The 72,089-nt window shown below is 47.7% G+C and overlaps 1 protein-coding gene across 1 annotated transcript; it reads right to left on the bottom strand.

Moving 5' to 3' along the window:
* Positions 1 to 21,107: 21,107 nt before the first annotated feature.
* Positions 21,108 to 41,236, bottom strand: LOC144826879 (GTPase IMAP family member 3-like). Its single transcript, XM_078685337.1, has 2 exons — positions 41,167 to 41,236; positions 21,108 to 21,913 (listed from the first exon to the last, which is right to left on the bottom strand). The coding sequence occupies exons 1-2, from the start codon at positions 41,234 to 41,236 to the stop codon at positions 21,108 to 21,110; spliced, it is 876 nt and encodes a 291-aa protein (XP_078541463.1).
* Positions 41,237 to 72,089: the final 30,853 nt, after the last annotated feature.

The raw sequence follows: 72,089 nt of genomic DNA, 5'->3' as shown, positions 1-72,089 counted from the left end.
TGGAACGTTAGGACCACCATTAAAGTTAACCAAAAAACTGTCTTTCTCTTTCTCTGTTTTTATTTACAGCATTCTATTTTTAGTGGTTGGAATGATCTAATATCCTTATAGCCCTTGTACTACAGTCTATACCAGTTGTTAAAGGCCTACCCTTCGGTTTAGGGCCACCCCTGCAGTACAAGCGTATAACTTGGATTCATGGGCTTTGACTACCATTATAGTCCTCAGTAGCAGTAAATAAGGCTATAGTTACTATATAAGTCATTTAAATTATGTTTCTATTTTGGGTATTACCATTAAATTTAGTACATAATTTTATTATTTTTGGAACAGATTTAGAAATGCGGATACTCACTTCCTTGGAGTTTGTTGCAATCACAGACGCACAGCTAATTATTGCGACCTATTGGAACAGCTGTAATCCACCAGAGGACACACATTGGGCAGGGAATATAAATTGGAGTCTGTACTTTAAAAAGTGAAAGGTAGAGCTGGGAGCAATCTAGGGCAGGAAATATGGGGACATTCAATTAGAACATGCATAATATTAACTACTAGCAGCCCGTCCCGACGTTGTCCGGGAGCAATTAGGCTTCAGGGCCCCCACCCGCCCGGACGTTGTCCGTGGGTCCCCCTTAGCCTTCCTCCATTTATTGCAGTATTATACCTCTATGTTTACTTTGTACGCTTTTGTAACCTGCACACGTAACTTTTTCCTCCTGTAATGCACCGTTTGGCTCACTTCTTTAAAGCTCCGTTTGCTTCCTTTTGCTACCTGCACTCGTCACTTTTTCCTCCTATACCTCTATGTTTACACTTTTGTAACCTGCACACGTAACTTTTTCCTCCTGTAATGGACCGTTTGGCTCACTTTTGTAATGCTCCGTTTGCTTCCTCTTGCTCACGATGTACGCTTTTGTAACCTGCACACGTAACGTTTTCCTCCAGTAATGCACCATTTGGCTCACTTTTGTAATGCTCCGTTTGCTTCCTCTTGCTCACGATTTTCATTTTTGCTTCATTTTTCCGCCGCTCACCGCTCCTAAATAAATAAATAAATAACCTACCTCATCCGCCGCTCACTGCTCCTCCCCGCCTCTCCGCCGCTCCTCACCGCCTGTCCGCCGCTCCTCACCGCCTGTCCGCCGCTCCTCACCGCCTGTCCCCCGCTCCTCACCGCTCCTCCACACGCCATGTCCGCCGGTCCTCCCCGCGCTCCTCACGTCGGGTACGCACGTCCCGGCTGGAGCTTCTTCCGAAGGACTACTTTTTTTTCGGTACATTTTTTAAATAACGTATATTTATTACGTTTATATAGCCTATGTCCATCTGCACACCCTTACGATTACAACGATGTATCGGGTGTGTGGATTGGCGCTGTGGTTCCCGAGTTTACCCGCCTCAAAGGTTCAAAGTTCTTCCTTTATAATAGTAGTATAGATATAGATGTCAATAAACAACAACGTGAATGGTCATGTTAGGGGATCCAAATGCAAGTATGACACATTTCATACACAGGAAAGGGCAAAACAACAGTAGGTTTTTTAGAAGAACTGTCACCCACCAACCTAGTCGGAGGCATGCTTCATCATTGGAGTCCCAACTGCCTGCTGTGCTGCGATGCCTGAATTACAGAGGAGCATTTTTTTTTTTTGGAGAGAGATGAGGGTGCTGGAAGTGAGATGTAAAAGTACCTCAAGGATGCTCAATAACTACCTTTATTCTTGAATTTCTAGGGTACGGTTAAAAACAGAGTGGGGATACTATGAAGGTATAGTTGGTTTTCCTTATCCCACTTTGAGTGGTCGACATGATTCGGCATTGACAAGGGTGCTGAGGCTTTCTTCAGGACCAAAACAAGTGAATTCTGTATATATCAGCACAAGCGCTAAGGTGTGCTGTGGTGCAGTGAAGTTACCGTACTTACGGTTCCCACCGTCAGGAATAATATCTGGAACAACAAATCACAACATAAAAAGACATACCGAACATATACAATAATAATGGGTGTGATTGCGATTGTGCAGTCACCCCCTCCGGACAGTGAAACTGTGCTGGCGATTATCATTCGAGCGCAGCCATCCATTAGAAATATAGGAATCCAAGAAAAAACACTTCAAGCACTGGCATGCAAAAATACACCTTGTATATGCGGGAAACATCCTTTACAACGCAACTTTTACAACGCAGTGCCTTTACGACGCAACTATTACAACGAAAACCATTACAACGCATTGCGCTGGGGGGCACTCTAGGATAGGGAATAGATTTAATTTACTGTCCAACACCTTCCCTAGTGTCCACGGGGACTGGAGTTGGAATAGTAAATTAAACTATTCACTATCCAGCACCCCTAAGCACTATGCGTTGTAATGGTTTGCGTTGTAAAAGTTGCGTCGTAAAGGCATGCGTGGTAAAAGCATGCGTTGTAACGACGTACATCCGTATATGCAAAGTCACACAAAGGGAATAGTGCCTCATAGTGAAGTGAAACATGCGTGATGGCAACTGACCCCAGTGTGTGCGAATCCAAATTACCCTGTAACAGCCTATCGAAGTGCGGCGGCATCACGAGATAAGAGCTGCTTGTAGGAGTCTGGCGGCGTGGCCACATCTGGCGTTGTGTCTGATGATGTGGTTGCATCAGAACGTGCTCTGGTCGGGAGCACTAGAACATGTGCCATCTAATTAGGCAGGTGGAAGTGAGGTGCAGAAAGTGGTGACCAACCTAGATACACATGCATGAGAAGAAGAGGATTTACTACAATTGTGAGTCTAACCGTATGTAGAGCGGGCCTGCATAAAAGTTTTTATTAAAAGAAAGGCATTAAAAAACGCCTGACTATGGACTTATCTGTGTATTTGCATTATTTGATAGGATCAGTTTTTTGTTGATATGTTATATGTCACAGTATAAATTATAATAATAGCTTCCTACATGCATTTATAGGCAAATTAAGTGTTTTATTTTTATGAACATACAATTGTGAGGAACACTATTAATATAAGTTGAACTGGAAGTAAGACATTGTGCCATCCTAAAGGCTGGCAAGGAATGCATGACTTCAGGCCTGCAAGGGCAGTCTGACTGCCACAGCTTTTAAGCTCACAGGCAGACTTCCCTAAATATTAAACAGGAGGAAACCTTACTTTAAAACTAAAACAAGTCAATACTTGATAACACTTGTAGCCCATATGGTGGGGTTCCTAGAAGAATATGAATGTGACTTGCCACTAACCATGTTCTCACTGTTTAGAGCTATGGTTTGCTCCATAAGAACATTTAAAAAGTGCAAGATAAAGCACTTTTTGATAATTTGACTGCTATAAAATGAAAATGTGTGTGGTATACATATTTAAATTGTATCTTTTTAGTAATGTGTTATTAAACTCGCATACAAGACCTGAATATGATGTGTATGGAAGAGAATTAAACTAAATGTATCACTGTACAATCTCGCAAGCATCTCGCGGAAGGCTTGTGACATGCCCGTGAGAGTAGAGAAACACCCATAAAAAGAAATTAGATTGGTTAACTGTAATGCCATGCATTATTGAAGGGAGTGACTACCCTCCTTTTCTAATTGAGAATCAGTTATTTAATGAAACCTGTCCAGGGTTGCTTGTGCATTGGTTCATGGAGGACTGTGCTAACTGGAATGGGTATGCCCAGACGTGGGTCCCGTGCACACTGTGTCACTGGAACCAAGCTGTACCTGACTAATGAGCCCATAACTAGGGCAAAACTGGTCCTGTGTTGCTTGTCAAATCAAATCAAATCAAATATCTTTATTTAGATATAACACAGATATCTTTAAAAGAGAATACAAAATTCACATTATGTACCAAATGTTAAAATGAATACAGAAACGCGATCGGTTATAACAATCGTAATAAAAATAGAGATCATCCACATCTTGAGACTCCTTGTACCGTAACATTTTAAAATAGAATATAAAAACACAGATATGTAATGAGCCAGGGAGAGGGTAGGTTAACACATAATATGCAAAACGCTTCACCCCTTTTATGTTACTCCCACAGTCAGTGGTATCTTACATATAAAAACAACCAATATTATTGGGAATACTGCTCGTACTCTTTTCATTTTGTCCTCCTTAGAAGTTGGGGTATGTTATAGGGTGCATTAAATGGTCCTGTGTTGCTTGTGTTCTGGTTCAGGGAGGACCTGGGCTTGGCAGTTTTGGCTGGACTGTCCGACTGGAGCGGCGTCAAGACTGATTTGCATAAAACTGGGTCCAAACTGATGAGACATGGTGTGCAAAATAACAATGGATTGGCATTTCATCCACCACTATTTTGAGTAATTTATGTGTCACCCGACGTGGGGCAGGTATGCCCAGATGTGGATCCTGTACACACAGCGCGACTAGAACCAGGCTGTAACCAGCTGAAGTGCCCTGTTTCATTCCTTTATTAGGTTTGTCATATGCTATCTGGTACTACACATACCATGTGTTAGGTTGGTTGAAAAGGGTAGATCACACTATACAACCACCCATGTGTAAATAGAATTTATTTTATTAGGTCCTGATGAATCGGCACCAGATTGATTAACTACCTGGCGAGAAACATGTTGAACGCACAATAGAGTGCCCTACTTGAGTCATTATCTCAGACATTCGCATTTGTTTCTTTAGATTAGAAACAAAAATGGGCTGGTACTCCCTTACCTGTTATAATACTTTTTTCAGGTTATACACCTTAACACCTTTATCTACACTCATTAGGCCCATCACCCCCACGGCACCAAACGGCATTTGGAATAAAAGATCTCCACCAAAGAGCCCCTCCTGGGGCGCCCGTCAGGTATTGCAGCACGACCTGATGAGGAGCAGACCATATGATGAAGCGTGACATCTTGCTGGGTGTATCAGGGCCCTATATTCCAAAAGGAGAAATCCTCATACTCCTACACTTCATGACCAAACAAAACTAGTTTCATCTTGTCTCAAAATTAGTAACAACCACAGTTGATGGACAGAATGTAGAACAATGTCTTACATTCACCCCAGTACAAAGATCTGGGCCTAAATCCATTGTTTTTTTGCACTCCACACCACCCTGGGTTAGACACTGGCTATATGCAAGTCAGCTCTGACCCTATGCCTCATGGGAACAGTCCAGCCCGAACTACCAAGCCATGTCTTTCCTAGACTGGAATCAAGCATCCAAGGACCGGCTTCTGGCTATCAGCCTTCTTCAGCCTGGATAGCTTGACTCCAGTGGTGATGTGGAGAGCCTCCCTTTTGCACCACCCCCTTTTGTACCGCTTTTGGCCGCCAATAGTGTGGCAGGGTATGCTCAGACGTGAGTCCCTTGCTCACTTTGCCACTGGATTCAAGCAAGCCAGGCTGAAGACGGCTCAAATGCCAGAAACCGGTCCTCGGAAGATTGCTTCCGGTCCAGGGAAGACATGGCTTGGCAGTTCGGGCTGGACTGTTCCCATGAGGCACAGGCTCAGACTGATTTGCATATAGCCATGTCTGAACTGGGGTGGTAGAGTGGGCTAAAGAACGGTGATGGATTAAACCCAGATCTTTTGACTGGGTGTGAGTGTTTGATTGATTCAGATGCTCCGTCCATCACCACCCCCTTTTGCACCACTTTTGGCCGCCAATAGTGTGGCAGGGTATGCTCAGACGTGAGTCCCTTGCTCACTTTGCCACTGGATTCAAGCAAGCCGGGCTGAAAGCTTGTTTCCGGTCCAGGGAAGACATGGCTTGGCAGTTCGGGCTGGACTGTTCCCATGAGGCACAGGGTCAGACTGATTTGCCTATAGCCATGTCTGAACTGGGGCAGCAGAGTGGGCTAAAGAACGGAGATGGACTAAACCCAGATCTTTTGACTGGGTGTGAGTGTTTGATTGATTCAGATGCTCGTCCATCACCACCCCCTTTTGTACCTCTTTTGGCCACCAATAGTGTGGAAGGGTATGCTCAGACGTGAGTCCCTTGCTCACTTTGCCACTGGATTCAAGCAAGCCGGGCTGAAGACGGCTGGAATGCCAGAAACCGGTCCTCGGAAGCTTGCTTCCGGTCCAGGGAAGACATGGCTTGGCAGTTCGGGCTGGACTGTTCCCATGAGGCACAGGCTCAGACTGATTTGCATATAGCCATGTCTGAACTGGGGTGGCAGAGTGGGCTAAAGAACGGTGATGGATTAAACCCAGATCTTTTGACTGGGTGTGAGTGTTTGATTGATTCAGATGCTCCGTCCATCACCACCCCCTTTTGTACCACTTTTGGCCGCCAATAGTGTGGCAGGGTATGCTCAGACGTGAGTCCCTTGCTCACTTTGCCACTGGATTCAAGCAAGCTGGGCTGAAAGCTTGTTTCCGGTCCAGGGAAGACATGGCTTGGCAGTTCAGGCTGGACTGTTCCCATGAAGCACAGGGTCAGACTGATTTGCCTATAGCCATGTCTGAACTGGGGCAGCAGAGTGGGCTAAAGAACGGAGATGGACTAAACCCAGATCTTTTGACTGGGTGTGAGTGTTTGATTGATTCAGATGCTCCGTCCATCACCACCCCCTTTTGTACCTCAAAATTAGTAACAGCGTACCCTCTGTATCTTTACGATGAGAACATTTACATATTTTCATTTGTTCCCCTCATTTCATTCCTCTCCCTACCTCTATTTGTCTGCAGGGTTCCTGTGTCAGAGGATAACTTACTCGCCTCAATCTCTGTTATTATATTTGTTGTAATTTTCAACACATCATTTTCTAAATCACCTCTAATTCATTAAAACCAGATCCTTGAAATCTAAGAATTCCAAAGCTTTCTGTCACTATTTGATTTTCTAGGGGCCTCATTAATGAATGAGTGATGTATCTGTAAGTCAGTTATTAGGAAGCCACAGTGATAGTAGGGTCCTTCAAAGCAGTGTCAAACAAATCTCTAGCCTAGTATCCAAGGTTGTGTTATTTATCGATTGCAATAATAGAACCTGTTAAGAGTGTCTGGGAAATAACAGGCAGAATTAAGTGCTATCACACCTGAACCATTAAATACAGTAAATACCATAAACGTTTACCCTTTTAAATTCCAGAAGGTTGTGGATTATTTAATGAGGCAGAAAAAACTGGATGTGATCAATATCACCCAGCTTGTAATTGTGACCCCTATTCAAGCTATGATGTATTGAGCTGTCTGAAAGCACCGACTCACTTGTAGCTGGGGCCTTATTCTTCTTCTGAGGTAATTTAAGGATGTTACCAGCTGAGTCTGGCCGGCCTTTTTCGAATGGAAACTAGAAAAAGAGATTTCCGCTAGGTAAAGTCAGACTCTGTGTTACTAAATTATTATATAATTTGAAAAGCACTTTTAAATTTAAACTGAATCTTTTTGATTGTTTTGTTGCAGCCTATTTGATATTGCTTTCAATCAATAAAAAAATGATGTACAGATTAAAAGCGCTTCTTTTGTATTCTGCATTGTGACATTATATACATATATACATCACAGTTCCCCACTTTGGCAACTGAGATTCAGTTTTGTGACCCTTTGGTTACACTTTCAGGTATCTTCAGTGTTTGCATTACCCACCACTGCTTTCATAGGATAAAAGAATGCCTTTAACAGTGACTTGTTTAACGTGCCCTTATTTTAAGGTGTCTGGGTTTTATGCATATAATGTTACTACGGGTAGGCCTAACTGGCGTAATTCCTTGTTTTATAATTGTGTGAAATTTCCCATGAATTCCACAAGATTGTGCAGAACTATGCAAGTAGAGTAATTCTTAAAACAAAAATACCCTCTCATAAACATAAATACGAGACTTGTACATTTAACATATAAAATACAAGTGCCTGGCACTTTCAAAATAGTGTAGACACTGAACTGTTGACCTATAATGAAATGAAAGTTTCACAAGTTTTGTGGAATTACAGTGTGAAAACTGGTGCTTTACAGCACAGTTGTATTTTATATGTTAAACATAAAAGTCTCGTATTAATGTTTGACAGTTGATTTGGTTGTGTAATGTTTCGTAATTTGTCTTTGAATGTATGTTAAAAAAGAATGTTATCCTGATCTTGTGACCTTGTTAAGGAGTTGAACAAGGCTAAATCGAGCAAAAGAAACACAAGTTAAATAAAAAACTGGATCCATGCAAGACACAGTGCTGGATTTTATGTGTTGCTCTTGTTAAAGTAAAATACGGGCGCACAAAGTAGTAGCCAGGTAATTTCCCATTTGTCTTACTGCACCTGAGATCACGGCGTTAAAATAAATATTTTAAACTTGCACGTGTCTCCCTTTACTCCATGTTTTGGACTGGCATGAGAGTGTAACGAAAGATTGCTCTTGTTTCCACCGTTCCTGAGGTAACCTAAGTCGCATGTTCTGGGTTAACTGATCATTGGTAACTTTGCTATAGGACGAAGAGCTAATGAGACACTGATGCTAGTCTGGTAGGGGATTCTAGGTACTAAGGTGAGTTTTGGAACACCCTAATTCACTAAGGTTCTAGGTCTCTGTGCACAGTTCTGTGTATGAGCAGAATCCCTGCAACATGGCACCCTAACAGTGGTGGTCTTATTTCAAGATGCTTGAGTAGTGCTTATATCAGTCCATGACCCCCCTCACTATTCTTTCCTGAAGACAGTGGTGACGGATAAACCTACCTATATTAAAATAGGTCTTTTCAAGGTTGATATTTTAGAAACGGTTTCCTTTTTGAATTAATACCCAGTTGTGATACTTTGTCATCATGGGTGACGTTGGCATCCCCAGCATCGTAGGCTGGCTGTCCGCAATCATTTGCAGGCTTATAACCTCGCCTTGGAGGGCATGGCGGTTATCTTTGTGGTGAGTGCGGAAGTGGCATTCCCGTTTGAGATTTACTACTCATAGGTTACGTTTCCTGCAGCCGATACCAATGCTCAGTTGTTCCACACTTACACTCACACAGTTGTGCCCATGGAATATGTTCCTTATAGGACACAGGAGGTTCCTATTTCTACATGGCAGCACCGTGTTTGGTTTAATGGTGCCTTTCCCTACAGTTTAACGGTGATTTGATTAGGTCCTTTGTCCATTCCTGGCACTTCTTGGCCTGTGTTGGCTGGATTTACCCGGCATCCTCGTGCGGGGGTGGTTCCCGTTGCTGAATTGAGGCTGCTATATACCTCCGCAGTTGGGGTTATTAGAGCCTTAGTTTAACCACTTGGATGCTAAGCCTCATTGTTGATTCCCATTGACTTTCCATTGAAATCAATGGAAACTCCATGACGAGTTACCCTTGTCATTAGCACTGAAGGGGTTAATATGTTACCCACAATTTCGAGGGCGGGGCCCCTGGTGTTGCGGTGCTTCCAGTTGGACCGAGTGGAATGAAGCTTAGTCCCATTATGGTTAATGCGGGTATGGGCAAGCATACCCAAGATAAGGATGAAATGCCTTTTTTGGCTTGCCGAGAAATTTGACCAACTGGAGGAAGTTTTTCCTAATTTGAGTCCTGTAGAAAAGCACAGGATTCTTACAATTATTTTGCCTAAGGACTTGGTACCGGAGGCCAGTGACTGCGAGTCATGGGGTAAAATTTTTGTGGCAGGGTGCATGAGGTGCTTCAGCACTTCGTCAATGGCTGTGCTTCCCTCGGTTATTAAGCGTGTTCAGGATGAGCACGGACCTGAGTCGGCAGTTGAATTGGGAATGCGACTCGTAGGAGTATTTGAAGTAGTTTCTGATCTTGTCCTTTTGAAAGTTATGGGAGATGCTGTTAGCTTCCAGGTGTCTAATGTTTTACGCGATGTCCCCGATGCTGATAAGCCCCGGCAGTTACCGAGATTTATTACGGCGGCTTATAAGACTATTGGCTGTAATAGTTTAGGCATCAAACATTTTTCTACTAAAGAGAAAAAGCAACCTCACGGGTCGAAGTCTGACAAAGACGATCAGCCCAATGATCCAAAGCAAAATAGGAATACAAATAAAAAATAGAGGAAACAGCAGCAGAAGCAGTGGTCCCGTCCAGCATCACCTGTGCCTGTGTCTACAGACCGCTCTTATGACTTGCGCGACCGCGCGGTGATTAAATTACCTGTTAGTTTTCAGGTTCCTGATCAACATTCTCCTTGTTCTTTACAGGACACATCAGTTTCACCTGCCGGTGGAGGGAACGGCAGCAGAGTAAAGGGTTGCCAGCAGAGTTGTGACCAGCCCCGCCCGAAAGACGGAAAAGGCAAGCAGGATGATTCTTTACAGAAAAGACCCCAGTTTCGGAAAAAGAAAGTTGCCTCTTTGAGTGCTAGCTATGCCACAGATAGTGAGAAGGCAGCTTCAGAATCAGACGTGGGCGATGACGCTGTTGGACAGTGCGGCGGAGATTACCATAGTGCGAGAGGCCCTGGGTCCACTACTGAAGGTGACAGCGACTGACAAGTTTGTTGTTGTCGAGACGGCTGACACTAGAGAAGCTCCCCCTGATAGGCTTTTCAAAATTGTCCTTTTAATTGAAGGTGACATACAACATACTGTAAAAGGGGTATTTTGGGAAAACTTTACGACTACATATGACATTTTGTCAGCGGTGGCTGACTGGCCCCCACCTTTTGTTCTCGCTGCTCCGAGAGGGGAGGAGGTACTCCTCCCTAGTTTTGCACACAAAGTGTCGAAAGAGCATGCGCTGAATTTTGCAGAGTGGGCTAAGACGCTTGCGCCGGCTTTGTACCATACTCACTGTGGTTGGGATAAATTCTACCCCAACATGAGATTCCCCTATGGTCTATGCCACAGCCTCAACCCCAATATCCCATGCGGCGTGAAGCGAAAGCTTCCGTGGCAGAAATCCTTGAACAATTAGAGTATCAAGGTGTAATTTAAACTTGTGTGTCGCTGATGAATAACCCTCTTTTTACTGTGACCAAACCTAATGGTTCGTACCATTTGATATTGGAATACCAGCATTTAAACTCGCATTGCCGAACCTGTGCAGTACAAAATACTCAAGGCTCTGCCCTTGTGTGTGTGTGTGTGTGTGTGTGTGTGTGTTGTATTTGTATAGCGCGAACAGTAACCCGGAGGCATCCCGGCGCTTGTACTCCTACCACAAGGGAACCCCTCCTGGCTTTTCCTTGTGAGGTGTCCACTCCTGGGCATCCCATGGTGAAACCAGGCATCCCTTGTGCATCGGGGGCCGTTGTGGAGACTAAGCAAGCTATTGCCCAGAGTTGCAGCGTGGGGCCCATGCTTAGATTCGGCACTGAGGCGAGAATATCCGGTCAGAGGAATTTAAGCCCGATCCCGCCGAGGCGGGAATCGAACCCTGGTCCCTGGCCAGCGTTCTGCATCAAGGTCTGCCGCTCTAACCATTGAGCCACACTTCTCCATGATGTGGATGGTCTCACGCGTAAAATGTTTGAAACCACGCTTGAAATATCCAATGTTTTTTTTGCCCACAACCTGTCTGGTTTTAGTGGTCAATGGACCGCATTTACCTGTGGTAGAAAAGAAACACCAATTTACACGTTTGGCTATGGGCTATAAGAATAGTCCAGGTGTGTTTTCTGCCCGCATTGTCTCTCTTTTAGAGAGCATCGACCTAGATGTGTATTCTTATGTGGATGACATTTATCTCACAGACGACCAAATAAGGGCGCATCTGTGCCACGTTGACTGCATCATTTGTAACTTTGCGGACTTCGGTTACAGATTCAACTTTGCGAAATCTCATATTTCAGAGTACACAGTGTTGTTCCTGGGCTATGAGCTCAATAACGAAGGTCGAGGATTGGCTCCTCACTTCCTGGAGAAATGCGCAAAACTGTGCGCTTTAACAACACTGAAAAAATTACAATGTTTGCTGTTTTTTTTTTATTTCGGGCGTACTTACATTCCCGAATATGCCCAGCGCATCAAGCCTCTGTATGCTTTGATACAACCAACTTATACCAAATCTTGCTAAGTGCCTGAACATTCAGCCATTTTGCAATCCTTGCAGGCTGATCTTCTAGAATCTAAATTCTTACTGACCAGTGATAACCACACCAACCTGCTGATCAGAATCATCCCTGGGGCTGTGGGTTTCACGTACCTTACTTTTAATGAAGGTGACACAGTACCTATCGCTTACAAGTCACACTTGTACACTTCGGCTGAAATGCGGTTTTCCACTGTGGAAACATTTTTGACAGCAGTGCAAATGGAGATTCTAAAGGAACGCGCACTGTTGCAGGGAAAAGGTATGTTGGTTGTTACCCCGCATCCTGCCCTAGAAGCAGTGACGAAAGCCAGTGTACCAAATTCTAAAGCTTTGCACCCAGGGTGGATACAATGGGCCACATCATTGATGTCTCCAGATGTCATGTTCATTTTTGACACCTCTTTGCAGTTGCAGGAGTTTTTACAGTATGAATTCATTCATTCTGCTCCTTTGACTATGCGCCCTTTGGAGGATTTCCATTGTATCATTTACACTGATGTTCGGCGCAATTCGCGCATGGGTCTATGCATGCTTATGTCTCAGCCTGCGCTATTGTGGTTGGTACAATGGTGAATGGAGAGTTCAAGTCCGATGTTGTGCATACACAGACATTAGGGGACTGTACCGCCCAATAGGCAGAGCTCCGTGCTCTGATGCTTGCATTGGAGTACGCGGATCCTAGTGTGACTACTCTTATTGTGAGTGACTCTTACTACTGTGTCCAATCTTACAATGACAATCAGCTCTTTAGGACTCAAAATGATTATCGCGACTCCAAAGGTAGCACAATAAAAGATAAAAATATCTGGGTTCGAGTGGCTGACCTTAAAGAACGGCTGCCACTCTTGTTTGTGATTCATACTCTTGGTCACCAGCATGTAGGACTTCACGCTAATGGCAATAGTCTTGCCGATGAGGCAGCGGAGACAGCAGTAGCGACATTTTTGGTTGCAGCAGTTACACGTTCCTAAAGTAAAATTGATGATGACATCTTGGCAGCAATTGCCGCTACTGAGAAGGGAAGTAAATATCTTACTGGATTTCCTTCAAAGTACTCTTATCACTTAAGTCCTGTTAAAGTTCCTTATGTGAAAATTACCGACGTTGGTGACAGATTGATTCTCAATGCTGACCGCAGGTCCACACTGATTACAGCTGCCCACGTGGGTGTTGCGTCTGTTGATGCCAGCGTTTCGGCTACGGTATCTCTGTTAAATCAACGTTTCTGGTGGCGGGGACTGTACAAACAAGCGCGTGATTATGTCCTTCATTGTGACATTTGTCTGCAGATCAAACCTTCGACTGCTGCGCGCCCGCCTCAGACACAGTTCTACATTTCTAATAAACCACTTGGTTGTATTTATTTAGATCACTGCGGTCCTTATGCTTCTGATACTGCGTATAAGTACATCTTAGTTGCAGTTGATTCTTGCACGCCCTTTGTGTGGGTGTGGCCCCAAAGGAGTGCTGATTCACAAACTGTCATACGGGATTTGCGTGTCTTTGTTTGAATTTTTACGTGTGGTACCTTCCATTCTGACCAGGGTCCAGCGTTCGCCTTTAAGGCATGCAAGGATGCCATGTGGTCTTTGGGGGTCCAGGTCAAATTTTCGTCTCCATACCGGCCTGAGGGAAATAGTGTTGTGGAGTGGATGAACCGTGACTTAAAGCAATCCTTGACAGCTAGGGTTATAGGTACAGGCCAGAATTGGCAAGCCCAACTTAATGGCGTACAGCGTGCACTTAATAATCTCCCTAGAAGGTCTCTGGGTGGGCGGACCAATACGAAATGCTCTTTGGTATCAAAATGTTTGTCCTGGACCTTGAAGGTCTAGACAAGGCGGCATCAGCTGTCCCCTTTGACGTAGATGAACATTGTAATGTTTTACAGACTCTACAAAAGACAAGAGACAGTCTTGCAAAGGAAAACTTGCCCTCCACATCTGATGCTGCATTGCAGATTCTGGTAGTTGGCTGGCTACCCCGAGTCGGAGAACTGGTCCGAGAGAAGGTCGAGAACAAGAAAGAATTTGGCCCCTCATATCGAGCTCCAGTTCCTGTGCTTGGTGTGCAGGGCACAAGAACAGTCATTTTACCTACCCTTCCAGGTCGTAAGGAAAAAAGGTATATCTCCATTGACAATGTCAAACCGCACAAAGTGGCCGGTTCTTCTTAGTATGACACCTGTGGTCTCCTATCCAGCAATGCTGAGAAATTCTTTTTTGGCTTTGGTTCCTAACACCAGGCCTGACGTTACTTTCGAGATGCCTGCTGTATCAAGTCCTTTATTGAATACCCTGGCTGGTGATCATCTTAATGATACGGAGTATACTTACCCCACAGACTTGTCGATGCCTGATTTGAAAACTTGTTTGGCTACTGAATCCAGATTTTCCTTTGACACTGACTCTAACCCATCGAAGTCTCCTTCAAAAGTTTCTGTTTTTGCTGCATGGTTTAAAACACATTTTTTGATTCCCCCTTGGACTTACATTTTTTTGGTGCTTTTTTATTTATTTTTATTTATGTCAATTGGATTTGTGGTGTATTTTTTCCGTCTTGTCAATGGACACTACGTCACAGAAAGAACTTGTGTTTGACTAATTATTGGAACATTGGCACCCCATTCCTCATCTCACAGAATAAAGAGGAACCTGACTTTTGTAAACATTACTGCTTGGCCCGTCTTAGATGGGATTGCATGGGATGCTGTTAATTTCCAAATTCACGGTCCCACGGAAGTTATTAATGTTCACAAAGTACTTAGAGTTTCTATGGGGGGTGTAATTAAACAAAATATACGCTCTGATGATTGGGATGTACAAGCGTTAGAGGCTCTGTTTTCTGATTTGAAATATTATGCTGCCTTTGATGCTGTGGATTTGTATTTATATTCTGCTAACTATGGTGATTTGTTCTGTTACCAACACTATGGAAATCACTTCCTGCATAAGGGAAACACAAGGAGGAATATAGTTAATTATACTCAATGGGAACATTGCCCCGCTCCTGTTGAAGGCAGCTCCAACGCTCTTTTAAAGAGATTCAATTATTTTACTGACTTTAATCAGTCCAATCCTAATGCATTTTATTTTAAGATGACTGAAAAGTCCTCATCTAAAGTTAGACTTAGACATACTGAATTGTTATAGTCCAAGTCTTTTCTTGACCAATTGGCTATTGGGGGCTATGAACTATGGAAAGATACCATTGATGTTAAATCTGTTTGGGGTTCTAAAAGTTGGCAAGTGCAAGGTACTGAGGCTTTGCATCGTGCATGTCTCATCCCGACCCATATGTCATTTTTGAATTCAACTATTTCACAAACCACCTGCTTTGTATTGGCTACTACTAAAAAATGAAATGCTCCTTCTTTTCCTGAGTTGAAAGAGTACCCCGGTTGGGATAACCATACCAGTATATCCATTAGAGAATCACAGACCCCAATGCTGAAGTTGTCTTTTAACATTTCCAGTTTGGATTACCAGGGTTAGCTATTATGGCAGAAAAGTGCAGATTCCTGCCAGCATCGGTTTCTGGGTTTGGCCCCAGGCTACACACAGGTTAGGATGGATCCCCGCTTTGAGAGTGACTATTCTGTCACTACCTATTCAGTAGGCAAGCTGTGTCAGAATTGTGTCAACACTCCACTTTAGCGTCAGCTAGGTTTCATTTGTCTAACTTGACTGACGATGTTGGTCTGAATGACTTTGTCAAGGGCCCTGCTTCTGGCAGATCCAAAAGGTGGATATATGCTATTTACAATGAAGTTTGGAAACTGTCTCAGGTTGAGGCTGCTTCATGGTTGAGAGCTATAGATCAGGCTAATTTAGAAAAAGTGCTTGCAGTTGTAGATAATAGCATTAACACACTTTCTTCCCGCATTTACACATTAGATAATATTGTTTCATCTGTTGTTGATATTGTGCAAGAAGATGTCTCTGTTTTGTACCATGGTCAAAATCAATTTCTTTCCATTATGCAATTTGCATGGACTTTGCAAACATTAAAGGCAGGGAAGGTGCCCTGGGACTACATGAACACGTCTTCATTATTTGCACCATTTAATTTGCCTGACAAACAACAGTTTATATCGAAGAAAGATGCCACGTTTTCTATGTTACATCTGAAAAATTAGAACTGTTACCATTTTCTGTGGCCGAGACAAATTGTGTTCTGTGGCTCGTCCATGGGTTAATAACACTTCCTTTCCCCTTGTTTATATTTGAAGCTTGCATGTAGTACTATGCTTTAGGAAGATATAATCCTTTGGGCAGCGCTTATCTCCATGAAGCTTGGTCCCTGCAATTTACCTATAAGTGTCTGAGGGGGGGGGGTAAAGACGTGTATTTGAAAGGTCAAGATTGCACAACAACACCTGATTACTCATTAATCTGTAGAAATATACAATTGCATGGCTCGTGTAATCAAAATGCGCCTAATTTGGCCTGTATTTTAAAAGGTACTCCTACACCTGCTATCACACCTAGCAAACAGTAGGTATTTACTTTTAAATAATGAAGATTGCTGTGGAATGCTGGCTGGAATTCCTTATGTTGTTTCGGTTTTCCAATGTGTAGTTGGTTGTAAAAACGTACTGTTTCCTCCACCGCATGAGAGCTGGATGTTTCCATCTGGCCATCTATTCCGACCTTGAGTTCAACAAGATGAGTCGAATAAGAGCTATTTTGTCTCAGAAAGAAGTCGCCCTTACATCTGCTTGTGAAACATTTGTCCTTCCCGTGGCAAACACAGAAGTGCAGGCGTTATTAAATACGGATCTTCCCCTGCATTTCGGGGCGTTAATTCACACTATCTTTAATGCCTCCACGACCACAAGTTTAGAACACTTTTTTAAAGTTATTAGTGGTGGCCTATTGACTTCATTCCAAACTGTATTTGGTGGGATCCAGCATTTTTTCGTTCTATTTTTCCCAGGCTCTTTGGTGGATTCCCCTTGATGCTTGCTCTGGTAGCCGGTGTGCTTCTATTGATTTGTTTTTATAAGAATGGATGCACAACCTGTGTTACAAGACTCTACAACCGAATGCTTAATTACTATGGAGCGCTGCCGCTGGCTACATTGAGTGCAGTTTATGGATTATCGTTTAGATTTTCCTATTTCACATGCGTCCAGCCTGTCTTTCATTGCCTGAGCTGCGATTTCGAATGGGCCCTGGATTTGTGTCTCTGCAGTACGGTGTCTCCCAACGTGGATTATGATCAACTGATGAGCCTCTTAGTTGCTCATTAATTACTTTGTTCTGGCGGCGGGATTATGGCCTTTGCAGTGATGCATGGAGTCCTGAGACGTTAGAATTTTTTGCAGCAGAGCATGACTTCTTGGCATAAAGTTATATTGAAGAAAACCCGGGTTGTCCTCTGATGGTACTAGATGCTCCGGTTATTGAAGAACATGTATGTTCATTCCCATTACTGAATTGGATGGCTGAAATGTTTTCGGATGAGAATGATGACTTCTGTTTGGAGGCTGTCGCAACGTACTGTGCATATACACTGTTGGAGTGAGGTACTTTTTTTTCCCTCTCTCTGCTTCACGATTAACGTCATGTGTTGAACAGCCGATTTTTTTCTCTCTCCCACAACATTTTTTTTTAAACTCATCTCAAAGGCCTTGTTGATTGACGTTGACCTGCACCTATGTGGATACTAAATTATCATATGGTTTCATAATTAGGAGTTTACGCCCATTTTTCCATTGTGTCAAATTTGAACTTGATTCTATCTCTCGAACTTGAACTCTGCGTTCCTAATTTACCGCCAGCTTGTACGTGCTCCGATCAAGAGAGGGTGTAGTATGACTGACTCTTACATTCACACAGTATTAAGTTAGCATGAACTTATTAGAAGTTTAAACACCATTTTACCTCCGGCTGCCTTTTTGCACCCGGTACACTTTAGCTAATTATTTAAAATTAGGCTGCGTGATTTTTTTCACATGAGAATAACTTGTTTTTCTGCATTGTTAGGCTTACATCGAGAGCTCTGTCTGTACAGTGAGTGTTGAGGCCTTCAAGGTTCTCTATACACGGGAGCTGTTGTTTGAACTGCTCAGCGCACGTCTAGCCATAACATATATGCAGCTGCGACCTACTTTGATTTTGGCACCTTTAATAATGCACGGCGTAGGCATGAATTAACACACTTGGAGAACATTCGTACGCTGAGAGCTTGTGCAGAACCCGATGTGATTCACTGCTGCTAATCTTTGAGGTATGGGGTTCCCCATTCGAGTCTAAGAGACCTTCTTTAGTTTATAAAATAGGCTACTAGCAAGGGAGGGTGAAATATAGGTGTATTTAAAATGTAAAACCTGCTTCCATTTAGCATTATAACATGCTTTCTCCCTTTGTAGTTTATGGAATTGTAACTATGCAGACTATCTTATTTCTAATCATATGTCCGCTTGTATTAGCTAAGCTAAGATGCTGGACCTGAGATCACGGCGTTAAAGTAAATATTTTAAACTTGTACGTGTCTCCCTTTACTCCATGTTGTAGACTGGTATGAGAGTGTAACGATAGAGTGCTCTTCTTTCCCACTGTTGCTGAGGTAACCTAAGTCGCATGTTCTGGGTTGTCTAATCATTGGTAATTTTGCTATAGGACAAAGAGCTAATGAGACACTGATGCTAGTCTGGTAGGGGATTCTAGGTACTAAGGTGAGTTTTGGCACACCACAATTCATTAAGGTTCTAGGTCTCTGTGTACAGTTCTGTGTATGAGCATAATCCCTGCAACAGAAGCAGTTGTCTATTTTTCTTACATTTATGGACCTCAGTAGTGCCTTCAACCTGGTGAACAAGACTATGCTTTGGGATATTCTTGGGGGAATGGGACTGCCAGCTCAGTTGATTGATTTTCTTAGAACTTTACAAGCAGACGTAAATTTCTGAGTTGAATACAGCACAGAGGAGGAGACAACTGAATCTTTTAGCCTCCCATGGGGAGCTAGGTAGGGATGTGTTTTGGCTCCAATATTGTTTTTATTATATATTAATAGTCTGAATAATTATCTGTGTGAAAATGGGGTTGACGGCAAAGTCTGTTAGTGTGCCTTCCCTTCTATACGCCAACGACACCGTATTGTTGGCCCGAGCGGCAAATGAATTAAAACCTCTGGTTGACTAGTTTGTTGGGTTCATGGACGATCTGGACCTATATAACAGCATTTTAAAAACCTATTATATGGTCTGCGGGAGGAAGAAAGCTAGAACAAGACCTATTGATATCAAAGGGCATTACATTTCTAGGGTTTTCACCTTTCCCTATTTGGGGGTGTCATTTCACCATCACAACAACTGGCTTTCTTGCATCTCTAGTCGCTGCTCCAAGTTCACACAGCCTGCTGTGCCTAGTTCAGGTTTTCACTGTCGGTGGGTCATAAGCCCATCTTGCCCCTTCCGCAAATCTACAGAATGAAACGTCTCCCAGTCCTGAAATACGGTGCAGCCATTTGGGGATACTGTAGGTGTAGGGCAATCCAGCTTGAAGAGGACCCATTCTGTAGAAAACTTCTGGGGCTGGGTCCAAACAGTTCCTCATTCGCAACCCATGAGGAACTGTGTTTGAATGGTGTGGAGAAGCAGGTCAAACTGGCTCCATTGTTACTCTGGATATCTGTCTGGGTAAACAGGAGATTGAGGTTCAACAGGAGTGCGATTGAGAATTGAATGAAATGCAGGTATGGCCAAAAGATACGGTGTATTAATTATATAAATTCCGTTGCTTGTTCACTAGATGTCAGGGATATGTTTAACCAGACATACCTACTCAAAAAGGGGCACCGTGGTCTTTTTAAGGAAAACATTTTAAAAAACGTTAAAGGTGTTACGGAAGACTGGGCTCTGGAGAAAAACTCCAACTGATCTTATTTACTGCTGAAACTCACTGTTGGTGTTGAACTTTATCTCACAGCAGTTAAACATCCCAGGGACAGATTATTGCTTACTAATTTTCGTTTGGGTGCTATACGTACAATGATCTGTTTCTCTCAGGGCCAGTTGAATCCCCACACTCTTTTAACCTGTCCTTGTGATGATAGTTCACCCCAGACCTTGATACTTCTAGTTTTATTCTTTACATACTATGAATTTTTACATAGAAGGTATTCATTACCACTTTTAAAACAAGGGGCTTTACTCAATTTCGCCATGCCTTTTTATATTTACAGAAGGTGATGTTGGCTGTGACGGGCATTTAGAATTTGCCTTGCACTGGAACAAAATAATGTGTGCTTAGTAAATAATGCTGTCTAAGTTAGGCTGGGTTGTTAAATTCTATAAGGTTTTTAAGGATGTATGACATTACAACGCATGGTTTTACCACGCATGCCTTTACATCGCAGTTTTTACAACGCATGCTGTTACAACGCATAGCGTTAAGGGGTGCTGGATAGTGAATAGTTTAATTTACTATTCCAACTCCAGTCCCCGTGGATAGTAGGGAAGGTGTTGGATAGTAAATTAAATCTATTCCCTATCCTAGAGCGCCCCTCAGCGCTATGCGTTGTAATAACATGCGTTGTAATAGTTGCGTCGTAAAGGCACTGCGTGGTAAAAGTTGAGTTGTAAAGGATGTTCCCCGGTTTTTAAATCCCTACACATTGTTTTTCAGGATGAACTTATCTTTGATGATTATGGTATATTATCAAATAAAGATCAAATTCATTAATTCAAGGGTATACGTGCAGTGAGTGTCAGGTAAGTATTGTTATTTCAGTAGAGTGCAAAAAGGGTGGTAGTACACAATGCTTTGATTATCGTTGATAAGATTTTATTTACTTGAGTGAGTGGAAATGTTTCATCTTCACAATCAGGTTTTAATAAACACAAAAAGACAAGATGTTGACTTTCAATTAGAGCAGACATTCACAGTTCTCACAACTGTTTCTTTGTCACCATGTGAGCACCAAGTTCCCTCTAGCCTTGTACTGGTATATTCCACTCGGTTTATATTTGTAAAAAGAGTCACTCAGGACAAGGGAAGGAGTAGGCGGCATGAGTACACCGGTAACATATATGATGCTTGAGAAAATGGTGAAAGCTAAACTAAAGTAGACTTTGCCAGGTGATCACTGCGCCCCCTCTACCTTGAGGACATGAAGCCATTCAGGGTCTTGGTTCCCGCTCAAGAGACCTATGTTTTTTTGTACAAGTAATAGGCAACTCCTCCTACAGCACCTGATGCTACAGGCATGACAGCCACCATAAATACAAAGGGTGTCCCTGCACCTACAGCTACTGCTACTCCAACTGCCAGCCCCAGCCCAGCTCCTAACGCCATGCCCCGGTTAAATAAACCTTTGCTTTTGTGTTCTGGAGGTTCAGTCGGTATATGAAAATGCCCCCTCTGCTTCTTTATTTCGTGTACCATGTTTATCAGCTCCTCCACCTGTCGGTCGTTCTCCTGTCCTGTTGCCCTGTTGTCGAAGGCGCAGAAACGACCCCCGCATTTTGCAATTAGTTTTTTAAGTTTGGACTCCGATTCCTCTACAAACTCTTGTATTAATTTCTGTCCCAGGTCATCCTTTCGGGTGAACACGACCACCATGTGCTCCTCCGCCCCCTTTCCAAGCACCCTCTGGATGGTGTCCACGGACTCCGCCTCTTCCTGGCTGAAGCGCCCGGTCTGGAGCACCAGGACTATGCCGTGGGGCCCCGGGGCGCAGAGCTCCATACACCGGCTGAGCTCACGCTGCAGCACTACCCTGGGTATATTTATGTTACAGAACCCCAGAGTGTCCACGACCACCAGGGACCTCCCCTTCCAGAGATGGTCCTCCCTCACACACTGCAGGGTGACTGATGTGGGGGAAGATCTGGACTCGAAGCGCCTCTCCCCGAGGATGGAGTTCCCGGTGGCGCTTTTTCCGGCTCCCGCGCTTCCAACAATGAGCAGCCGCAGCTCCTCTCTTCCACTGCATGAACCGTATTGCAATCCACCTGCAAAGAGTAAGATAGTCAGGTCAGAAGAGATGGATGTGCAGGGTCTAAATCAAGTTTAAAGGGAGGAAAGAGTTTTGTGAAACACAATGTTAAAAATTTCAGAACCCAATCTTTAACCTAATAGAAACTTTAAAGTGACACATTTTTAATTAAAAAAGTAAACCGATTGGAAAAAATTGTACTAAGTTGAGTAAATAGCATACATTCAATTTACATTGTTCCTTACATTGAAATACAATCAATGCAAGCTCCTACATCTAATGCACAACATACACATACTTCATTTTGGATCACTCTTAGAAGTGCAGTTAAGTGGTTTCTATCCTGACCCTCTCCTGCTAATCCCTCTTACTCAGCAAATGTTGCCAAAATTAAATAGAAATCAGCAAACTTCGAAGGACAGCTTAGAGTACACATTCAATTCATTCTTGGTGGGAGCAGTGGGGGTCATAGCCACAAAAAATGGATCTTCAGGAACAGGCTGTGTTGCTTGATATGGGAAAAGACATGCAAGGTCATCTGGGGCTCACACTGAGCACTGGAAACAAGGTTTCACTTGTATTATGTAGTCTCCAGCCTGATATTACAAACTTGCAACCCCAATCAACAGTACCTTTAACCAGCATGCCCATTAACCCAGATCCTCAGGTCATTATTGATATTGGCCCCTTAGCCAAGAGGAAAAGGAACTCTAAGCAAGAGAGTGTATCTAGGGCTTCAAGAGTACCTAGAGCTCAGAGGACCATCGCAAATTAAAGTGGGCCCAGCCCTTTTCCACATAACAATGATGCATCCTTTGTTACCAGCGCTGCAAAAAAATGTATCCAAAATTGACTGGGATCATGTTTTCAAAAATGTTTTACCTTAGCATGTTTCCACACGGAGACAGAACACGAATTTTGGAAGGCGCTGCTACCCAGTTATCAAAGACCCATGCCAACTTGCTGGACAATTTAAGCCCAGTTCAGGTCTCCTCATGTAATTTGAATTCTGCCCCAATCCTGGCTCATGGCCTGCTGCAGAGCACAAAGGTATCCATTGCCCCACCTCCCCCCGTTGTTAGCGTAGGGGACCTTGGAAGAAAGGCAAGATAATCTATGGTGTGATGAGGAGTCACAAAGCCTTACATAGAGTACCAGCTCAAGAACCTAACACCAAGTTACAATCTTTCCACAATCAATCCCATCAACCTGCCTCCAAATTGTTGCCCTTATGTGGCCATTATAAATGGTGCACTCTATTTAGATTATTCAATGGACGAACCAACCCCCAAGCTAAACAACGAGGACTACCATTGGTTGTCCCGCAATTAAGACTTTGACATCAACAAATTTAATGACATCTTGTACGTGAGAAGGGTTTGGTGGGATGGCCCAGCAGCCAAACATTTAAGCAAGGATTCGATTGTGTTAAATTGCAAAAGTACAAGTTTGGCCCAGTGGTCTTAGAAACCATCAACAGGGTGCTGGTGTTAATACTGTTCCTTAGGAATACTTCTCTAAATATCATCAACTTCCTCAACCTAGGGTAGAGGGTGGGAATGCATCTTGGAATATGAGCTTCTGTGTCCCAGCCGTGGCTTCTCAGGAGCATAGGACATGGGGTGTCTCGCAATCACTGTCCGGACTATGCTGACCGTAAAATTCATTTTTGTAGCCATGGAGCATAGAGGAATTCAGAGCATGTGAGTTGTATTGCTAAATAGGTTTAATTTTTTTTAAACTAATTTTCACATTTCTGTGTGTGACTCAGGCTGTCAGTTAGGTATCCTTTTCAGGTGGTATTCATCTTGAATTCTAGATATATTACTATGGTCAGCTGTTTTAATGCCATTTTAGGGGGCAATTTTAATGCAAAATTAGGTTCTGTGCCCACAGTGGTTAACCCTTTCCTGTTGCAAGATGTGCCCATTCATCAAGACACTGTTAGCCAGAAGGGAGGAAGGTTACTCAAGGCTTTGTGCAACTCGGGTATCTCTAGTGTTGTTGACCTCACGGGCAACCCCCTTAATGAACCCCTCTCATTTGTGGGCTGTGGTCGTGACTCCACTATTGATTATGCATTAATGTTCAGTCATTTGGTACATTGTGTGCACTCAGGAGGGGTTATAGAATCCTATTATAGTGATCACAATCCAATGTTATTTGTGTTGAATCTACCCATTTGCCCTTGCCCTTCTGGAGCGCCAGGGGCCAAGGTCCTTTCCAAGCAAGACCAGGGCTCAGGACTTAAATGATACCCCCACCCTGGCACAATTATTGATAAAGGAAAAGTCAAAAAAATTAAAGGTCAGCTGTTATCTTGAGTTTTATCAACCATTGATATGCTGGAGGTCTTTCTTATCTTAGGCAGTTCAGTTAGCACTATTCTACTGAGCCATTCCTGGACGGACGTGCAGAGGAAACAGGGATGGTTTAATAAAGAGTTTTGTATTGTCAATTGTAAGTTCTGTGAAATGTTGAATGGAAGACCATGTGATCAGCCAGGTCTTTCAGCTTTCAAATCGCTCCATAGCAAGACAAGACAGAACAGGAAATTTGTTCTGAAGGAAGAGGGATAGGAGTACCTAGTTATATGTTGTAGAGCCTGGGACACCAGGGATTTTTGGTAGATTATTGATAGTAAACAGGCATTTCTCTACCGGTCAGAGGATCTGGGGACCAATATCAACCTGAAAAATGGGTGGGTCACTTTAAAATTATTTACTCATATTCATCTGAGTCCAGGGTGTCGTACAACAAAATATAGTCCCAATTTCCCCTGAAGATCGACTTTGTGCTCTCAGCCCCATTAATAAGGTTCCTGTGTCAGATGGGGTCCCTATGGATTTATTCAAGCCTAACACTAACAACAATTTTTTCTTAATACTGCCACCTGCAACAAAATCCCAGAGTCATGGAAGCATTAATTATTCGTCCCAGCAATTAAGAAAGACAACAAACGGAGATCTGTTGTTATAAACCGTATTGATATTAGACTCCTCAGTGAAGATCATAGGCCAGGTTGTTCTTAATCTAATCAAGGCATTGGTACCAGAGAAAAAAGTCCATTGTCCAGCCCAATATGGCTTCAGGGAAGGTTTGGGAATCTTAGAACGATGTTTAAACCTAAACCTAATATTTGGAAAGTTTATGACAGCTAAGAAAGAGGTGCTCTACATGACATTCAGGGACATAAGCAGTGCTTTAAACAGGATCAACCGGTCCAAGCTCTGGGAAATTTGAACTCAAATTTGTCTCCCTCTCCACTGGTGGATTTTTTACATACATTGCACACAGAGGTTAGCATCTCTCTAAGGTATGGCGCCTAGGGGGAATACACTAACATTTTTTAAACTCTCCTGTGGCCTCTGATAAGGTTGCGTTTTGGACCTAATTTTTTTTTTATATTAAAGACCTCAACTCATTTTTCTTACCAATGAAGGGGACATGCCCAATGTGAAATCTGCATGTTTCCTGGCCCTCATGTATTCAGACGGAAACATCCTTTACAACGCGGTGTTTACACCGCGCAACCTTTACGCGCAGCCATTACAACGCAAGTCATTACTACTACTTGTGCTGGATGACGCTCTTGCTTAAGGAATAGTTTGATTTTCTATTCCAACACCTTCCCTACTGTTACGTGGGCTGGAGTTGGAATAGAAAATTAAATTAATCCATAATCCAGCGCCCTCCAACGCAAGTCGTTGTAAAGACTTGCGTTGTGAAAACCGCGTTGTAAAGTACCGCAATCATACTGACGTACATCCGTATTCAGATGATGCTCTTCTGCTCTCCTGTACGTATAATGGTCTTAGGGGGCTTGTAGATGCCTTTGTGAGGTCCATGATTAGCCTTGACCTTGATACCAACACCTCAAAGACGATCTTTATGGTGTGTGGAAGGCATTGCAGCAAATTGAGGCTGGTAACAATCATGGGTAAATCCATTGCGTGAGTTCCCATATTTAGGGATAACATTCAACCCAAAAAACTGCTGGGCACATTGTCTCTCAAATCGCTGTTTGTGATTCAATTAATTTTGGGGTGCTCTTTTTAAATTCTCTTCCAACATCGGTGGCAAACCCATACTGCTTTTGCTGTGTATAAGCTAAAGAGCCTACCAGTGCTGACTTATGGGGTGGGCATCTGGGCCTACTGAGATCGTTCCAGGTTACGGATTGAGAGGAACTGTTTTTGTAGAAGGTTGTTAGGAAAGGCCCCAAGAACACCCTGTTTTTTCATGCACAAAGAACTGAACTTACACTATGTTGACGACTCAATCCGATTCACTCCTATGCTCCAATGGTTCAATCAATCAGGGAATTGTGAAGTGTGCTACTCACCCGTGAGGGTCCCAAGGCGCTGGAGGCTGTGGGTGAAGCCAGCTCCGAGCTAGCCAAAAAGCCAGGTCTTGAGGCTCTTCCTGAAGATGAGCAGAGTAGGGGAGTGTCTGATTTTGACCAGGAGCTCTTTACAGACCTTGGCCGTGATGTAGGAGCAGGCTCTTGAACCCGCTCTAGTTCTGCGTAATAGTAGGGGTTCTGCTAGGGCGAGGCGGTCGAGGTGAGATTTCCTTTGGGTTCGTGAATTGAGACTCTTTTGTTGAGGTATTTGGGTCCAGTCTTATGGAGAGCTTTGTAGGCATGGGTGAGTAGTTTGAAGGTTACTGTACTCTCGAATGGTAGCCAGTGGACATCTTGCAGGTGTTGGGTGATGTGCTCATGTCGTGGGATTCCGAGGATGAGTCTGGCCGCGGTGTTCTGGATGGTCTGGAGTTTGCGTAGAGGAGATCTGTTGATTTCAGCGTAGAGGGCGTTTCCATAGTCCAGTCTGATTGTTATGAGTGTGTGGGTGATGGTCTTTTTGGCTTCAGCGGGAATCCACTTGAAAGTCTTGCGAAGGATGCTGAGGGTGTGTACCAAGGTTAAATTTGCCAGGATGGGTGGGAGGTCCTTCGCCTTCATGGGTCCTAGGCTCTGGAACTCCCTCCCTCTGGTCATTCGTGCAGAACGCTGTCTCAACCGTTTCCGGTAGCCAGTCAAGACCTGGTTATTTAACCAGTAATTTTTCCTCTTACCGTACGCTACGCTAGCCTTCATCTTAGCGCCGGGAAACCCTTTTTGGGTAGCTGTCGCGCTTTACAAGCTGAAAAAATAAAAACTAAAATAAATAAATAAATACATAAATAAATAAAAATAAATAGCAGGTGGAGGCGATGGCGTTGATCTGGCGGGTCATGGTGAGGGAGGAGTTGAGTATGATGCTGAGGTTCTGGGCATGGTCTGTGGGGGTGGAGGGTTTGCTGAGTGCAGTGGGCCACCAGGCGTTGTCCCAAGCTGAGGGGGAGGTCCAAGGATCAGGACTTCTATCTTCTCCGAGTTGAGCTTCAGACTGCTGCTACTCATTCAGGCTGTAATGCCTTTCATTCCTTCCTGGAAGTTGAGTCTGGTGGCCTTGGGGTCCTACGTGAGGGAGAGGATGAGCTGGGTGTCCTCAGCATAGAATACTATGCTGAGTCCATGCTGTCTGATGATGGGGGCAAGGGGGACCATGTAGATGTTGGATAGCGTGGGACTGAGTGACGATCCTTAGGAAACTCTACAGTTGATCTCTGTGGGTTCGGAGAGGAAAGGTGGAGTGTGATCCTTTGAGTTCTGCCAGAGAGAAGGAGCAGAGCCATTCGAGGGTTGTTCCCTGTATGCAGCATCAAGGAGTTTGGGTCCGAGGGTGCGGTAAGAGACGGTGTTGAAGGCTTCGGAGAAGTTGAGTAGGATGAGGGCTGTGGTGTGGCCCTGGGTGGGAAGGATGCGAATGTCATCTGTGGTGGCAAGAAGTATGGTCTTGGTGCTGTGGTTCCTGCGGAATCCAGATTGGGAAGAATGGAGGATGATGTTTTTTTCGATGAAGTGTGTCAGCTGGGTGTTGACAATCTTCTTGGTGACGTTGGCTGCGGAGGGAAGGAGAGAGATTGGTCGGTAGTTTTTCAGGTCCGTCAGCTCTGCAGAGGGTTTCTTGAGAAAGAGCTTGACTTTTGTGCATTTCCAATCATCGGGGACACTGCCTGATTCAAAGGTGGCGTTAATGGTGCATCGTAGCTCGGGCACTATGGTGGCGGTGGCGCTGTGGAAGTCATGCAGCGGGCAGGGATCTGTGAATCAGTGGGAAAGCTCCCTTCTAGCAAAGTATAGGATCCGTAAGGAGTCTTTTTGGTTTCACACTGGCCAGTATGATATATCTTAAATGCGACCCTGCCTGTTTTATGGCTCTACTGCACACTCTCTTGTGTACTTTATTTTATTTTGTATTTTGTATTTATTATGTGCCATACTGCCGTTGTCACTTGCTGGCCATTTTAAGAAGCCGGGGTCTGCACCAGCAGAGGCCAACCCCCTATGTTTTGCAAATGTCACCTGATCCGGCAGTTGGTTTTGCCGATGGAGCTTTCCTCTTGGTGCTGTGGTTCCTACGGAATCCAGATTGGGAGGAATCAAGGGTGACGTTTTTTTCGATGAAGTGTGTCAGCTGGGTGTTGACAATCTTCTTGGTGACGTTGGCTGCGGAGGACAGTGCCGGATTCAAAGGTGGCGTTAATGGTGCATCGTAGCTCGGGCACTATGGTGGCGGTGGCGCTGTGGAAGTCATGCAGCGGGCAGGGATCTGTGGGGGCTCCAAAATTAGTGTTCTTCATGGTCGTTGTAGTGTCTTCAGTGGTGACAGGGGGCCAGGCAGTGATGGTGGACTGACAATCGTTGTTGGAGGAAAGGGCAGTTTCTGCAGTCTGTTCGCTGAAGTTGTCATAGAGGGCCTTGATTTTCAGGTGGAAATAGGATTTGAGCTTTTTGCAGAGGTCTGGGGAGGGAGTGACGTCCATGCTTTTGCTTGGGGGTTTTGTGAATCGTTTGATGATGCTGAAGAGTTCCTTCAGGTTGCTGGCATTGGTGAGGATTTTATTCCGGATGAAAGTACTTTTCGTGGATCTTAGGAGTTGGTGGTAGTCTGTCATGGCGTTCTTGTAGGTGGCGGTTTGATGTAACTAATTTACATCCCTCAATTGTGATGTGATTAAGGATTGCCTTAATTGTGAGTTTGGCCATAAAATGATGTGGCCTGCATATGTAAAGCATTTGGCTGTCTCCATGGGCAGACATGCTTTGTATTCCTCTCCACAGGCGATGGGCAGGAGTTAGAGTGTTAACAGTGGATTGGATTATGGTCTATGTGCCAAAGAATTCAGAGAAGGTGAGCCCCTGGATAAACCCACCCTGAAAGATTACTTGATTATTAAAACTAAGATTTGGGAAGAGGATGTAGCCTTACGGCTAGAGCCGTCAACCTCGAAGCTGAGGAACCAGGTTCGATTCTCGGCAATGACGCTCAACATCCTGTGATTATTGGGCAAATCACTTTATCTCCCCATGCCTAACAAAAAGGAATGTGTCCTTGTATAACAAATGTGGTGCTCATGTAAAGTGCACTGATACCCGATGTCTCGGGTCTAGTTTGCGCAATATAAAACTCTAAAAAAAATAATGGACCAGGGCCATACTTGTCATTAGTGAAGAATCAGTGGGAAAGATCCCTTCTAGCAAAGTATAGGATCTGTAAGGAGTCTTCTTGGTGTCCCAGCCGGCCAGTATGATATATCTTAAATGCAACCCTGCCTGTTTTATAGCTCTGCTGCACACTCTCTTGTGTACTTTATTTTATTTAGTATTTATTATGTGCCATACTGCTGTTGTCACTTGCTGGCCATTTTAAGAAGCCGGGGTCTGCACCAGCAGAGGCCAACCCCCTATGTTTTGCAAATGTCACCTGATCCGGAAGTTGGTTTTGCCGTTGGAGCTTTCCTACAAATGCCCTTCTATGGCAGAATTCAGCAAACTATTAGCCTGCTTCACATTTATTATTAATTGTAATTTTTGAGCATATCTTCTTTTTTACTGTTATTGCTTCCTCTTTGTTCATGATCATGTTATTAAGTATGGTTATGTATTTTATTTATTGTATTCATATTTTTAAGAATGTGCATCTCATCCTTGTATGATGATATGTATGATCCTATATTACTGTTTTACATGGATATTTTCATTTATGGATCTTTTCTGGCCCTCTTTTGAGCCAAATTAAGAAATTTGAGTTGTTTGCTAAAACAGCAGCAATAAAATCACCTCCACATACAGCCAATTTGACCCTCAACTGGACCCTGTTACCTTCTCAGATCACCTTCCCATCACAGCTGAAGAATGAACCCTGACCTCGTGGACTTCGAGCACCACATTTGGTCGCTGTTACTATTGAGACCATTCACTTGGGGGATTTTATCTAACCTTTACCCACCATTTCTTCAGCAAAGGACTAATACCAATTAGCGAAGCACTAATACCCATTACTAAGTACCTCCATCAACTCAGCCAGGTTCCTGCACCCATAGAAACATGCCACCATCATACCCCTGCTCGAGAAACCATTCAGTAACCCAGCCACACTTTCCAACCTCATACCCATCTCTCTACTACCATACCCGGCAAGGGTCTTAGAGAAATGAATCACCTGCTGCTTCACCAACCACCTCAGCAACACCTGGCTCTTTGATGCCACGCAGTCTATTTTCAGTCCCAACCTCAGTACAGAAACAGCACTCATTGCTGCCACAGATGACATCCACATGATCCTTGACAAAGGAGAAAATACAGTCCTCATCATCATTGACCTTTGCTGCATTTGGCAGGGCCTCAAATCCCATCCACACCTGGTGTCTACAGACGATTGTCATCCTAAGACCCGCTCCCTGCTGGATCTGCTTCTTCTTAACCAAAAGAAAACACACCATCAGCCTGGAACCTAACTCCTTGAAAGCCTGCAAACTCTTATGCGGAGTGACTCAAAGTTAATTGATCAGCCCCACCCTCTTCAATGTAGCTTTGAGCTCTCTGGCCAATGTCATCCACGCACATGATATCAACATCCTCTCTTATGCAGACAGCACATAACTCATACTCTCCCTCTCAGACAAGACCCCCCTACATAAGAAACAGGTTCACTGCCCGTATGATCAAAGTCACTAACTGTCTCTAGCTCAACACTGACAAGACAGAAGTAGTGATCTTCAGCAAGAACACTTCACTATTGACCTCCAACTCATGGCCTGTTGAGATCGGGCCCATACCCAGCACCCATACCAAGAACCCCGGGAATAATGACTGACAGCAAACTGAACAGGACTACAGATTTGAACAGATTTGAACGTTGTCACTGCATCTTGCTTCCACACCTTGAAGATTCTGGGGAAGATCCTCATTTGGCTCCCAAAAGCAACACTAGAAAATCAGCCAGTCAAGTGTTGGTCACTAGCAAGCTGGATTACGTGAACACCCTTAAGCCGGGTTCACCAAGAAATTCACTAGAAGACTGCAAACCATCTAGAGCTTGGCAACCAGATTCATCCTCAGCCCCCCACACAGAACTTCCATCACATCACACCTCAGGAATCTCAAGTGGCTCCCAATGCAGAAACAGACCCATTTCAATCTCCTCAAGCACATTTTAGAGGCACTAAAAACGTAAGGCCTCATTTACGAGAAGAAGCGCATCGGTGCGTGAAAGCAGCGATGCCCCACTTCTCAGTGCACCCTCCTTGCGACACCAATGATGTGTCATATTTACAATAAGACGCTTAATGTCGCAAGGAAGGACAGATACGTCAGTATAACTGATGTATCTGTTAGCGCAAAAAGTGGCGCATTGATGGAGTTCTGTCAATCAATCAATCAATCAATCAGGTCATTTATAGAGCGCACTACTTACCCGTAGGGTCTCAAGGCGCTAGGTGGGGGGGGTGCCGTTACTGCTCGAACAGCCAGGTCTTGAGCTTCTTCCTGAAGGAGAGGTGGTCTTGGGTCAGGCGCAGGTCGGTCGGGAGTGAGTTCCAGGTCTTGGCGGCCAGGTAGGAGAAGGACCTTCCTCCTGTTGTCGCTCTTCGGATGCGGGGGACGGCGGCGAGGGCGTGGCTGGTTGATCTGAGGAGGCGCTTGGGAGTGTAGAAGTTGATCCGGTTGTTGAGGTAGCTCGGGCCTTGGTCATGTAGGGCTTTGTGCGCGTGGGTGAGGAGACGGAAGGTGATTCTCTTGTTGACCGGGAGCCAATGCAGATCTCTCAGGTGTCCGGAGATGTGGCTGCGTCGGGGGATGTCGAGGATGAGTCTGGCCGAGGCGTTCTGGATCCGCTGGAGTCTCTTCTGGAGCTTGGCGGTGGTTCCGGCGTAGAGGGCGTTGCCGTAGTCCAGTCGGCTGGTGACGAGGGCCTGGGTGACCGTCTTCCTCGTCTCGGTGGGGATCCACCGGAAGATCTTACGTAGCATGCGCAGGATGTTGAAGCATGACGAGGAGACGGCGTTGACTTGTCTGGTCATGGAGAGGGAGGAGTCCAGGATGAAGCCCAGGTTGCGTGCGTGGTCCGTCGGTTTGGGTGCGGTGCCCAGGGCGGGGGGCCACCAGGAGTCGTCCCAGGCGGAGGGCGAGGAGCCCAGGATGAGGACCTCCGTCTTGTCTGAGTTCAGTTTCAGGCGGCTGGTCGTCATCCATTCGGCTACATCTCTCATCCCTTCGTGCAGGTTGGCTCTGGCGGTGGCGGGGTCGTTGGTCAGGGAGAGGATCAGCTGGGTGTCGTCGGCGTAGGAGATTATGTTGAGGTTGTGTTGGCGTGCGATGGCCGCGAGGGGGCTCATGTAGACGTTGAAGAGGGTGGGGCTCAGTGAGGATCCTTGAGGGACGCCGCAGATGACTTTGGTGGCCTCTGACTTGTACGGTGGTAGGCGGACTCTCTGTGTTCTTCCGTTGAGGAAGGAGGTGATCCATTCCAGTGCCTTCTCCTGGATTCCGATGTTGCCGAGGCGCTGCACTAGGGTGCGGTGGCAGACATTGTCGAATGCCGCGGAGAGGTCCAGGAGGATGAGGGCCGCTGTTTCTCCGTTGTCCATCAGGGTTCGAATGTCATCGGTGGCAGCGATGAGGGCGGTCTCGTGCTGTGGTTCGCTCGGAAGCCAGACTGTGAGGGGTCGAGGGATCCATTCGTCTCGAGGAAGGCGGCCAGCTGTTTGTTGACGGTCTTCTCGATGACTTTGGCCGGGAACGGGAGGAGCGAGATGGGACGGTAATTCTTGAGGTCGGTGGGGTCTGCTGTGGGTTTCTTGAGAAGCGCGCTGAGTTCGGCGTGCTTCCAGCTCTCGGGGAAGGTGGCGGTGTCGAAGGAGGTGTTGATGATGTCCCGCAGGTGGGGTGCGATGACAGCGTCGGCCTTGTTGAAGACGTGGTGAGGGCAGGGGTCAGTCGGAGATCCGGAGTGGATGGAGTTCATTGTGCGGATGGTGTCTTCGGTGCTGATCGGAGTCCAGGTGCGGAGGGTGGTGGTGGGTGGCGTTGTTGCGGTTGTGGCTTGCGTTGGTTGGTTGCTGAAGCTGTTGTGTATGTCCGCGATCTTGTTGTGGAAGTAGGACGCGAGGGAGTTGCAGAGGTCTTGCGATGGGGTGATGTCATTGTTTCCGGCGTTGGGGTTGGAGAGCTCTTTCACGATGTTGAAGAGTTCCTTGCAGTTGTGTGCGTTGTTGTCCAGCCGGTCCTTGTATGTATTTTTCTTGGTGGCGCGGATCAGTTGGTGGTGTTTCCGGGTGGCGAGCTTGAGGGTGGTCATGTTGTCCGTAGTTGGTTCCCTTCTCCAGACTTTCTCGAGGGCTCGACAGTTCTTCTTGGAGCTCTTGCGTTCGTCGGTGAACCATGGTGTTTTTCTGCTGCAGGGTCTGCTGGGTGGGGTTCTCAGAGGGGCGAGTTCGTCCGCGCAGTTGTTGATCCACTTCGTGAGGTTGTCGGCGGCCTGGCTGGGGTTCGCTGAGCTGGCGGGAGGGTGCTGGCTCAGGGAAGCGGTGAGCTGGTCGGCTGTGATCTTGTTCCAGCTTCTTCGGGCAACCTGTTGCTGGTGGTGGTGGATCGTCGTTCTTTTGAAGGTGAAGTGGACGCAGCTGTGGTCCGTCCAGTGGAGTCCTGTTGCGTGGCTGAAGGTGACGTCTTTGCTGGATGAGAAGACGGCGTCGAGTGTGTGTCCGGCGAGGTGGGTGGGGGTGGTCACCAGTTGCTTGAGTCCGAGGTTGGCGAGGTTGTCGAGCAGGGTGGTGGTGTTGCGGTCGTTGTTGTTCTCCAGGTGGAAGTTGAGGTCCCCCAGGAGGATGTAGTCGGCGGAGGGGAGGGCATGCGGGCTGACGAAGTCGGCGATGTCCTCGCTGAATTGTGTGCGTGGTCCCGGGGGTCGGTAGATCAGGGTGCCTCTGAGGGTGGTCTTCGGGTTGGTGTGGATCTGGAAGTGCAGGTGTTTGGCGGTGGTGAGGGTGTCGTCGGTGTTGGTCGTGATGCGGATGGTGTCTCTGTGGATGATGGCGATGCCTCCTCCCGTCTGGTTGGCGGTGCGGTCCCTCCGTGTGATCTTGTAGCCCTCTGGGATGGCGATGTCGGGGGCTGAGGAGGCGTTCATCCAGGTCTCGGTGAGGAAGGCAACGTCAGGGGCGGTGGTGTTGAGGAGGTTCCAGAGTTCTACGGCGTGTCTGTGGACGGAGCGGGTGTTGAGCAGGATGCACTTGAGGTGGTTGCTGCTGATGTTCGGCTTGGCGAGTGCTGGTGCAGGGTGAGTCCGAATGCAGGTGAACTTGCAGGCGTGGCAGCTGAAGGGTCCGTGGGTGTGCTTCGGGGCGGCTCGATGACATCCTGGGATGCGGCCGGTGTTGAGTGCGCTGAGTTCGGCGGCGTTGTAGGTTCGTCGGGTCGGCTTCCGTCGGAAGCCTAACGCAACTCCAGCACTGGTCCGTGTGACAGGGCCTGCATCACCTTTACGCCTTCCATGAGCCAGGCGTAAGGTTTTGACGCATTGGCTTCCAAGAAGAGGTACAATGTGGCGCAGGGGTTTACGAACCAACGCATCCATTTAGATGTGTCACTTCATAAATATCGCGCAACATGGCGCATGTTTTACGCCACTGGTGGTGCATAAGTCATGGATGGGGCTCATAAATGAGCCCCTTAGTCTCTACCTATCTGAATGGTCGTATCTCCTTCCACCAGCCACCCAGACACCTCCACTGAGCAAGATCCTACTCACACACATATCACTTATACTCAGAACCAGATCAGGAGGTGCACATTCTCTTACATCACTCCTAATGCATGGAATGGCCTCCCAGTCCACATCAAAGCTTCTTCTTGTGAAGACCTGCCTTTTCAATTTACCAACCTACCATAGACAAGCACCTATTGGAGGGTCAGGACTCGATCATTCACACCTAATTACAGGGCAGGCCAGGCAGCCTAAATCTGATATCAGCTGCTTAACCAGAAGAGGCTATCAGTGGCCATTTAGGCAGCTAGAAAAGTAAACTTCTAAATTTACTTATCGAATATAACTATGTTAACTACGACTTTGGCTATATGACGCATTTAAAGTAACTATTATTTGATACCTTGGACCATCTTTCTGGCTAGTCTCATATTGAAGTAACTTTTTGTTAGAGTTTTTACAAGTAACCATGTTTAGCTAAATGGACTACCATCCTTACAGGAGGGAAAATCATTTGGAGATTTTCACTACCAATACATGTAAACACACTTTGTACCATTACCTGTCTTGGAACCATACACCCCACCCTCTGTGCACTTACAGTATATATTAGGGGTGACATGCTGCCTAGCACCCAGAATGTGCTTGCTATTTCCAAGGTGGCACAGTCAATACTTTAGTGCACTAACTGACATTTAATTTACAGGCCCTAGGTACACAGAGTTCCATATATTAGGAAATCACAGGAAAATCAAGGATTAGCTAATCAGTACACACTGGCATGTATTTGTGGGCGTCAGCAGACTTACACTGGGTGCTAGAAGTTATCTCCCTAGTGTGAAAAATCATTAGGCAAGTACCTAACTCATCCAAAATAAGCGCAAAACGTGAGGGTGAATCTGCAAAAAAAAACTTTGCCATGCACAATCCAAAATGGATAAAATACTTCAATGCCTCAATTTAAGTCCAAAATTATGACTTAAAAACACATCCGAGCCACAACAAATCCAGAACAAGTTTGGAGAAAATTGCTAGCTCATCTGCTTGGTCAAAGTCTTTAAAGTGAAACACCCTCCCGCCCTAACCCCCAAACTGTTCCCTGGAGCTAGACCACAACTAATAATCGTTCCACAGGTATTAGGGAAGGCAAACATATATGCATGTACAAGACATTACAGAAGGGAAAAGGGAGACACGTGATAAGTTTTTAGAAAGTGCTCATGGCTTCATGTATTTAAAGTAACAAATTATACAGAACAGTTATATCAGCACTGTGGGCATAAATTGCAACGGCAACCCAAAAGGACTTGGTGCACTATTGTGCTCGTGACACACCAGGTGACGGCACAAGTGACAAGTGAGAGAGCAGCGTAAGGCGCAATTTGACAAGGTGAAAAAAATGTATACAGAAATATGTGGTTCATCAAGAATTATTATTTGTAATAGTTGATCACGGTTTGGCTAGACATTTATGTGAACCATAGTTGAGTATGTGCCGCAGATTGCGCTAAATAGTCGGTCAACGGAGTTGCGTTATTCAGGTTAATCTTCAGGACCGGGAAGCCAAAGTAAGGTGTGCTGTATAGCGGAGGAAAGGGGAGAGATCAGGGAGGGATGGTACAGGGGAGGCGGGCGTGTTGAGAAGTGGTAGGGGCGCAGGGAGGGCAAAGGTGAGCCTACCTGTAGGAGGCAGGGTGCAAACTGTGGCTCTGTGGCCCGTATCAGTGCCGCTGCAATGGCTGGGCGCTGGATCTACCAGGGACAATCCTTCGGAAGGCTACAGTGCCGGCTCATCGGCTTAAGGGCTTTTCGCCCTCGTTGCGGGTTTCCAACCTAAATGTTAGATCAGCTCTGAGCCACTACCAGAATATCTATGACTTAGTTGAGGATGGTGCCCCAGATGTCCTAGCCATTACGGAAACCTGGCTTCAGGACACGGATGTAGCTATTCCAAATCTGGTTTGTCCTCCTGGCTATTCTATGTTTACTCTGAACAGACCGTCCAGAGGTGGCGGTATAGCGCTTATAGTCAGGTCCTGCTTTGCATGCGTGTGGAATGGCCTTAACATCGCCGGCTGTGAAAGCGCCTCTTTTAAAATCACTGTCAGCCCTGAATTTACATTCTCTGGGATGGTGGTGTACCGTCCGCCGGGTAGCGATGTGGTGTTTCGAGGTTCGTTTCCAGATGCCCTTGGCACACTGATCATAGGGTGTGCCAATTACTCCATCCTGGGCGACCTGAACTTACATTTCGACGCACCCTCCAACTTGGCGGTTCGTAGCATCACCGCTGACCTAGAGGCCTTTCAGCTTGTTCAGCTGGTTTCGCAGCCTACCCACATAGGGGGTCATATTCTTGACCCCTTTTTTACCAACTTGCCGGGGACTTATAACACATCTATCTCTCCGCTAACATGGACTGACCATTTTTTGGTGACCATTCTGTGTCCCATCCCGGCGGCTCCTTCCACCCCGTCGGTGAGATGTGTTCCAAGGAGATTGTGGGATAAACTTAGGCTAGAGGATTTTCACCATCTTCTAGCGGAAGATCCGTTGGGTCCATTGGAAGATGTGGAGGAGGGGTATGACCGCTTCTGCTCCTGGACTACCAGGGCTCTCGACACTCTGATTCCCATTACATCGAGTAAAATCAGTACTAGAGAATCGAGCCCCTGGTACGACAGTGCCCTGCGTGCCTTGAAGAGAGCCTGTAGACGGGCAGAAAGAGCTTGGCGAAAGACATATGGAGCTGATTTAAAAGCTGCATATGCTGCATCCACCAAGACTTATCATCGGGCCATTTGTCGAGCTCGGGCAGCTTATTATGCTGCAGAATTTCGCTGTAGCCCAAACCCGTCGAAGACCATCTTTAAGGCCGTGAAGGATCTGGTAGCGAAGCGAACTTCCTCGGCAGTGGTGAGTTCCATCTCCCACTGTGAATCCCTGGCTGCGTATTTCCTGGGGAAAGTCCAAACAATCTATCGGGCATTCCCTAACACAGGGATCGACTTGGGAAGTTCTAATGCGACGCCACTCTCTATTACCCTGCTCTCCTTTCCCCCTCTTCCCTTAGATGGGTTTGACAAACTCGCTTTGCGAGTTAAATCTGGCTCTCCATCTGATCCAGTTAGGCCCGCTCTGTTTAGAGAGCAGGCCTTCATGGGGCGCACTGTGGTGTGTTCCCTGGTCAACCTATCTTTGGAGTCAGGGGTGGTTCCAACTAAGTGGAAGCAGGCGGTGGTGTCTCCCATCCTCAAAAAGCCTTCCCTGGACCCTTCTATGCCCGAGAACTATCGGCCCATCTCGCTGCTGCCTTGGCCGGCGAAGATAACAGAGGCCCATGTCAATCTGGCCCTGTCTGAGTACCTCACACGAACCAATGTCCTCGACCCCACACAAAACGGCTTCCGTGCTGGGCACAGCACGGAGACCGCTCTCCTTGTGATGGTGGAACATCTCCGTGCGGTGTTGGATGCTGGACAGACGGCGGTGCTGATACTGTTAGATCTCAGCGCCGCCTTTGACACAGTCTCTCACAGCATCCTCCTGCATCGGCTCGTGGAGATAGGTGTCGGTGGACAGGCTCTGCAATGGTTCCGCTCCTACCTTGGCGACCGTTCCTTCTGTGTTTCCATCCCTCCCTTCAAGTCCAACTTCCAACCACTGGCCATGGGGGTTCCACAGGGATCCTCGCTGAGTCCCACGTTGTTTAATCTCTACGTGAGACCGCTAGCTGATGTCGCTAGGCAGTGGGGCCTAACCTTGGTCTCATATGCCGACGACACACAGCTGGCGTTACTCTCAGCGGGGATGCGGAAGTGGATGCCCCCAGGTTTCAGGATGGATTGAAGGCGGTGGCTAGCTGGTTGACAGGGAACTGTCTCCAGCTGAATGCCACTAAAACAGAGGTTATGGTTGTCGGCAGGGGAGCGGAACTCTGGGGTGACCATTGGTGGCCATCTGAGTTGGGACCATCCCCGGCGCCGGTCTTGGAGCTGAAAAATCTGGGAGTGTGGATAGACTCGGGTCTGACTTTCGTAGGGCACACTAAAAGAACAGCGGCTTGCTGCTTTGGTCTGTTGAGAGGCTTAAGACCTGTTCTCAAATATTTTGATGCCCCAACCAGACAGCTTGTAATCCAGGCCTCTGTCATCTCTCGCCTGGATTACGCGAGTTCTCTTCTCGCCGGGGCCAATCAGGCCGAGCTTACTCGATTACAACGGGTACAAAATGCCGCAGCCAGGGCGATTGTCGGCCTCCCTAAATTTTGCTCGGTCGCGAATGTTCTTCGCTCCCTACACTGGCTCCCAATACGGAAGCGTATTCTTTTTAAGATACTCTGCCTCGCTTTTAAGATCTTGAGAGGCATGGGCCCTGAAATCTTGTCTGGCTCTCTCTCCCTTTATGTCCCTACTCGCACTCTTCGCTCCCAGGGCCAGGCCCTGGTTGTAGTCCCCAGATACAGGCTCTGCCGCATGGGCGGCCGCTCATTTGGTGTAAAGGCGGCATCAGCTTGGAACTCCCTCCCGGTGGAATTGCGCCTGTTAGAGGATCTTATGGCTTTTAGGAAAGCCTTGAAAACATTCCTGTTTTAGTCTTCAACCCCCAGTCTGTGTCATGTATTTAGAGTGGTCCTTTCTGGTTCTCTTTTAGCTGTGTTATGTTTTTTATGCGCTCCCTTGTCAATGCGCCAGGACGCTCCTTAGCTGGAGTATCTGTGCGCACAATAAAAACCAATAACATAACATAACATAACATAACAAACGTCAAGGGGCAGCTTGGCTTGTCCAATGAAGAAACAATGTTCCATCATAGGAAAGCTGAGGATTCTGGGTGGTGTGGAGAGAGAAAGAGCGTCTGCATGATGGAAGGTACTGGTGATTCTAGGTGGTAACTGGGGGTGAAAATATGGTCAAATACTGGAAAAATGTAAGGGAGACTGCGTGTGATGAGACGCGGAGAGAAAGCAGGCTTACCTAATGTCGATGTAGCTCAGGAGTCAGAAGGGCAATGCACAGGGTCAGAGCCCCAATCCACTGTTTCAGGTAGAGCAAGGAGAATTGGCCCGTGGAAAGAATCCTGGTTCGGCAGTAGAAGGACTGAGTGGAGCGTCCGCGTGGTAGAAGGCACCGATCTTTGTAGGGTGTACCATGGGGGTAAAATACGGTAATGAACTGAAACATCGTTAAGGGATACTGCATGTGAGGAGGCGCTTTGGGAATGTAGGCTTACCTAAGAGCACGCATGCTGACAGAATATCTTAAATCAGACATCATCCGCCTGGGCTTACAAATTCACAATACACCTGCTATCTTCACCCAAGACTCCAAATTCAATACAGGTTTCAGCCATCTGGCGACAATTTGTTCCTGCCACTGGATGGTTTTAGGAAATGACACGGCCATAGGACACAGCCTAAAGGAACTTGAGGAGATTGCAGACCTTGAGAGACTCATATGTTATGTTATAAAGTTTTTGTATAGCGCCTATCACCGCCGGTCTCTAAGCGCTTGGAGGGCAGTACAATATCGGATGCCAAGGGCCTCCTGGACAAAATCAACTCCACTATTGCCATGTTCAACACTTTTGAACTTTACAAAAAAATCACCAAAATTCGAAAAGACAAAAGGTACTGTGATACAGAAAAGACCTGCCCATACCTATGTGATGAGTTTTACAATACTCCGTACAATCCCCCAATAACCCGCAACTGGGTAAGGTTTTGCAACAATCAACAGATTACTTTTTCAGATCCCTCCAACACGTCCATAGAAGACTCAGACACAACTGAAGGACGGAGCACCCCGAAGAAACACCAACAGACCACCACCCCTACTGCCTCCTGGTCTTTTAGAACAGGGCCGAGGCAACGCAACAACCGCCAATTTCAATACTACAGAGAACGACAAACCAGAAGAAAGTTTTACCAATGGGGCCCACCACAATGATCAACCACACTCTACCAACCCTGCCTTACCCCCGACACAACACCATCCACCAGCAACCTAGATCTGCAATTGATACCTATATTTAACCTGTCCAGCCACACTCTGCCCAGTGAAAAATCAAAACTCCTGAGTAGAGGCCTCAGTTTTGTTCCCACTTTTTTGAGCTCCAAGCCAAATTGTTGCAGTTTTTCGACACATGAGGTTAAATCAATTCTTTGCAAACAAACCTGAGTCTACTTTTACTGCCAGACCCCGTTTCCACCCTCCATTCACCTTCAATCCGCCACCAGCCACCATGCCCCCAGAGATGCTCTGCTTCGAACGTCTGGTTCTACGTGAACTAACACCTCTCCAAAAATAATTTGAGTATGTTCCATACAACCTCCCATGGTTAGAGAAACAAGAGCTTCTCAACCTCAAAGAGAGAACAGATTTAATCATCAAACCTGCAGATAAGGGCGTTGGGATTGTGGTCATGGGCACTGACAAATATGACCTTGAAATCAATAGACAACTGGCCAACACCAACCATTACTGTCCTCTCACCAAGGAACCTTTACCTGAACTGAAAACCAAAATCCAGCAAGTCACCAGCCAAGCAAGATCTGAAGGCATTATCTCACAAAAGGAATTCACATTTTTGAACAACCAACATCACGGAACACCAGTGATCTATATATTACCAAAGATACATAAAAACAGTGCAAACCCACCCAGACGTCTGATCGGGTTGTGGCTCCATCCTTGAGTCATTGGGCAAGTATATCAACGCCATCATCAAGAATTTCGTACCACTAACAGAAACATTCGTATGTGACAGTATGGACTTTATAATAACCATTGAGGACAGAACCTTTGATATCAACACCGAACTCATGGTGGGACTTTATATAAAGTCACTAAATACCAACATCCCCCATGAGGAGGGCCTCTCGGTCATTGAAGAACTTTTGGAGATCAGACTCAGACCCACCTTGATCCCTACCGATTTCATAATGGATTTACTACACATTGCCCTAGAGAACAATTACTTCTTATACCGGAACACATTTTATCTACAAATCAAAGTTGTTTCAATGTGTTACGTTCCCCTGAAGAGCACCTCCTCTGCTGCATATGACTGGTGCAACATGCTGTTGACTTCGGGAAAACTACAGATCCCAGACTTCCTAGCGGCAAGGAGTTGATGGGAGGTTTCATATGGGAGCCATTTCCTGCCTTCTGTGTCGGATATTCCTGTTCGTTCACCTACGGCTGCGGAGTTGTTCTGACCCTGCTCTGGGGATCCTTGTTCTTGGATTTGAGAGTTTCTGGATTTGCACTCGTGAAGTGAATACTCGAGCGGCGTTTCGGCCGTTTCCCTGTTTCTGTTGCATCCTCCGTTGGCGAGTCTCGTAAGGCTCATGCGGAGGACGGTTGTTTTTGTGCACTAGGGTTTTGATCTGATCCTGCCTTGCCCTCCATTGGATGAGCCAGGACCGGCTCATGCGGAGGACGACCTTTGGGTATTTTGTGAAAAGCTTTTGTTTGCATCATTTGCCCTCCGTTGGGGAGCCTGATTCTAAGGCTCGTGCAGAGGACGAAAACGCTTCAAACCACGATATATCATTACCAGGCTTGGTAAATATTTCTTCCTGCCGGAGTTGGCATCTTGCGGCCCTAGCAGTGGAAACTTCGTTTCTGGCACTTTAATACAATCACACATTCCAGTCCCTTGAATCTCTGGGCGACTCGGCGATTCTGTCAGAAGGTACTGTACAGTGTTCTTTCTTTACGGGGTGAAGTAAACCCATTCTGGATTATGTTCATTGTGAATTAGACTATCATCGGACTACGTTTTGATCACCCCTACAGAGCTGTAGAGTTAGTACAGGGTGGTATGTACAATCCTTACTATCCACATATATATATATATATATATATATATATTGATGCCTTAGGCATGTTAGGCTCCTACCAGGACAGTGGGTAAGGGTTGTTATTCCCTTGTGTGTTGCAGGTGGAAAGTACGGTGGTCCTTAGTCTTCCAGGTTTTGATGTTGGTGAAGAGTCGCTATCTTCTACAGTAAAGTGTCGTTATTTTCCTTTCCAGGTATAGTGAGTGTGGGGTGTATAGTAGTAGTTATGTTACATGGTTGTTTTGTGGTTTTTCTAGAGAAAGGACTGGTTAAACAATCTTTATTAATTGTCGTTTCAGGTCTCCCTTCCCGCAGTTCCCTCCCTTCCCCGCGGGCATCATTTGCCCTCGTCTGATCCTTCCTTAACCCTTGGCTATCACAGCATTCGGGGTTTGGATAGATCAGGAGGTGGCCTTCATTTTACATCACGCTGATCCCGAGGAATAGAAGGATAACAGAATATCCGACCCACGATTACACATCCTCCTGATCAGCGGATGATAAAATGGCCACTCTTGATGATGTGTTAGCGGCCCTAGTGTTAGTCTAGTCTGAGTTGATTTCCTCTAGGCAGGAAACCGCAGATCTACGCACCCGCGTGGATACTATCCAGAGAAACCCTTTTAATGCAGGGGCCTCTGGTACTTCTCCACCGAGTCCTGTGATGGTGGTAATACCTGTTACGATTCCCCTAGCTAACCCTGAACGCTTTAAGGGGGACGCTGGCTCAGTACAGGTGTTTCTCACGCAGGTAATGCTGCATTTTTCTTGTAAACCTAGGTCCTTTCCTACAAATCAGGCCAAGGTGGCTTTCCTTATCCCTTATTTGGCAGGTGACGCAGCCCAATGGGCGGTTCCACTGATACACAGGGATGACCCTATCATACATGACTGGGAAGCGTTTAAGGAGGAATTCGTCAAGGTATTCGACCGGAGGGCGGATTCCTATACAGCAGATAGGGAGTTGTTGGTGTTACGGCAGGGAAACCAGGATATCCTGACATATCTGAACTCATTCAGAAGATTGGTTACTGAAACAAAGTGGCCTGAAGCTAAACAAGCCTCTGTATTCCATCAAGGCTTACATGAGGATATGAAGGATATCATAGCACAAATAGACCCTCAACCAGCCACCTGTGAGGATTTGATTAGCTTGGTGCTACGATTAGATCACAGATTACGGGAACGTAAAGGAGATCCTAAACTTAAAGGAAGAATGATCCCGTCGTATGGGTCTTCAAAAACCTTAGACAAAGACCCAGCCGCTACCCCTGAACCCATGGACATAGGGGCGGTTAGGGCTGCCTTAACCACGTCTGAGAAAGAGTTACGACGTAAACATGGGCTCGGTTTGTATTGCGGAAAAAAGGGGCAATTCGTGAGGGAATGCCCGGTTAAACCTAACATGTCCAGATTCCGCAGTACCAAGGGGGTTTCGGCAGCTATGGAGAAACCTTCGGAAAACTAGCGGACTCTGAGGTGAACGAAGGGGTTCCTCGGAATCAGAAACATATCCCTTCTTTGCTAAAGAATATGGTGGGGGTTCGGCACCTGTTTATTGAAGTCTTGTTACTAGTGCAGGCTAGTTGGATTCCGCTGCATGCTATGGTAGACTCAGGGGCCACGGGCCTATTCATGGATGAGATGGAGGCAAGGAGAGCTGGGATCAGGTTGTTCCCTAGAGAGAAATGTGAAGAGATATACGCCGTGGATGGGAGAAAGTTAGACCTAGGCCCGGTGGGGTATCACACAGGAGAGATGGACATGAAGTTGGGTTGTCATACAGAAAGGGCCCAATTCAGCATAATCAAGGCTCCACAATATGGGGTTATATTAGGTATTCCTTGGTTGAAGCGTCACAATCCTGAAATAGATTGGATCTCTGGCACCATTACGTTAAACTCCTCCTATTGCTGGGAACATTGTTATGAGGTTCAGGAGAGGCCTTCTTCGGCGTTAGCTTGTGGTGAGTGTGTAGCCACGGCAGCAGAAAAGGAGGTACAATTGCCAGACGCATACAGGGAATACCAAGGGGTTTTTGATGAAAAACAGGCAGACATACTCCCACCACATAGGCAGTATGATTGACAGATTGACCTTGTCCCTGGTGCTGTGGTTCCCTGTGGACGCTTGTATGCATTGACTGAACCCGAAAACGTGCATCTGAGGGCTTACCTGGACAATCTCCTGAAGCTTAGATTCATTTGTCCGTCTATGTCCCCGGCGGCCTCCCCTCTTTTCTTCATTCCAAAGGCCAATGGGGAATTGAGGGCGTGTGTTGACTTCAGGGCCTTAAACGCCATAACAACGAAGAACAGATATCCCCTTCCCTTGATCAGTGTGTTGCTAGAACAGGTTAAGACAGCCACCATATACACCAAGTTGGATTTGAAAGGCGCTTATCATTTGGTGAGAATGAGAAAAGGGGACGAATGGAAGACCGCCTTTAAGACCAGGTATGGGCTTTTCGAGTATTTGGTTATGCCTATGGGGGTGGGGTCGCACACTACTCACACACCGGCGGTGTCGCCCCTAAGGACTCTGGTCAATGTAGTAAAGTGTTTGCGATGCATCATCTTTCGATCTTCTGCTTTCTTCGCTGTCTTCGCCATCCCTGGTGTTGGACACGGCCTCGTGGCGTGGTCCGACCCCTTCCGCATGGAGGGCCCAGGACGACATCGGCCCTCCATTTACCTACTATCGACCCCCCTGACACGCACATTCACGAACCATCGGCGAGAGCAGCCTCCCCAGCCACCTACAACCCCTCCCGGGTACCCCGGCGGAACCTGCTCGCCAACGCTGCCAGCCTGGCAACCTGACCAGGCCACCCTTTCCGGCCGGCTCCATCTCGGGGCCATCACGACCCGAACACGTGGCCGCAGCCATCCCGGGCCCCGGCCCCAGCAAAGCCCCAACATTGAGGCACCAAGATCCTCCTAGGTGGTAAAGTGGCCACTCTACAAGATCCCGGAGGAGGAGAGTTTCGATGGGCCTCCAGCCGTCCCCGGACGCCTGGTATCAATAACCCTCCAGCCTCCCTGGGCGCTGGCTCCACCCCCCTGCTGGGTGTCTGGACACCTTCATCCCGGCCCCTCTGACCCCCAGGCGCGAGGGTCCGGACATCAAAGCCCTCCAGTCCTATATCTGGGCCAGCCCTGGATTAGGACGGCAGTTGTATCTGGAGTCGAAGCCCTGCTGACCTCGTAGCGGCTGATCCTGATCCGAACTCTTGCACCTGGAACCTTCGAGGCCCTGCTGACGCTGTCGCGGCCTGACCAAACTGAACCACCTTCGAGGCCCTGCTGACGCTGTCGCGGCCTGACCAAGCTGAACTACCTTCGAGGCCCTGCTGACGCTGTCGCGGCCTGACCAAGCTGAACTACCTTCGAGGCCCTGCTGACGCTGTCGCGGCCTGACCAAACTGAACCACCTTCGAGGCCCTGCTGACGCTGTCGCGGCCTGACCAAGCGGAACTACCTTCGAGGCCCTGCTGACGCTGTCGCGGCCTGACCAAGCTGAACTATCTTCGAGGCCCTGCTGACGCTGTCGCGGCCTGACCAAACTGAACCACCTTCGAGGCCCTGCTGACGCTGTCGCGGCCTGACCAAGCTGAACTACCTTCGAGGCCCTGCTGACGCTGTCGCGGCCTGACCAAGCTGAACTACCTTCGAGGCCCTGCTGACGCTGTCGCGGCCTGACCAAGCGGAACTACCTTCGAGGCCCTGCTGACGCTGTCGCGGCCTGACCAAGCTGAACTACCTTCGAGGCCCTGCTGACGCTGTCGCAGCCTGACCAAGCGGAACTACCTTCGAGGCCCTGCTGACGCTGTCGCGGCCTGACCAAGCTGAACTATCTTCGAGGCCCTGCTGACGCTGTCGCGGCCTGACCAAGCTGAACCACCTTCGAGGCCCTGCTGACGCTGTCGCGGCCTGACCCCTTGAACTATCCACGCACCAGTGGGTGCCAAGACTGTCCCGCTACCCCCTTTCCCCGAGACCACGACTTTACGGATCCCTCGATCCTTGCCCGCTATCCTGCCAAGACCTTGCTTTGATTACTTATATAAAGATTCTTGTTAATATCCTTCCTGTGTGACGTCTATCTGTAAGTAGTGTGATTGCTCTGCTGTTACGATCGCCAAGGAGGCCTCCCTACGGCGCTCGGCCTGTTCCAAAAAGAGAGGTGGGTCTCGGGGCGAACAGTCAGACACCTTCTGTCTCCCCTGGGGTCGCCTTTCCAACATTGGTGGCAAGCGACGGGATCCGAGCCCGCGCAAATCGTACAGCGAGTAACACGTCACTACTGACAGAGACCCACAGCCACGATGACTACTAAGGAAGCCGGAACCACTGCAGAATTCCAGAAAGACCTGTTAGAGGAGTATACCCATAAAGAACTTAAACAATTTTGCAAAGACTTGGGTATCGCTACCACCGGACTAAGCACAAAGGACGATTTCAAAGAAGCGCTGCAAACCTGGGTGGAGACCAGAGAGACCCCACCCCAAACGAACGATGACATTGTCCGAGAAGTACCCGTGAGTACCGTCATAGCCCCCATAGAGGAAAGAACCGCCAACAGGGACCCGGGCCTCTCCCACGAAGACGCCCGGGAGCGAGAGAGGAGTCGGCTCCATGAACTAGAGCTCGCCCGACTCCGGCTGGACGGAGAACTCCAATTAGCAGAAAAGAAAATGGCCCTTGAACAACTGCGATTAGAGGGAGATCTGGAAGAAAGGCGGCGGCAAAGAGAATTGGAAGAAAAAAAACTTGCATACGAACACGAGCGTGGCCTCAAAGAACTAGAGATCAAAGCCAAACTCGAAGAGGCTGGCGCCGCGGTAGCCCGGAACCCTCCTCCTCCTGCCGACCCAAAGATCCACATCCCGAAGGATATCGTCAAGGAGTACTACAAGAATGACGATATCCAGCAATGGTTCAAGGCGTACGAAGTTGCCATGACCGCGCACCGCATTCCGCGAAAAGACTGGGGTGCCGGCTTATGGGGGAGATTCGTCAGCGAAGGAAGAGACACCCTGCTGGAGCTGGCCGACGACGTAATGTCCTCCTATGACCACATGAAGGACGCCCTGCTCGTCCGGTATGGCCTCACCCCCGAGATGTACCTGCAGAGATTCAGAGACTGCAAGAAAATCCCCGGTACCACGTGGGTCGAGTACGTGAACTTTTATAGCAGGGCCCTGGAAGGATGGATCAAGGGCAGCAAAGTGTCCACCTACGAGCAGCTGTTCGACCTCATCGTTTGGGAGCACCTCTCCAACAACTGCTTTGTCGAGCTCAGACAGCATCTGCTCGACAGCAAGCTAACCGAGCCCCGGAAACTCGCCGTCGAGGCGGATCGATGGGTGAGCACCCGGGTCCCCCGAACACCGATAGGAGAAACAGGACAGGGCGGCCGGGGGCACCCCCGCCAGCGTGGAGGCGGAGGAGGACAGAACCAGAGCCGAAGCTTCCCGCCGGCCCCGGGCCGGGGCCCCCCTCAGGGGTCCCCCCCGAATAACCCTTCGCCGTCCCTGATCAGAGGAGGGACCCCCCCAGCACGGCCGGGGCCCCACCCGAACATTACTTGCCACAGATGCCAACGGACCGGTCACTATGCCAATGACCCCATCTGCCCCATGAACCAGCGTCCCGGCACCACTGGGCCTCCGACCCGCCAGTTCGCTGCTGCAGCCCTGGGAGAGGAGGGAGAAGAAGACGTAGAGGTCTACGAGGAAGGTCAAACCGAGTATGAACCGGCCGCCATGGCCCTAGCCTGCCTGGGCAATAGAGACCTGGTCCCCCAGGCCCCGCTACCGAGCAACACTCGAAAATACCGTCAGTGGGTACACATCAATGGACGACGGACCGAAGCCCTCCGAGACACGGGAGCCAGTGTGACGGCCGTCCGCTGCCACTTGGTGACCCCCGAACAGATCATCCCGAACGTACGATGCCCCGTGAGGGCCGCCGACAACTCTGAAACTCTATGCCAGATGGCCCGAATTTTCTTCGAATGGGGGGAGTGTCGGGCACCCTCAAGGTGACCGTCCGGGACGACGCCCCCGTGGACTGCCTCCTTGGGAATGACCTCGAGAGCTCTCCCTGGGCCCAAGTCGAGCGGCGAGAGCACCTAGGAATGATGGGACTACCTGAGTGGGTCTGTGCGACGACCCGATCTATGGCGGCCCGAGCCCCGGCAGCGACCGAGGCCACCCCGACCGAAGAGCCGGAGTGGCCCGAGCCACCACCCCCTGCCATCCATGAAGAATGCGACTCCGAGACCAGGCCATCGGAGCCCGGAAACCACCATGAGCTCAGCGACATCCCCGAACTCGCCCAATGGCGCCAAGAGGGTGGTCCCACCCGAGAACAGTTTCGGCAGGAACAGAAGAGCTGCCCTTCCCTCGAGGGGACCCACCAACAAGCCGCTGCCCAAGCTACCGGGGACACCTCAGGGTCCCACTGGGTCTACTGGGACCACGACCTCCTATACAGTGAACAGAAAATTGCCGAGCTGGGGGCCAGCCGAGTGCTAGTGGTTCCCCTGCGATTCAGAGACTTCCTTTTGAACCTGGCGCACGATGTGCCCCTCGCCGGGCACCTGGGGCAGGACAAAACTTACAGCCGCCTGGTGACCCATTTTTACTGGCCCAAAATGCGCAACGATGTACATAACCACTGCCGCACCTGCCCGACATGCCAAGCCAGCGGAAAGAGCAGGGGGAAGGTGAAGGCCCCGCTCCAACCTTTTCCAGTAGTGACAACCCCCTTCGAGCGAGTGGGTATAGACATTGTGGGGCCCCTGGACCCTCAAACCTCGCAAGTGCATCGCTTCATACTTGTCCTGGTGGACCACGCCACCCGCTATCCTGAAGCCATCCCCCTCAGAACCATCACCGCTCCCGTGGTGGGGCGAGCCCTGATGGGGATATTCTCCCGAGTAGGATTCCCCCGAGAGGTCGTGAGCGATCGGGGCACCAACTTTATATCGAAGTATATGCGGTCCCTGTGGCAACAGTGCGGGGTCACATATAAGTTCACCACCCCGTATCATCCCCAAGGGAATGGACTTGTGGAGCGGTTCAACCGGACTCTCAAGGGGATGATCCAGGGCCTAGAAGAGCCACTACGACGCAAATGGGATGTCCTGCTGCCCTGCCTCCTGTTTGCCTATTGGGAGGTACCCCAGAAATCCCTGGGGTTCAGCCCCTTTGAACTCTTGTACGGACACCCTGTCCGAGGTCCGCTCAGCCTGGTCAAAGAAGGCTGGGAAACTACAGTCCAAGACGCACCACCGGATGTCTACCGGTACCTCCTGACCCTCCGAAACCAGACTCGGAAGTTCCGGGCCCTTGCGGAGGCCAACCTGGAGGCCAGTCAGGAGGACATGAAACGCTGGTATGACCAGAACTCCTCCTCCATCGAGTTCGAGCCGGGCCAGCGGGTCTGGGTCATGTCCCCGGTCGTACCATGTGCCCTCCAGGACAAATGGTCGGGGCCCTTCAAGGTGATCGAGCGCAAGAGCCCCGTCACTTACCTCGTGGACATGGAGTCTCCTCGGAACCCCCTCCGGGTTCTGCACGCCAACCGGCTCAAACCTCATTTCGCCCGCACAGAACTGAGCCTGCTGCTAGCTACCGACGATGAGACCGAAGACGACTCCGAGCCCTTGCCCGACCTCCTAAAGTGCACAGAGAAGGACGGCTCCGTCGAAGGGATCTCTCTCTCTCCCAACCTGACCCCCGCACAGCGCCGAGACTGCCAAGAACTGTTGGGACAATTCACAGATCTGTTCTCCCTCACCCCCGGGGTTACCCAATGGTGTGTCCACGATGTCGACACCGGGGACAATCCGCCAGTCTGACACCGGGCCTACCGGGTCCCCGACCGAGTTCTGGCCTGCATCCAGACGGAAGTTACCAAGATGCTGGCCCTGGGGGTGGTCGAACCCTCCGACAGTCCCTGGGCCAGCCCAGTTGTCCTGGTCCCCAAGGCCGCCGCACCTGGCACCCCGCCAGAACTCCGGTTTTGCGTCGACTACCGGGGACTGAATGCTGTTACAAGAACCGACGCCCATCCCATCCCCCGGGCCGATGAACTGATCGACCGCCTGGGGGTCGCCAAGTACCTCAGTACCTTCGACCTCACCACCGGGTATTGGCAGATCGGCCTCACCCCTGGCGCCCAGGAGCGATCAGCCTTCTCCACACCCGACGGCCACTTCCAGTTCAAAGTGATGCCCTTCGGCATGAAAAACGCCCCGGCCACCTTCCAGAGACTAGTAAACAAAGTACTGGCGGGGCTAGAAGACTTCAGTGCCGCCTACCTAGACGACATTGCGGTCTACAGCCTCCACTGGGCCGAGCACCTGAAACACCTCTGGGAAGTCCTGACAGCCCTCCGCCGGGCCGGGCTAACTGTGAAGGCCAGCAAATGCCAGATAGGCCAAGGGTCCGTGACCTATCTGGGACACCAAGTGGGGAGCGGCCAAGTGGCTCCCCTCCAACCCAAGATCGACGCCATCGTAGCCTGGGAGCCCCCGGTCAACCAGACCGCCGTCCGAGCCTTCCTGGGGCTCACTGGGTACTATCGGCGTTTTATCAAGAACTATGGTAGCATTGTGGGGCCCCTCACGGAACTGACCTCGAAGAACCGGCCCCAGAAAGTGCAGTGGACACCCGCGTGTCAGGTGGCCTTCGAGACCTTGAAAGCAGCCATGTGTACCGCCCCTGTGCTCCAGGCCCCCGACTACAGCCGAGAGTTTGTGGTCCAGACCGACGCCTCGGAACACGGCATCGGGGCGGTCCTGTCGCAAATTGACTCCGAGGGAACTGACCATCCTGTGGCCTTCATCAGCCGGCGGCTGCTGGCCCGAGAACAGCGATGGAGCACCATCAAGAGAGAGGCCTTCGCTGTCGTGTGGGCCCTCAAGAAACTCAGGCCCTACCTCTTCGGCACCCACTTCCGGGTGCAGACTGACCACCGGCCCTTAAGGTGGCTGATGCAGATGCGTGGCAAAAATCCGAAACTGTTGCGATGGTCCATCTCCCTCCAAGGCATGGATTTCACTGTGGAGCATCGCCCTGGCAGCGACCACGCCAACGCTGATGGCCTGTCCCGGTTTTTCCGCCTCGACGAGGAGAGCCCCCAGGAAGATGGGTGACTCTCCCCGCCTTCAGCTGGAGGGGACGTGTGTTGGACACGGCCTCGTGGCGTGGTCCGACCCCTTCCGCATGGAGGGCCCAGGACGACATCGGCCCTCCATTTACCTACTATCGACCCCCCTGACACGCACATTCACGAACCATCGGCGAGAGCAGCCTCCCCGGCCACCTACAACCCCTCCCGGGTACCCCGGCGGAACCTGCTCGCCAACGCTGCCAGCCTGGCAACCTGACCAGGCCACCCTTTCCGGCCGGCTCCATCTCGGGGCCATCACGACCCGAACACGTGGCCGCAGCCATCCCGGGCCCCGGCCCCAGCAAAGCCCCGACATTGAGGCACCAAGATCCTCCTAGGTGGTAAAGTGGCCACTCGACAAGATCCCGGAGGAGGAGAGTTTCGATGGGCCTCCAGCCGCCCCCGGACGCCTGGTATCAATCGCCCTCCAGCCTCCCTGGGCGCTGGCTCCACCCCCCTGCTGGGTGTCTGGACACCTTCATCCCGGCCCCTCTGACCCCCAGGCACGAGGGTCCGGACATCAAAGCCCTCCAGTCCTATATCTGGGCCAGCCCTGGATTAGGACGGCAGTTGTATCTGGAGTCGAAGCCCTGCTGACCTCGTAGCGGCTGATCCTGATCCGAACTCTTGCACCTGGAACCTTCGAGGCCCTGCTGACGCTGTCGCGGCCTGACCAAACTGAACCACCTTCGAGGCCCTGCTGACGCTGTCGCGGCCTGACCAAGCTGAACTACCTTCGAGGCCCTGCTGACGCTGTCGCGGCCTGACCAAGCTGAACTACCTTCGAGGCCCTGCTGACGCTGTCGCGGCCTGACCAAGCGGAACTACCTTCGAGGCCCTGCTGACGCTGTCGCGGCCTGACCAAGCTGAACTACCTTCGAGGCCCTGCTGACGCTGTCGCGGCCTGACCAAGCGGAACTACCTTCGAGGCCCTGCTGACGCTGTCGCGGCCTGACCAAGCTGAACTATCATCGAGGCCCTGCTGACGCTGTCGCGGCCTGACCAAACTGAACCACCTTCGAGGCCCTGCTGACGCTGTCGCGGCCTGACCAAGCTGAACTACCTTCGAGGCCCTGCTGACGCTGTCGCGGCCTGAACTAGCTGAACTACCTTCGAGGCCCTGCTGACGCTGTCGCGGCCTGACCAAGCGGAACTACCTTCGAGGCCCTGCTGACGCTGTCGCGGCCTGACCAAGCTGAACTACCTTCGAGGCCCTGCTGACGCTGTCGCGGCCTGACCAAGCGGAACTACCTTCGAGGCCCTGCTGACGCTGTCGCGGCCTGACCAAGCTGAACCACCTTCGAGGCCCTGCTGACGCTGTCGCGGCCTGACCCCTTGAACTATCCACGCACCAGTGGGTGCCAAGACTGTCCCGCTACCCCCTTTCCCCGAGACCACGACTTTACGGATCCCTCGATCCTGCCAAGACCTTGCTTTGATTACTTATATAAAGATTCTTGTGAATATCCTTCCTGTGTGACGTCTATCTGTAAGTAGTGTGATTGATCTGCTGTTACGATTGTAGGAGAGAAGCCTCGCCAAGGAGGCCTCCCTACGGCGCTTGGCCTGTTCCAAAAAGAGAGGTGGGTCTCGGGGCGAACAGTCAGACACCTTCTGTCTCCCCTGGGGTCGCCTTTCCAACACCTGGACACGTGTTTCGGGGTATTACCCCTCATCAGCAGGGATAGGCCGTGTACTGGGGTTGCCGATGGCTGCCAATATCTGCCAGGTATAGTACCACTCAGGCGCATAGGTGCGGGATCCCAGGCTTGTCAGCCCGCTGCTCAAGGGAGCTTTAAAGTTACAAATGGGGGTGGGGTGGCACACTACTCACACACCGGCGGTGTCGCCCCTAAGGACTCTGGTCAATGTAGTAAAGTGTTCGCGATGCATCATCTTTCGATCTTCTGCTATCTTCGCTGTCTCGCCATCCCTGGACACGTGTTTCTGGGTATTACCCCTCATCAGCAGGGATAGGCCGTGTACTGGGGTTGCCGATGGCTGCCAATATCTGCCAGGTATAGTACCACTCAGGCGCATAGGTGCGGGATCCCAGGCTTGTCAGCCCGCTGCTCAAGGGAGCTTTAAAGTTACAAATGGGGGTGGGGTCGCACACTACTCACACACCGGCGGTGTCGCCCCTAAGGACTCTGGTCAATGTAGTAAAGTGTTCGCGATGCATCATCTTTTGATCTTCTGCTATCTTCGCTGTCTTCGCCATCCCTGGACACGTGTTTCGGGGTATTACCCCTCATCAGCAGGGATAGGCCGTGTACTGGGGTTGCCGATGGCTGCCAATATCTGCCAGGTATAGTACCACTCAGGCGCATAGGTGCGGGATCCCAGGCTCGTCAGCCCGCTGCTCAAGGGAGCTTTAAAGTTACAAATGGGGGTGGGGTCGCACACTACTCACACACCGGCGGTGTCGCCCCTAAGGACTCTGGTCAATGTAGTAAAGTGTTCGCGATGCATCATCTTTCGATCTTCTGCTATCTTGGCTGTCTTTGCCATCCCTGGACACGTGTTTCGGGGTATTACCCCTCATCAGCAGGGATAGGCCGTGTACTGGGTTTGGTTATGCCGTTTGGGCTCTGCAACGCCCCAGCGGCATTCCAATACTTCTTGAACGATGTGTTGCGAGAGATCTTGGATCATTACGTCATCGTCTACATAGACGACATTCTCATTTATTCTGAGTCAGAGGAAGCGCATGTACATCATGTTAAGAAGGTGTTGAGTATTTTGCAAGAGCAGAGCTTATACTGCAAGTTGAGCAAATGCGACTTTCATGTCTCTGATGTGGAATTCTTAGGGGTGATGCTCAGCCCTCATGGTCTGGAAATGGCGGAACGGAAAATCAAGGCAGTGAAAGAGTTGCCTGTGCCGAAAAATGTAAAGGACGTGCAATGCTTCATTGGCTTCGCTAACTTTTACAGGCGATTCATTAACCAGTTCTCTCATGTGGTCGCTCCCATCACAAGACTGCTGAGAAAAGCTCAACCTTTTGTATGGAATTCTGAAGCCAATGAAGCTTTTGCAGCCTTGAAGGAGGCTTTTGTGTCAGCCCCAGTACTTGCTCATCCAAACCCTGACAAGCCCTTTATCGTGGAGGCTGATGCCTCCAATGTTGCAGTGGGAGCGGTACTGTCACAGAGACATGAACAGACAGGGCAGTTACATCCCATTGCATACATGTCCAGGAAGCTTATCGGGGCTGAGAGCAATTATTGTATTGCCGAAAAGGAGCTTCTGGCGATTAAGGTTGCATTTACCGAATGGAGGCATTTCTTGATGGGTGCTAGACACTTGGTTACGGTCTACACTGACCACCGAAACCTCCAGTTTATGACGGCCGCTCGACATCTCACACCAAGACAGCTTCGATGGATGCTTTTCTTTCCCGAATACCACTTCGCCATCACCTACAGACCTGGGGCGGATAATAGGAAGGCAGACGCTTTGACACGCCAGTCCTCCACCAGAACACCGGAGGCTGTGGAGGAAACTGCCATCATATATCCTGTGAAGCAGCTGTGTGTTATACAGCCTGATGTCTTCTTGGAGGGGATTCGAAAGGGGATTAACACCTTCTACTGGAAGTCTTGGCTGCAAAGCCATAAGGAATGGAGGGTGTTGGACGGCTATCCGGTGCATAAGGGGCGGCTTCTAATCCCTACAGTATCCCTTCGGAAGCAAGTATACAGGTGGTGTCATTGTTCCCCTAGTGCTGGTCATATGGGAGTGGAAAAAACGGTGGATCATATCAATCGAAGATGTTGGTGGCCATCGTTGAGAGCCGACGTCGCCGAATGGGTGTCTCAGTGTGTGGTCGGTGCGACGGTCAAGGCAGATCATCGGCGTCCGGCCGGGTTGTTATAGCCTTTGCCCACTCCTTCCGTTCCATGGGAGCGTATATCGATGGATTTCGTGGTAGGCCTACCACGTGACCAGGGATGTACAGCGATTCTGGTAGTGATTGACTACCTAACTAAGATGGGACATTTCATTGCCTGCCCACAGGTACCCACGGCTGGGCAGTTGGCTCGTCTATTGATGGTGAACATCGTTCGTTTACATGGGCTGCCAGCTGTCATTGTTTCCGATAGGGGATCCCAGTTCACCGCGCAGTTCTGGAAATCATGGTGTTCATCTCTGCATATCAAGACGGCCTTGTCCACCAGTTTCCACCCTCAGACAGATGGTCAAACGGAGCGTCTGAACCAGACCCTGAAACAGTTTTTGAGATGCTATGTGGATCTAAGTAAGGACAATTGGGTGGACTATTTGTGGCGTGCAGAGGTGGCGTACAATAATGCTACTCATAGTGCTACGCAGGTGTCTCCCTTTTATTGTACATACGGGTGCCATCCACGGTTCCTTCCCTTTCTTCATCCTGTAGTGGAGGATAAGGTGCCGGAGGCTGCAAGGAGGGTTTCGCACATCAAGGACACGCTGGTGAAGGCTCAGGGCTCTCTCCAGGCGTCAAAGGTGGCATACAAGCGCATTGCCGACAAACATCAGCGTTCTGGACCTTTGTACCAGGCTGGGAATAAGGTGTGGTTATCTACCAGGAACATTCGGTTTCGTAAACATAGTGTGTTTAACCAGCGCTACATAGGTCCGTACACTATTGAGCGTTGTATCAATCCTGTGGCTGTGAAGTTAAAGCTCCCTAGACACCTGAAAATCCATCCTGTTTTCCATGTGTCCTTGCTGAAGCCTTCCCTGTCCTCTGGGCTGCGGCTCCCTCCGCCGCAGTGGTGCAATATGAGGTGGTTGGAATATGAGGTGGAGGGCATCTTGGATTCGAAGTGGCAGGGGCGGGGTCTTCGTTAACTGGTTTCATGGAAAGGGTATGGCCCGGAGGAGAATTCATGGGAGCCCGCGTCTGATGTCCATGCGCCCCACTTGGTGTCCTTGTTCCATAGGAGGTACCCGCAACGTCCTGGGCCTTTGCGGCGCTCTTCGTGAGGAGGGGGATGTACTGTTACGTTCCCCTGAAGAGCGCCTCCTCTGCTGCATATGACTGGTGCAACATGCTGTTGACTTCGGAAAAACGACAGATCCCAGACTTCCTAGCGGCAAGGAGTTGATGGGAGGTTTCATATGGGAGCCATTTCCTGCCTTCTGTGTCGGATATTCCTGTTCGTTCACCTACGGCTGCGGAGTTGTTCTGACCCTGCTCTGGGGATCCTTGTTCTTGGATTTGAGAGTTTCTGGATTTGCACTCGTGAAGTGAATACTCGAGCGGTGTTTCGGCCGTTTCCCTGTTTCTGTTGCGTCCTCCGTTGGCGAGTCTCATAAGGCTCATGCGGAGGACGGTTGTTTTTGTGCACTAGGGTTTTGATATGATCCTGCCTTGCCCTCCGTTGGATGAGCCAGGACCGGCTCGTGCGGAGGACGACCTTTGGGTATTTTGTGAAAAGCTTTTGTTTGCATCATTTGCCCTCCGTTGGGGAGCCTGATTCTAAGGCTCGTGCGGAGGACGAAAACGCTTCAAACCACGATATATCATTACCAGGCTTGGTAATTATTTCTTCCTGCCCGGAGTTGGCGTCTTGCGGCCCTAGCAGTGGAAATTTCATTTCTGGCACTTTAATACAATCACATATTCCAGTCCCTTGAATCTCTGGGCGACTCAGCGATTCTGTCAGAAGGTACTGTACAGTGTTCTTTATTTACGGGGTGAAGTAAACCCATTCTGGATTATGTTCATTGTGAATTAGACTATCATCGTACTACGTTTTGATCACCCCTACAGAGCTGTAGAGTTAGTACAGGGTGTTATGTACAATCCTTACTATCCACATATATATATATATGTATATTGATGCCTTAGACACGTTAGGCTCCTACCAGGACAGTGGGTAAGGGTTGTTATTCCCTTGTGTGTTGCAGGTGGAAAGTACGGTGGTCCTTAGTCTTCCAGGTTTTGATGTTGGTGAAGAGTCGCTATCTTCTACAGTAAAGTGTCGTTATTTTCCTTTCCAGGTATAGTGAGTGTGGGGTGTATACTAGTAGTTATGTTACATGGTTGTTTTGTGGTTTTTCTAGAGAAAGGACTGGTTAAACAATCTTTATTAATTGTCGTTTCAGGTCTCCCTCCCCGCAGTTCCCTCCCTTCACCGTTGGCATCATTTGCCCTCGTCTGATCCTTCCTTAACCCTTGGCTATCACAGCATTCGGGGTTTGGATAGATCAGGAGGTGGCCTTCATTTTACATCACGCTGATCCCGAGGAATAGAAGGATAACACAATGGGGGCTTGTTTTGCCCCCAACTTCACCATTCTCTTTGTAAATAATCTCGAAATTATTCATACACATACCCCCAACAACCCCTTCCAAACACAGATCTCCCTCTGGCGGCACTACATAGATGACATTCTTCTTCTATGGAAGGGCCCCAGCGACTCATTAAACTCCTTCGGCCAATGGCTCGATCAGTCACAGCCTCACCTCAAATTCGCATCAGATTACAAATCCAACAACCTACCATTCATAGACATCACCATACATGCGGAAGATGGGAAAATTGGAGCCACCCTATATCGCAAGCAACGTAATGGAACACATTACTACACTACTCCAGCTACCATCCACACAGCCTTAGAGATGGTCTCCCCAATGGCCATTTCTTGCGCATATGTAGAAGTTGCAAGTGGCGCAAGGATTATTTCCGGGAATCAGACATTCTCCGCGAAAATTGATCATCAGATGATATCGGCCACGTTTGGTCTCCCGTGCCTGCAAAAGAGCATGATACTGCCACAGCAACCAGCTCCTGACATCCAAAGTCAAAAGAGTGAATTCTAGTATTCCTTTTGTGACACAGTTTAGTCCCTGCAGCAACCAAGTCAACAAAATCATCAAACGCAGTTGGTACATACTGAGAACATATGAGCCATTCCAAGAAACTCCTCTCTTCTCCTACCAACGAGGAGATAACCTGGCCAATCACTTTGTCCATGCCATTACTTGGCCTACAAAACCAGTACAACAGAGCTCCATCACTGCCACATGGGGCTTACCACCGGTTATCGGACATTATAGATGAAAAAACCTGCATGTGACCTTACATCCAACACCAAAGAATTCAAGGCTAACAACAAAACCTACAAACTAAGAACTTTCACTTACTGCCAGTCCCAAAACATTATTTACGCCATTCGTTGCCCTTGTGACCTTATATGCATCCGCCAAACCACCCAAATGGTGAAACAAAGAATAATACAACACAAAAGCAGGATTCACTGCAAAATATTGACTGCCCCCTGATAGCGCACTACATAGAGAAAAACCACAGCGAGTTGGACATCCCCTGGCAGGTGATTGACCAGCCCCTATGCCTTTCAGAGGTGGTAATCTCCAAGCACTACTAAACAGGGGTGAGTGCAAATGGATTACCCGTTGAAATTCAGTGCACCAGGTTTGAATACCATTGATGAGTAGAACAGTACAGTATACCTGTGAAAGCGTACCAGACTTCCACGCTGTGGCCTGCAACGACTCTACTGTCTCCCTCATCCCCGGTCCACCTTTGAACTTCTCTGCCCCCGCAATGTACCTTTTTGATTTGGGACATAATTTGTTAAGTCCCTCATTACACTGCACCACTAATTTGTTTTATTGAATTGACCATAATAGTGGCTTTGACCTGCTTCACATTATTTGTTTGTTTATGTATGTCATGACTTCATAACTGTTTTCATTGTACTAACTTTTTCCTTTCTGTCATTTACTACACTTGGCTAATGCCCAGTAGCCTCAACTGGACATTATTAGATATTTGTAAAACTTCCAGCCCTGCCTTCTTTCTCCAAAACCTCCCTTCCCCCTCCCCGCCTGTCCAACATTTCCTTGACCTGGGTTAGCCTTGACACTGCCTCAACCACTCTGGCCATGCCTCCAATCTCTGCTAGTCATGGTCACATGACACCATGACGCTCCCTATCCGGATGCGTGCCGTCTATTTCCATGGCTTGTACCTGCCTTCTGGTTGGACACCGGCTGGACCGCATAGAAACGTGGCGGCACTCCGCTAATCGCAGTGCTTTTCCTGTCCCAGGATTACGTCATACCACTTCGCATGACTCCCTTGAACAACCTCATGGTAAGTGTTAGATCTGGGGGTCTCTAGTTGGCAATGGTTATCACCTTTGTCCAAATAGGGACCCTTACTTCTAAGTCAGGGCAAGGGGATTACTCTCTTTAATAACCCCTGCTCACCCCCTTGAGGCAGTGTGTTAAGCATTTGTGAATATACACAGTAATACAGTGATAACACTACAGATGGACACAACACAGGTTTTATAAAAATAAGTATTCTTTATATAGACTTAAACACAAGACCACAAACAACAAAAATCCACAATACTAAACTAAAGGTTACTTAAAAGATTATAAAAGTATCTTAATTCAAGTTGATGGTAAATGCGACAAAGTTCTCAACAAAGTTCTTGGATGCGGCACGTAAAGTGAATAAAAGGCTCGCAAAAGGGGAGATGCATCGGTTCCGTGACCCGGGGGAACGGTTGCCACCTTCCTCAATGCTTGCGCAGAGTAGGGGACTCGTCGTGAGTCTTTCCGGTGCGGAGGTGATGCGTAGATTCTCGTCCTGTTGCGGTGCGCAAGATGGCGCCTTGATGCGATGCGGATGCGATGATCCAGTTATGATGCGAGAAGATGGCGCCCTTGATGCGGCGATGCGATGACGATGCGATGACGCCCTGGCAGTCTTGCGACAACTCTGTACTTTGGAGCTACGACAGGCCCTGCGATGCGCTTCTCCGGCGATGCGATGACAGCTCTCTCGATGCGTCGCGCTTCTCCGGCGATGCGACAGCAGACAGCTTCGATGAACACACGCTTCCAGGGAGATGCGACGAACTCTCGCTTCTCCGCCGTTGCGATGATTTCAGCTGTGGCAGCGACACGCTTCTTCTTGATGCGTCGCTCTTCCAGCTCCCAGTGGCACGCAAGTGACTGGAGTCAGAATTCCCAGCAAGGAAATTCAGGAGGGAGCTGGAGGTGAAGTCTTTTGGCCCTGAGACTTCAGCAGGAGGCAAGCACAGTTCAATCCCTTGGAGAATATTCTGTAGATGAAGGCCTTACAAAGGTCCATCTCCTTTCCCTTGGCAATGAAGCAACCACTGCAGGCCAACCCAGCAAACAGCACACTGGCAGAGGGGCAGTCCAAACTCCTGCAGCTTCCTTGGTTCTTCTCCTTGGCAGAAAGGTTTCTTGTTCCAGAAGTGATCTAAAGTCTGTGGGACTGGGTCCCAATATTTATATCAAAAAATCCTTTGTTCTGTGAAGGCAGAGAGACCTCTGCCTAGTTCAAACCAGTTCCTGAGCACTGTGTTTACATGACACTTCTCTTCCTTTCACTTTGGAGGGCAGAGACATCAGCCGCCCCACAGGAAGTGGAGCCAGCACAGGGGAGGGAAGATGCAGCTCTGGAGTACTCAGTTGACAAGATTCCTCTTCTCCTTTCACTGTGCAGGGCAGAGACATCTGACAAGCCACAGGGAGTGGAGCCAGCATTGTGGAGGGAAGGCCCAGCCCTATTCAGGTCCCAGGTGCACTCTCCCCCTCCCATCTGGAGGTAAATCTCCCTATTCACCACTGGGCTGACCCAGACTGTCTCCTGGAATTTCCCCAGCCCTGTCACACACAAACCCAGACAAGGAATACACAAGTCAGCAGAGGTGGGTTCAAATGGTTAGGCAAGCAAATACCTACTTTCTAAAAGTGGTATTTGCAAACACATAATATTAAAATAAACTTTACTAAAAGATGTATTTTATTATTCTGAGTTCAGGCATACTAAACTCGAAATTCTACCATGTTCCCTGAGTCAGTTAGGATTGTAGAGATGTAACAATCTTCACTGCCATTCTAATCTATGAGAACAGGTAGCCTTCAATAGTGAAAAACGAAAATGGCTTTAATTCACTACTAGAACATGCTACACACATCAGAGCATGTCCTACCTTATACTTACAATGCACCCCGCCCTTGGGCCTACCATAGGGGTGTCTAATATGAAGCAAAGGGAAGGTTTAGGGACTGGCAAGTGGGTGCACTTGGCCAAGTCGACATGGTAGTCACAGACTACACACAGGCCTTCCAATGGCAGGCCTGAGACACACTTTACAAGCTGCTTCTGTGGGTGGCATAGCCAGTGCTGCAAGCCCACCAGCAGCATTTGCTCTACAAGCCCTGGGCACACATGGTGCACTGTACTAGGGACTGACAGTAGATCAAAATAAGTCAATCATGGAATCCAATCAGTATATCAATTTAACATAGGGAGCACTTGCACTGTGGCACTGATTAGCAGTGGCACAGGGCCCAAAACATACAACCAGCAAAAATATGTCAAAACAGAGGAGGCAATCCATCAAAAATGGAAGGGAGACTCACGCCAATGATGTCAGGTCTAACAGTAAGCCTTGAACATTGCCTGATTCGTACTCTTGGTGTAATGCCCTCTCATCCAGTCCTCTCTAATTATTATACTGGGCATCTCTCCCCCCCTTTCTTCCCGCTACCCCGGATTCCTATCACGGACCATTTTCCCTGCGCTATCGCACACAGTGGATCGGGGCTCCGACCCTGTGTGTTGCTTTTCTGTGTCCTGATTTACCTCGCTCCTGCATTCCCATCGCGCCGCCTCACATGCAGTATCCCTTAACGATTTTTCAGTAGATTACCGTATTTTACCCCCAGGTATCCGCTTCAAATACTGGTACCTTCTACCACGCGGACGCTCCGCTCAGTCCTCCTACCGTCCGAACCAGGATTCCTTCCACGGGCCCATTCTCCCTGCTCTACCTGACACAGTGGATCGGGGCTCCGACCCTGTGCATTGCCCTTCTGACTCTCGAGCTACCTTGACATTAGGTAAGCCTGCATTCTCTCCGTGCCTCATCACAACCAATCTCCCTTTACGTTTTTCCAGCATTTGACCATATTTTCCCCCCCCAGGTACCTCCTAGAATTACCAGTACCTTCCACCATGCAGACGTTTCTTCTCGCTTCACACCGCCCGGAGTACTCAGCTCTCCCACGCTGGAACATGGTTTCTTCATTTGGAAGGCCACGCTGCCCCTTGATGTTTGCACCCTGCCTCTCACAGGTAGGCTCACCTTCACCCTCCCCGAGCCACTTTAGCTTCTTAACGCGCAAAACCCCCCCGTCCCATCCCTCCCTGATCTCTCCCCTTCCCCCCCTATTCAGCACCCCTTACTTGGCAACCCGGTCCTGAAGATGATCCTGAGTAAATAGGATTGAAAGGCGTCGACCGACCATTCAGCGCAGTCTGCGGGTCATACTCAACTATGGTTCACAAAAATGTCTAGCCAAACCGTGATCAACTATTATAAATAATAATTCTTGATGAACTATATATTTCTGTATATATTTTTTTCACCATGTCACTTTGCGCCTTCTGCTGTTTTCTCACTTGTCACTTGTGCAATCACCTTGTGTGTCACGGGCACAATAGTGCACCAAGTCCTTTTGTGTTGATATACAGTGCTGAGATAACTGTTCTGTATAATTTGTTACTTTAAATACATGATGCCATGAGCACTTTCTAAAAACGTATCACAAGGCTTCCTTTTTCCTTTTGTAATGTCTTCTACATGCATATACATTTTCCTTCCTCAATGAAACCGGTTGAGACATTGTTGTTAGTTGTTGCTTACTTATCCAGATCTCAGCCTGGTCTATGGGTTCTACTTCTGTCACCTTTTACTATAGGTATTAGAGAATCACATGACCTAAAGACCCTGCTATACTCTGGCACAGAAATATCCATATTCTGTGATTCCAAGTTGCAAGTGCAGGAGGCCAGGGCAGCCTCCCTGTGCACTGAAAGGGAAGTTGCAAGTAAAGAACATGGAATACAGCATGTTGTATCCTGCTTGTCTCAGAGTGGTTCTGAAGGGCAGGGCAGGCATCTATAATGATTTGCTGCTGGTGTGAATAAACCTAAACTCCAAACTACAGGCCAAAGCTTGTCAGGTTTCAATGACAATGACTAAACACAAAGAGGAGGTCTATTAGTTGCATGCCTATGTATCACAAACTGAGAGGTCATTTGTTCCTGAAAGAGCAGAAGAAAATATATCAAGAAAAATATAATTATAAACTTAGCAAGTATCGAAGAGTTTCTATATGACACATGAAATACATACTACTGGTGCTTTACACTTACTTATAATTGTCAGTACTCCTCAGTGAAAGACCTGGACCTCTCTGTTGAAGTCTTTTATTGCCTTTTGGTAAAGTACCTTCCCTCACATTGGGGTAGAGACCAGTCCACCCTCCTGCACCACAATAATCTCTGGTGCTTCTCTAGTCAGGCCCAGGCCTCTTCTGTTGATTGGAAAGAAAAAGACTTCTGCTGAAACAGAACTTTCAGTTTGGCTGGGAAAATCAACATGTGTTGCCGTTGGAGGCCCCTTATCCTGGAATTTACTAAGTCAAATGTACACCCCTGGCTCTCAATTTCCCTGGTGTAATCAGGAAATATAAGGATTTTGGAATTCTCTTGTCACACCTCTCCCAATCTGCACGCTTCCGTGAGGATTACGTCCCAGTCCTGAAAATTGAGGAAGCATGCTATCACAGTTCCAGATGAAGCCCCAGGCGAGAGTCTACCCCTAGGGTCCTGTGTGGCATTTCTATAATGAAGCAAGAGGAGATTTTATCCTGGGGAGGGTTGCTCTCAACCATTTGTCCAAAAATGCACCTTGTAAGGGCCCTAAACACCTTTGGAAAAGCCCACAAAGCATATGTTGTTTCTCCATCCATGATTTTTAGTTTCCTGCATCCTCCACAGCACATCCTTGGTGGAGGTTGAGATTATGTTACCTCTTTGCAGAGCCTCAAGACCTTATCTTCAAGTTCAGAGATCCAGAATTCCACATAAGAGACCTTCTATGCCACCTTTCAGAAGGTCTTGGTGCAGCAGTTAAACCCTTGATCTTATCTTGTCCACCTTTCCCTCCAGAGCTTCTTGGAAGACTTTTAAGCCAGGAGAAGGGCAGAATGATCAGGCATGGGCTGTGGGGTGCTTCCCGGAGGAGAGCTCACCACTTTGGCATACCGATCTAGCCTCCATTGTTTGGAGGGTTTAGGCTCTTTGTCTTTCATCATGAGTGTAGACCAGTCAACCCCCACAGGGGTAAATATGCACTTCTGGGCTCTAGCAGGGGTGTGTCTGACTGACCTTATGGACCAGTGTTTCATCCAGAACCCATTCCTGTGTCTTGCCACCAAGATTATGGGTAAGCATCACAAGCCAGTACAATGGAGTGAGTGGACCCGGCCACCAGTCCAACAGAGAGAGAGACTCTCCACCCCTCACCAGTTCAGGAGGCAACATCTCCATAACAGAAGGACATGGTCCACACAGAGATCAATAGAGCAACCTGGGGTAAAGAGAAGGATCTGGTCCTGGGGCCACTGCTCACCTTGGGTCACAGGTTTCTGTGTGTACTCTATGCAGGAGGGCTCTCCACTCCCCAGGTGATTGGGCTGGCATTACTGCCCCTCAGAGGCCCACCAGGAAGGTAAGAACCCATATGCTAGGCTTAATTAAGGGACAAGAATGGGGGCAAGTGGGCCGGCCACCCTGCTCCTTGTTGACAAACTACTTACTCCAGCATGGTCTCACCGGTGATGTCAAGATGTCGGGGTTAAGCAGTCCCAGGTAAACCCCAGGTCTCTACCAGTCCTTAACTGGAGGCAGTAGAAGGGGGAAACCTCAAGGAGAAGACCCCAAATCACTTGTCTGCAACCTTTGGCACCACGCCAGTCCACTGCAGTGGCTGCCTCCATCACACCCTCCAGGGGGTAGGCCGTACTGCAGCATCCCTCTTAGGGCAAACACTAGGCCTTCTCGCCACCCCGCACTCACCTCTTGTTTTTTCTGTGGACCTAACCAGGTACATGACATCATTCTGGGTCCTAGCCCCTCGAGATGGCCAGAGCTGGAAACTTCAATCATGGTCCCCGCAATCACGCTAGGCCTCAACAGGTCTCCGGGACTAGTCCTGAACATCACTCACTTAATTCGGCCCTTTGGCTGGGGAAGCAAGTCTCTGTTCCCAGTTACTGTCAGGAAAATCAAGGCCCCTGCAAGTAGTAGGCTGCACGCTGCACAGTGACTGTTTTTCTCTGGGCCACTCTGGAAGCTCTCCTGGCCAGTGTGCCAACTTTTGAGTGCCGTCCAGCACCGCTGGGAATTGTGGGCCTCTGTTCCTGACCCTTGCAGTGATGTCTGTGCCCCAGACACACCCTCTGCCAGCAGCCTCTCTTTGTTCCCTTTGAGACCTCACATTGCCAGATTTCCCCAGTGTCAATCCACTGCCGGCTGCAATCCACTTGTGCACCAGGGATCCAGGGCCAAACCAAAATGGTGGAAATATTTACTGGAGCTTACGGTCTTGCTGGCTATCCCAACCTACAGGTATGGCTAACTTTCTCTTTCACTCCCCTTTCAGCTACTCTAGAGCTGGATTTAGGCACAACATTTCTATAACTCTTTTTCTGTCATAATTATAATAAATCTAACCTTGGCAAGTTTTTGGATTTATTCTAACTAATATTTAGACACGTTGAAGTGTCATTTTAGCTCACTCCTGTCAATGTTAGCTTCTGGAGCTAATGCACTACAGCGGGGTAAAACAGAATTGGCAGTATTTCCCTCATCAGAGAATATAAAACATATTTTATTATGTCCATGATTATAGTCACAAGGGACCCTATTCCTATGGCACCTTGGGGAGATCTCGGGGAGTGGGGGGGGAGAGAATTCTGTGTAAAAATAAGGTAGTTAAAGGCTTTGAGAGTACCTTTATTTCAATGTCAAATTTGCATATCATATACTTTAGAAGAACACTGGAAAATAGGGCTTATTTTTAAAATGGTAGCAGGCATCACAGCAGTGCACACTTAAGGGCATTAAATCTACCTGGCCCCTAAACCTACATGCCCTACCATATACTAGGGCCTTACAGGTTGATTGTCAGTACCAACTGTAATTACACATGATTACCATGTACCTTTAATTCAAACACAGGCCCTGGGTCTGGTTAGCAGAGCCCAGGACACATTGAGAATCGGTAATTGAGTGGTCAAAATGGGGGTAAAAAGTGGGGAGACACTGCAAAAAAGCCCCGGTTTCTCACATTGACACAAACAGCTCTTTTTTATGACATAAAGAAAAAATAAAAGCCAGGGCAGAATAAGATTGGTGGTAAATGGATACTCCCTATAATTGAGATCATCTGAACAAAACTATTACCCACCTAAATGTACGGTTGCAAAGTCCTTTGCGGCTGTGAGTCAGAATGGCTTGGGTCACTAATCCTGAAAACCTACAAGCAGCTCTTTTGTCTACGCGGGAATGCCTCACTGGCACAAATCAGGACGGAGTCTAGACTTGTAAGGCAAAGATATGCATGACAAGAAGCTTTTGTTAGTTTCTGCAACAAACTGGGAGCAGCACAGGAAGACTCACTTGAACAAAGGCTCCTGACTGAACTGCCTACAAACATAGTGATTATGTACGGCCCAGCATTGAGTATTTACAAATAAATAATGTGTGGGAACTTCCAACCTCATTCCATGTCTTTAGGAAAAGTCTCAACAAAATCATGTGTGACCGTTCGGTATTGGAAGATAACAAATATCTTCTCAAGGCTGCTCCTTTATGGATAACCATCCAGTCCTATAAGACTTTAGCACATCAGGAGTAACTAAGCTCCACTCATCCTCACCGCAACAAATGGAAATAATGCGTCTTTGCCTGGCCAATATACCCACTGTCTTCATTGGATTGTTATAGGAATTAATAAATGCTGTAGGGGCTGCACTCAGATTCTTGAACCAATAATGCACATCACTTGCATCTGCCCATCTTTCCTAACAGGGCGTCAACAGGTTTTATGGCAATCCTTTAATATACTGGGAGCGCAGACCTTCCAACAAGTAGTTATAGCTTGTTTTAATGGAAGTGATATAAGGCTAAATCTGCATAAAGAAACTGCAAGAAAACAAGATAAATTAACTCTAAAGCCCCTGTATATATTAACAACAAATCAGACAGTGGAGGCCTCAGAAAACACAGCACCTAAACTGCTATCCCTTTATAATTCTGATCCCCCTATATTTCTTGGGGTATGTGTGCACGCCGGAACGCACCCACCATCACAGTGCAAATCCTCATAGGATCATACCAGTTTAAAACATAAGCACAGGTGCACCCCACAATGACTACAAAAACTGAGAGAACAAATATATAATCTGTATACTACACGAATATTGTTCAAGATTTTTTCTTTTATTCCAATTTTCTTATTGCTTTAAAACCGTAGTCACAACAAATTTCAAAGTGATACAGCCAACACATTACATCCTACTAGAGGACTTCTTCAGGGCGATAATAACTTTGAAGAATTCAATCCCAGCAAAAGTCGTGGAGTTGAAGGGTAGCCAGAGCAACAATCCAATTGTCATTCCTTTTCTAAAACACAGTAGACTGGAATACTCAAAATCAAGTGTTCAGGCTGCGTCCCTCCATCTCATAGATTCCCTTGTATATATTGTTGGTGTCATTATTGTAATGCGGATATATTTCCGGATGAGCTTGTAAAGAGGTTCTATTGCACCTAATGTTTTATGAGATAATCTGTTTTTAGCATTGGTGACATGATTATAACTTCCGACTCAGATTCAAGATTTCCTTGAAAGTAATCTTAAAAACAAACTTGTACAAACTGTGCCTACTCAGACAAAATGGCCGGCATAACAACTTAATTAGAGATAGGACTACTCAGTCATCACCTATGCAGGGAAGAAAAATAGGACCACGATTCAAGGCTCATTACATAAAACCTACAGCTGAAATCTGTGCAGGGAAAGTGACAGAGGACTACATTCCTGAGAAGGCGGGTTCAGTGAAAGAGTTATAGGATTACTCCCTAGTTCAGAGATATCATGGCCGCCATCTTTGAGTGGTATATAGGAACACAGTAAGCTTGAACTAGTCTGCTCCACAGAGCTCTAAGTTACCTAAGGAAGATTGTAGCTTTATCACAGCACTTAAAATAACCAAAAAAAGCACACAAGCTAAGATACCCCTATTGTTGCCCTCCTACTACCACACTGACATAACACTAGAGGATTTTAGGAACAATAAGAAACATGAAACAGAAGCTAGATAGAATGATATAGGCACAATAAAGATGAACAGTAACCCCAATCCCTTATAGTCCATAGATGCTAGCACACCATCAGGGTCATCCATACATCTTCTTATCATGCCACAACCTAGAACAGAGTCGGAGAAACGCTGTGCTCCTCACCCTTATATAGAGTTCGATAAGCTCTGTTTGCAATCCACCAAGACCTATAAAGCCATGCAACTCACTATCAGAGGCATAAAGAACCTTCTACACCTATCAGAAAAATGGCTATCAAATTGGGAGCTCTTACAGAAATCCACCCACGAAACCCACAAGGAACTAAAATCAATCCCAATCGTAGCGACAAAGAGACTACTCCGTCCCCGTATTAAACTTATCTATCTGACAGACAATGAGATACAAACACGATTACGATCCTACAAACTAGCCCTTATTCCTACTACTAAGTTAGATGAACACAGGATTCAGTCAATCCCCAATTAACGCATACAACATAGCAAAGTCTAGCAATAGATTACTAAATCTTAACAACCTAAAAATTGTGATAATTATTCCCGAAAAGTTAAACCCATCAACGACCAATCTACAAAAACACATTAGGTGTATACTAATCATCTGTCGATCTGCAAAGAAACAGGCTGCTGACATAGCCATCCTCATTTTAAGCCGGGAAATTGACATATCTATACTAACAGAATCATAGCTATCTGACTCTTCCTCTCCTTGCCTGGATATATTAGTCCCCCAAACTATTTCATTATGTGACCAGACAGGCCATTAAAAAAAGGAGGAGGCGGCATCATTTGTATATGTAGATCTGACTTTGTCATCACAAAAATAAAATCGGAACATCTTGAATCATGGGAGTATCTTGGTATTTCATTAAGATCTGCCGATAATCAAACATGCAAACTACATACATTCTACTACCCCAGGCAAAAACACCAGATTCATAGACCAGCTGGTAGAAATCATCACAGCAAAATCCACCCCTCAGTCCAATGATATTTTCCTAGGAGACTTCAATCTGCATTGGGTGGATCCTTCTGACAATAAAATCAACCTACTCAAAGTCTTCCTTCAAAATCATTTGCTGGTCCAAGAATGTCTTCTACCAACCCAGTACAAGGGCTCTACCTTAGACTGGATCATAGCTAAAGAAAAAGCTATAGATAAAATTAACATCATGCCATGTGACTGGTCTGATCACCACATTATTTCCTTCCAAATACCCCTCACAAAACAAAAGCTTCTTCACAAGCTAAAAAGCCCATAAAATGGGATCGGGACACCAGTGGGCTCAATATGGATATGGTTGCAGCATGCTGTAAGATAAAATTGCAACCTCCTAATAACATGGTGAACGTCAATGACCTCACAGAATATTACAATAATACAATGTCGAGTATTATTGAGGACATAGACCCTCAAAAATTCTAAAGGATCCCGGACAAACAAAAAAACCCTTTGTTTAAGGGTGACCTTAATGAAGAAAGACGGTCAATCAGATTCACAGAGCGGAAATGGCGACAACACCCTTCCTCACCCTATCTATTACAACTAAGACTGGCCAGGAAAGCATACAATAAAATCATTTTAAACTCAAAAAAATACTTCTTCAGGGAAGAACTGGACAATGCAAAAAATAGACTGAGGAAACTATTCGACCAGCTAAAAGATAAATCTAACAAAACAGCCAAATCTGCACCAACTACTACTAATTCAAATGTAAGCAGTGAAGATTTCTTCACCTTCCTCACAGCCAAACCCAAATTGATGGAGGAAGAGCTCAAAAAATCAGCTAAAGTCCTCGTTATCACTAAGCGCACCCTTGATGAGTTTCAATTTCAACCAGATAGGGAAACGCCTAAAAACAATGCTGGATAGCAGAATTCAAGACGTTCAGCAATCTAGACATCACAAATATCATCTCGACCATTAAACCAAACAATCACTTCAACAATCCTTTAACTGCAAAGTGTTGGTCTACAATAATCCAACTGCTCATCCCCTCATGGACAAAGATCATAAATGCTTCATTGGCACAAGGCTCAATACTGTACGGCCTAAAAACAGGGCAAGTCACCCCAATCTTAAAATATCCAACAGAGATTCCCTCTGACCCCAACAATTTCAGACCAGTAACTAACATTCCCATGGTAGCCAAAGTCCAGGAAAAATGCCTACAACAACAATTGAGCCACCATATCTTTGAATTCAATCTTTTGAATGACTTCCAATTAGGATTTAGACGAAACCATAGTACTGAAACAGCGATCCTGCACATCCTGGATGGCGCTCTACTAGCCCTCGACAGCAATGAAACTAGTCTCCTAATCCTGCTCGACCTCTCTTCGGCATTCGACACAGTTAACCATGCAAAAATAGATCACATAAAAATAGGATGGGATTAGAGGGTACAGTCCTAAAATGGTTTAGATCATTTTTAGAGAATAGAACACACAAATTCACAGTCAACCAAACATTTTCAACTTCGCCCAGAAATGAGATTGAAGTTCCCCAGGGCTCAACACTATCCCTGGCAATATTCAATTTGGTTGTAGAGCAACTCACAGAAACATTACAATGAGCAAACATCTCTTTCCACATGGACGCAGATAACACATAGTTATACATCAAGATTAAATCAACAAAAGAGATAGATATCATGAACCAAGCACTAAAGGGTACCATCATTGGCTAACCAGTAATCACTTAAAGCTTAACCCTCATAAAACCAAATTCCAGCTGATTTTCCCACAGAAAAGTGCTACAACATCCTAGAATGGACCAAGCTGAGGATTGTTGAGTGTACCAAATCCCTGGGAATTATACTAGACAAAA

Source organism: Lissotriton helveticus, chromosome 4_1 (assembly GCF_964261635.1).
Source record: "Lissotriton helveticus chromosome 4_1, aLisHel1.1, whole genome shotgun sequence".
Lineage (NCBI taxonomy): Eukaryota > Metazoa > Chordata > Amphibia > Caudata > Salamandridae > Lissotriton > Lissotriton helveticus.
Note: the sequence above shows the minus strand (reverse complement) of the source record. Positions and strands in the feature narration are given on the sequence as shown.

Excerpts from the sequence above, each read along its gene's own strand:
- LOC144826879 (XM_078685337.1), bottom strand. The coding sequence starts at position 41,236 with ATGGTGGCTGGTGGCGGATTGAAGGTGAATGGAGGGTGGAAACGGGGT. Across the intron at positions 21,914-41,166 it reads GGCAGTAAAAGTAGACTCAG|GTGGATTGCAATACGGTTCA; the intron begins GTTTGTTTGCAA and ends TACTCTTTGCAG.